This window comes from Protopterus annectens, chromosome 6.part0 (assembly GCF_019279795.1).
Source record: "Protopterus annectens isolate FY-2018-M chromosome 6.part0, PAN1.0, whole genome shotgun sequence".
In the NCBI taxonomy this organism is placed as follows: Eukaryota; Metazoa; Chordata; order Ceratodontiformes; family Protopteridae; genus Protopterus; species Protopterus annectens.
The window spans coordinates 1,164,303,799-1,164,375,887 of record NC_056737.1 but is presented as its reverse complement, the minus strand read 5'-3'; positions in this window follow the sequence as shown (position 1 = coordinate 1,164,375,887).

Here is a 72,089-nt window from a genome sequence, read left to right as displayed (position 1 = left end):
GACTGAGGAATGGTGGCAGGTATACTTTCGGGGATGACTTGTGGAAATTTGGGGGTGACATTTGCTCCACATTTGTCAACTAGCAGGTTGGTTATTACCTTCAGTTGAGTATGGGTGGTGTCATCCACAACCAGTTCAGTGCATAGCTGGGTATTTCCTTTTAGATTTTGGACATAGTTAAAGAATGCCTTGTGATTATTCTTAGCTAGGGTGGCTATTTGTGATTCATAATTAACTTTGGAGGACTTGACAAGATCTCTGATTTGTTTGTTTATGCTAGAGAGGGATTTCTTCCTCTGCAGAGCCACTCCCCTCTTGTTCTTGGACATTAGTTTCTTTCTTTTGTTGTATAGCCTGTTTATACTAGGGGTCCATCAGAGTGGCTTGTTTTTTTTTTGGCAAGTCCTGGTTTTCATCCAGTCAGGTGCAGTCTATTCTATACAACTGCTTAAGTGGTTATACAGGCCATTGGTGTACACCTCTGCATAGGAGTCCATGTCATCTGTGTTCAAGGGCTCTTAGAAACGTCTTATATCATTGCTTAGTAGGAGGTAATTTGTCTTGGAAAAATTAAGCATTTTGTGAGCTTGATGGGGTATCTGGCCTTATAATTACATAAAAAGATACTGTTTTAAAGTCCGCTCTTACCAGGGAGGACATCACACAGGGGAGAGGGGTGCAATGGTCTCCCATATTAGTCACTACTATAACCAGGACTTTTAAGCCTCTCATGGGTGTGTTGACTAGCTGTTTCAGAGCATTTGCATTGACAGTCCAAAAACCTCTGAGCCTGCATGTTTGTGGTCGTGTATGTTTTGAATAATTAAAATCACCTATGAGTAAGGTGCTTGTCTGTATGGCAAGTGACTACAGTAAGTCCAGGTATGCAGTGTGCTTTTCCTGGTTCATGGTGGGGGCTCTACAGCTAGCTATGATGTGGTAGGGAGTTTTGCCTATGGTTAACTGAACATGGAGTAGCTTGAAGGAGAGAGAGAAAGAGTCATACTGTGTGATTAGTTTTGACGTGCACTTATCCTTAATGAAGACGGATACACCTCCTCTCTTGGTTCTTTCAAGCTCAGTTTGTGGTCTGAACATGTACAAGGCATTGTAGCCCTGGATGGCTGGCCTGCTTTCCATGGATTTGAACCATGTCTTGGTGACTGCACAAATGTCAGCATCTTCCAAGGAGAGGAGTGCTTCCACGGAGTGCAGTTTTTGCATTAAGCAGCAGTACTTTGAGTTTATCTAGGGTGCATTTTGTTATGTTGGGAGGTTATTTTGACAGCACTTAAAAAAAGCACAATAGGGGTTGCTAATGCCTTTGCCAGTATCGGAAAGCCTAGAGAAGACAGGTGCAGACCATCTCTGGCAAAGCACCATTGCCTGTCGACCATGTCATTAAAGGCTGACAGATATTGGATCCCTTTGGACTGACATCAGAAACAAAGCCAATTATTAAAGTCAATCATTTTTTGTTTGCATTGTAGCATCATCCTTGGAGAAGGCAGAATGCTGCTGAAGGCTAGGCTTATACCTGCCTGTGACACATAATCTGAGAGCTCAGTCATATCTCTCTTTATATAGTCCAGTGAGGTATATCTCAAGTCATTCACCCCCACATGGTCTATGATGGAGTCATACTGGTACTTGTGGTTGACTGCCTTGAGTGCTTGAGTGACTTGACAGATACTAGTACCTGAAGGGCAGCTAACCAAACCTCACTCATCCAGCCTGGTGAGGGGAACATCTGTTTGTCTCTCTATGGAGTCTCCTATGACCAGTACATTGGGTTTTGTGGTGTTACACCTTATGGGCTTGTTTGTTGAGACACTGGTGTGTGTGTGTGTGTGTGTGTGTGTGTGTGTGTGTGTGTGTGTGTGTGTGTGTGTGTGTGTGTGTGTGTGTGTGTGCTATTATGTGCTGTGGTTGTTTTTTGCATTGTTGTGTGTATGGTCTCTGAAGGCACCATTTAGGAGGCCTCTGGTCGTTTGGTAAGTTACTAGTGAATACCTCCTCATGTGTGGGTTTATGTGCTCTGTCCTTATTTAGTGTGGGAAGTGATGTGTGTGTGCTAACTACCTGCTTGGCATTCAGTTTGTCCATATATGAGAGTCTTGCTTCCAATTTCATAATGTAATTAGATCACTCACATAAAGTATTTGTTTATTTCAGGAGTAAGTGGTTGTCAGTATATGTAAGGCGATTGCTACACTGACTCAGGATACACATGTCCATCAGGCTGGCCCAAGAGATAATGGGAAACTGCCTATGCATGGTGGCAGGTGCTTACTGTATGTTTTATGAGGGAAAGAAATAGGTTAATTTGACAGGACTGTGCTGGTAGTTCAGAGACCACAAGAGGGACCTATGCTTTGTGTAGGCTAAGGTTGACCAATAAGGCAATGCTGGCAACAACTAAGTTACTCCTAGAGCAGCAGAAAAGCTTGGAAGGGTTTCACTGACAGCTGTTTGGGAAAACCAGATCTTCAAGGCTTTTGCATCTATACAGGGCACTGCTAACCACTACTGCACAGAGAGCAGCATCGTGCAAATACGAGCTTAAATACAAGCACAGAGGTACAAAATTTAAGCTAACTACCAATCAGGAAAGCACACAATAAGCCTTCCACCAGCAATCCACAGCTCATGTTGGATCAGTACATTTCTGCCACAAGAATGCAGAAAAAAAAGTCATAATGTAGAATGGATGGTTTGGAGCCAAAGTGTAAGAAGACCCCACAGACTAGCTACAACAGCCCTTGAACTATTAGATATAAAGTGATATAATGCAATTAACTACTTAAAGCAGCAGTATACAGCACAGTTTTTTAAGTAAGATGCAGAAATAGCAGCAAATAAATTAAGAAACTGCCTTTATGTTTGTAGGTCTGTATATTGTTTGTTATTGTTTTATTCTCTGTTATATCGTTTTCTCTTCTTTTTTTTTTTTTATATATAAATAAAAAAAAAAATTGAAAAAAAAAAATTAAGAAACTGTTAAAATATAGCAAGAAAAGTGCAGCAAAATACTTATTTTCGCCTCTTCAGTAATGAATTTCTTCAGGTGAAAGCAGATTCTCAACACTGCCCAGATGGACTTTCATAGTAAACAAATGCAAACAAAGGAATAAATAAATAAATATTAAACTTAAAAAAATGCAGATAACTATTGAAACTGACTGAAATGATGTGTTCATTTTTAAATTACTATAAGGTTTGAACACAGAATTCAGATGACAGTTGTGCATGCAATGTAAGACCTAGACAGGATTTTGGTTTTACAGCAAGGAGTGCAGACATATTTAATAATTTGGTCAACAATTGAAGAGATCTTGCAAAATTTAGACACAACTGGTACTCAGTCAGCCATGGTCATAAAACTAATTGTTACTGATAGTATTTTAGTTAGTTTTAACTAGGAGCTTATTTAAGATTAACACAATCTCCATTTTTTTTAAGATAATAAGCTGTACACAGAAGAAATTCAGAATGCTTTATATGGGTGGCACAAAATGGATAACAATGATTATCCAAACATAGTTTACACCACCTTTTAACTAGTAAGCCAGTCACCTTCCTATATGGGAATATTACATACTCTGTTATCTGTAAACATTTGGATAAATAGCACATCTATTTGTTATTATGTATTGGTATTACTGCTAATGTGAAATGCTCTACATAATCATAATATCATGTTTAATGTGTGGTATTCTTACATTTAGTGCATTATAGCTTACGTATTATAGCACACTTGTGGCTGAAAGCGAGCCTCTGTGTTCCAGTTCAATTAGCTGAACAAATAAAATGACCCTCCCTGAGGTACTATGAACATGAGTAGGCCATATTTACTTGAAGGGTGTGTAGGCCTACTCATATAAAGTAGGTGAGAAAGTTTCTCTCAACTGGGATGATTTTGTTTCAAATTAATTTTGGCAGAATGGACCCATTTAAATTTTATGTACAGCTGAGTGTTTCACAATGCAGAAGTATGGATTTCTGTGGCAGGTACACACAGCCTGCACACCAGTTTAACCATTTCCTTGCCAATGTGATCTTGCATTACATGTGGACTAGCAGCCTGTAATCCCCCACCAGAATATGCCCACATCTGTTCCATGCATTCCTAGTTTGTGCCGAGAACGAGAACATGCATTTTTACATTGGCCATGCTATATCTACCTGTTATCCAGGCCAGCACCTTGTTCTTACTAATTTATTTTCATAAAATATAGTATCTTTTTGCACTATGTATTGTGCCCTTCCCTTGAGAAGTTCCTTTCATTTCCCCCACTTTCTATAGGACATTCATATTATGCCCTTTAGACACCTCTCTTTTTTTGTAGAACTAAGGGCACAGTCCTTAATCTTCCTGTTAACTACTTCTGCTTGCTCTATCATCCTGCAGTTCTCTATCATTCTGCAGTTATAGACATTCTTTCTATTTCTCAATTGCAGTACCCCTCCTTGTGTCTATCAATATTTCTCAGTATATCAATACCTCCAGACTTCCTAACATACCAGTCCTATATGTGGTCATTTTATTCTAGTTGAACAACTACCACAAATAACAGCCATGATTTCTTTCATGCAAAGTTGTGAGCATGGTACACTTCATGTAAATGTGGCATACTTTAATCTATTTTTAGACCTGTACAAATGCAACACAAGAAAGACTAATTAGTGTTAGCAATATTTAATAGTGCAGAATCATTTCTTAAGAGCAGTGGCCAAGTGTTCAGACCATAATACTTGCAGTAAAATGTGCATCTGTTGAAGGTCACTGAGATCAGGTCGGGGTTTCATTCTTCATTGTGAGATACAGCAACACTGGATACACTATCAATAGCCCAGTACATGGGGTAGTGCTTTTCTTGTACTGACAGAAAAATGTGACCACTTCAGAATGTGAACCAGATGAGTTAATAAACAATATCCTGTCCATCTGGGCATTGCACACAACATGACAGTTAAAGGAGTGGAAGCACTTCTTGTTGATGTCCTGCAGTCTCTCTGGACCAGATGGGGCCTTGATAGCAACATGTGTGCAATCAATGATTCACAGGACCTCAGGGAAATGGCCTGTGTCATAAAATACCCAACAGTTCCTGGTTCTCTTGTCTGAAGTCCTGGGGAAACAGATATGACCCTCCCCATACTGCAATGTAATGTAGAAGAGCTAACCATACCTACCTTAGTATCCAGGATTGCATATACAATACATATTTGTTGATTCCAAAGCTTGACAATGTCCCTTAAATTCCTTGTGTTTACACAGAAACGATCCACATTCTTCTGGTTTGTGAACTTGTGACATGTCAGGTACCATCTGTACCATCGTCATTGTTAATGCTGCAGTGGTATGTACAATCGCCATCTTCTGCTGGCCATGGTATGCAACATGGAAGGCACTGGCTCTAGTGCTGATTAACACATGCTGCTGAGCTGTAGCCTGTGGTAGTCCAAGCATTGTCCCCTTCACATAAAATAGAATTATCGGTGTAAAAAAAATCTGTTTCCACCATAGAACAAGGCTCATACTTTATACCTTCCTGACTTTGTCCACCATTTTGGGTTTCATCATTTACACAAGCCATTTAGCTCATTTGCATGGAGTTTCTTATTTCTTTGTCACTATGTACTCATTAGCATGAACTGCATATTGTGCTGTTTTGACCCTTGTGTTACAGAGCTCTTATATTTACCTACATTCTGAGCAGTGAAACTACCTCTGCTAATTTGCCCAGTACAGTGCACTAAATGTTTATGAATCTCAGACATTTTCTTCTAACATTTTTAAAAAATGTTTATGCACATTATTTCTTACATATCATTTTCACTAAATAAGAACAACAAAATAGGCCAACATATGCCTTGTTTACTGAGACGCTGGCAAATACTGTCAGAGTAGATTCGCAGCAAACAAGTCTGTCTTATTTCTTCTCAAGGAGTCAAATAATGTAGACAACAAATCATATTTTTTTAAATATCAGAAATAAAATCAATTTTATCTTGTACTTAAAAGTGATGATAAGTATTTGAAACTTTAGGATAGAAAAAAATCTAGATGGCAGTCAATTGTCATATAAAACTAAACATGTAGTTGTTCTCTTGCTTATGCAACCAAAAGTATATGGTAATAAACTTTTAAAGAGAAGTACGCAAGTACTTTTTACAAAATATTAAACTACTTCAGCAATATAGCCCCAAACAGGTAGGGACCACAACGCCTCAAGATAGACTTTAGAGTCTGAAAGCCTCAGACTTCCTTCAGTTTTAGCTCATGGCAAGCATTTACATATCATTTTGTCTGTGTGGAAAATATATTATACTACAGAGTCATGCATATATTGTGCTATTACATCATAACTAAAGGCAGTATTGTTTTCTCCCTACAAGTGAATTTTTTTCAATATTTTATATCTTCTGACAGATACAAATACTGAAAATGGAACATTTTCACGTAAAACGTCAGGGTGCATCCACTTTCTTGTTAAAAGTGCTTAATATATAGATGACTATCTAAATATCTTAGCCTGAAACATTTATTACAAAATAACAGACCATTTGAAATACTTAGCTCTATATGCATACGGACAAAAAATAAGCCAACATGACCAGTATGGGGTAAAGCAATGCAGAAAATCTAGCAGGTGAGTTAAATACAAAATATATATGATATTTAAAGTAAGAATTTATCCTAGTCTATTCACCAATAACTCCTGGATTAAGGTGATTTCTCTTACTGATTTGTATCAGAAGTATCCAAGCATTAATAATTGAAAATAATAGTGGCACATGGTGAAATATTAGAGCTTTTTTAACTTTCTGTTTTCAGGCCTTTGTATATATTGCACATAGTTTATTTTGTTTGTCCTTACTAAGAATTCATTACATCACATTTCATGCCATTAATTGGAATTTGAACATATGTTACTTATATATATATATATATATATATATATATATATATATATATATATATATATAATATTTACATTATGTATAATGTTTACACCACACACACCAATTTTATAGTCCAAGAATAAGCTACAATTTATATACTTTAAATCTTGTGATATACATTTGCCTTTTACTGTGATACAATAGACACAAACTGAAACACTGCTATGGGAAAATGATATTGCAAGCTGCTATAGTGAACTGCTTACTGTTGTTTTGAATAGCAGCTTATTTAAATGGCTTATAGCATTGCCACCTCTAAGATTTAGTAAGAAATGTTCAAACCAGCTCAATTAAATCTGTGGCATCATTATATAGTGACAGTCATATCACATTTCACATAAACTGTAAAAAAGTGACATTAAGCATCTCTGAAATGCATAAACATGAAACCTGACACTTGCACATCAGATCAACACTTTTGTGTTATGAAAAGAAATGCTACAGACCCTGATATTCCCTGCTGTGCAACAGAGCTCCTACCTTATAGTAATATTAACTATATTTAAAAACAAAGACTATTTTAAACTCTGTGAGAAGTACACAAGGGATTCTGCTGTTTCAATCTAATGTTCATTAAACACAGTATGTGCAGTTGAGATATAGCTATATTTCAGGAACAATAAAGCGTAGAGGCCACATACAACACTGTAACCTTGTTATCAGAAGAACATTTTTCTGTGATAGCTATAGTAACCACATACACAGTGTGAAAAAAATGTTTATATGTACTTGTTAGTGACAGATAATTATGCACAAACAAAGGCATGAAAAAAAAGTTTAATTACAATGTATAGAGTAAGTAGAAAGTGATGGTAACATTTGTTACAAATACCCCATAGACAGTGGCAACAGAAGTAGATGCAGATAGTACAAAAAAAATGACTATTCCTCCTTAGCTCCCATACCACCCAGCTGGAAATTATTTTAACCTAAAGTACCTCACATGTCCGATCCTTTGCCAATTGATATTATGAAAATTGTACAAAATTTAGTAAAATAGGAAACATAAGTACTGCACATGGTTTTAAAATTTGAATACATTTCTGAATTTAGAAACTAGTAAAACAATGGTTAGAAAGGTCATGGCTCCAAACTGGTCTGGGTTACTTTTGGTAGTCATTGCATTTGCCATTGTACTTGCAACTTACAAACTGCCGCAGAAAAGAATCAGTAAATTCATCTTTCTTGGTCTACAGATACGTACTTGGAAAGTGGTTTCCAGCTTGGGCAAAATCTACGCTCATAGAGCACTACCTTATTGTTTCCCTTTTTGGTGCTCTCAGGATCCTAAAAAATGACACAGGTTAGGAGACTGAGGTTTTTCTTACACAGATCTGTATTTGTGGAACAGAGATTTACTTTTGAGAAGCTTCGGCTTACATGATTGATTCACAAATCACTTGGTAGGTAATACCGGCTGTGCTTTTATGTTATTTTAATTATTCATTTGTTAACCAAATAAATTAACTGATCAGATGAATAATTTTAATTCCAATCCCAGGAAGAAGACAATATACAAACATAAATTAATATATATTATTTAGGCTAATATACTTAAAAAAAATGTTCTCCAAGGGGCTGTGTAGTTCTTCAAGTTACAAACAGAATCAATGGGACCGGATGGTGTCCCAGGCTGCGTCCTACACGAGCTCAAAGATGAACTAACCCCTCACCTAAACACACTGTTTAAACTCAGCCTCTCCACAAGCTACGTGCCCACAGAGTGGCGCACAGCAACAGTTATTCCACTCCACAAAGGTGGAGCTACAATGGACCCTGGGAACTATCGCCCTATAAGCCTGACTAGCTTGGTCTGCAAAGCTATGGAACGCATCATCATGGATCTCATTAACAGAGACATTGGAAACCTCCAAACACTGGATGCAATCCAGTTCGGCTTTGTTAAGGGCAGATCATGCATCCTAAACCTGGTGGAATTCTTTGAGACAGTTACCAAGGCTATAGAAAAGGGAAAGGTGGTCCATACAGCCTATCTAGACCTCGCAAAGGCCTTCAACACCATTTCCCATTCTGATATTATAGACAAGCTCACCAGCCTGAACATAACCCCCTACATCATGAGATGGGTTACCAACTGGCGCATGGATAGAATCCACATGGTAAGAGTTGCGGGAGGTAGGTCTGACTCTAAACTGGTTACTAGTGTCATTCCCCAGGGCTCAGTCCTAGGACCCCTCCTGTTTTGCATATACTTCTCAGAGGTACAGGCAAGCACAGGAAGACTATGGCTGACCAAGTTCACAGATGACTGCAAACTAGAGGCTATAATTGTCTCTCTGACTGACACAGACATCCTCCAAAAGGGTCTCACTGAGACAGATACCTGGTGTCAAAACCATGGCCTCAAGCTAAATGCCAAAAAGTACATAGTCATCCCCTTTGGAAAAAAAAAAGTACCCACAAACTACCACATAGGTGGTAGCCCCCTAAATACGGAAGACAAAATAAGGGATCTGGGGACCCAAGTAGATGGTAATCTCTCCTTTGATAATCACATTGCCAAAGTGGTTAGAGAATCCTTCTATGTGGCCCACCTAATCACAAAAGGGTTTGCATCCAGATCAAAAGAGGTCATTGTGCCTCTCTATGCATCACTCACCAGATCCATCATTACAATGCCCCATTTGGGATGAACCTTACAAGACACCTGCAACAGCTGGAAAGACCATGGAAGTACCTCACCAAGAGGATTATTGGCCTCAAACAGATGCCCTATGCAGCTCAACTGAAGAAACTCCAGCTGCACTCAGTTGCATACCTCCTACTCAGAGGTGATCTCTGCCTGACATACAAGGCCATGTCCAACCCAGAATTGATGGACATGCTCCACCTAAAGAAAACCATATCCCCTTGAGCCACATGCTCTAGGGATCTAAACCTCACCACAACAATAAATAGGACATGCTGGAGGGATAGATTCCTGTCCCAGAGACTTCCCAAGCTCTGGAACAAGATTTCAATCTACATTAGGCAGAGCTCCTCACTAACACGCTTCAAGAGAAACCTTGCGAGTGGATGGGAAACAGGAAGTTTACCCCGGGGATCACTTCAGTGGCTCTGCTGGACAGAGGCACAGGGAACTAATCTAAAGGGGCAGTGAAAGCCAACACATTCCGGCTAGGCTTGTGAATGCCTTTGGGCAGATAGCCTAGTACCTACCTATGAACCTATAATTATGCTTATGAAATACAGGTGTCAGAAATTAAACCAGGACACTGAGATTATTTGTAATGAATATTTTAAAGCTAATATTAAACAAGGGTAAAAAAGGTTCATAGGTGTTTACTAGGCTAACGGCCACAAGGGTCTTTTTAAGCCTAGCCATGCATCCCAAATCTGTGACAAGTTCTGCTATCCTTGATAAGTGTAAGCAGGGGCTGTGGAAGATGAACCATTTACAGGTTACCTCTGTCCATTAGAGACATAGGTGGACAGTGAATGTAAGGTATAAGGTCATGATATAGTTTTTGTCCAGGGTGAAAAAAAGTCTTGTTACCTGCAAAGAGCTTGTGAAAGAAAATCAATAAAGAGTGTGGGGATGAAGTGTGTAAGCTGAAAATTCTGGAGGACTACACAGTATATCAGCAGCAATCTTCATGGAGGAAATTCATGTACCATGACCATAGCAGAAACCATACTGGTCTGAAGGGAGTAGGCCATATTTTTGAAATATGTTGAATGACCTACCTACAGACTAACCTTTCTCATAGCTTAACCAGTGTTTCCAAGGACAGTTACTAAGATCATTCATGCTTGTTTTTGGAGATGGAAAGATGAGGCTGACAAGATATCCAAGAGACATAATATTATACTTGCCACCCATTATTACCAAAAGGTGATATAGGAACGGACAATCACTACTTCCTTTTTTTCAGGTAGTTGGATAGGCAAATTTATAACTTTACTTATAGTAAACATCCTGAACAGTAGCTTAGAATGTAAATAAGATAGATATTGATGGTATCGGGGTGGGGGTGCATTTAGCATAATGGTTAAAGTCTACACCTCAAAGATGGAAGGTGCAGCCTTTGTTTCTGACATCTGGTCACTTTCTGGTTATTGGTTAGGCCTGCTTGCTTAGTATTTTTATGCTGCTGTTATCTAAGCTGCTGAGAGGTATTTTGACCACTTAATGAAAATGGATTTTAATAACATAACTGGCAAAGCATAAGCAACTTCAGGCAGGAGAAAACATTTGAGGATGTAATAAGGGGAAGAGTGGATTGGTGTTAAATATCACCAGTGTTGTGATTGGTGTTAAATATCACCAGTGTTGTGATTGGTATTAAATATCACCAGTGTTGTGATTGGTGTTAAATATCACCAGTGTTGTGATTGGTGTTAAATATCACCAGTGTTGTGATTGGTATTAAATATCACCAGTGTTGTGATTGGTGTTAAATATCACCGGTGTTGTGATTGGTGTTAAATATCACCAGTGTTGTAATTGGTATTAAATATCACCAGTGCTGTGATTGGTGTTAAATATCACCAGTGTTGTGATTAGTGTTAAATATCATCAGTGTTGTGATTGGTATTAAATATCACCAGTGTTGTGATTGGTGTTAAATATCACCAGTGTTGTGATTGGTGTTAAATATCACCAGTGCTGTGATTGGTATTAAATATTACCAGTGTTGTGATTGGTATTAAATATCACCAGTGTTGTGATTGGTATTAAATATCACCAGTGCTGTGATTGGTATTAAAGCACAAGGAACTCCTCAAAGCTGATCAAAGGGAACATCAGTTTAGCCCCCTCTTTGGTGAGATCATCCTACTACTTATCACACTGGTGCACACCTCAGCTGTTTTAATGGTGAGGATACTAGAGCACAGGGCAATGATTGGTCAAACACCCACACATCTTTTAAGGAAATTAGTTAAGGCATACTAATAGGGTATGGGTCCCACTGTTAGAATTATGTTTATTGCAATATTTAATCTGTTGGTACAGACCTGCATTGGTCAGTCCATCTAAACCATAGCTTACAGTGCAGCTTATTTTAAGGTAATCATAGGTTTTGTTAAGCAGTTTCATTTTTTTGGCATTAAAATAGTAGAAAGTAAATGGAAATGCTCCTCCATACCACTTGGAAGGCAAAAATACTTAAATCATATGAAGACATCAGGCAATGGTGAAATTTCCATCTTTGCAGGTCAATAGATCTGCATGCCTTGGTAGCTGCTCCAAGCTGCAGAGTGAAAGCACCAAGCCATAATATGATTCAAGCATCCTAGAAGTTATTTAGGGAATATAAAGGAAGTACATACCGTGTAGACAGCAGAGGAGGAGAAATAAGAATTAAGGAAGATAAAGAATACAGAAGAAAAGAGGGGGACCAAACAGAGATAGCTGGATGATGGTAGGATGCTAGCAGATTAGTGAAACACTAGAATAAGCAGTTTCTAATACCTCCTTCACTTTGGCAGCAAATGCCTGCACTGGATGTAGGAAACAAGACGGAGATAATAGATAATAAGTAGATCATGAAACTAGTCCTAAAATGTATTTATTTATTTGACATTTGTTTATGGGGTAGACTGACTGGTTCTACAAAACCCATTTTCAGCAGAGGCCCAGGGAGAAAAGTTCCACATGCACTGCAACACAAATACAAATACGTTATCGTCCAAAAAATAATACAAGTGACATGAGGAATACTATACAGAAATAATAATAATAATAATAGAATGTAAGCTAGGTTACAAGACATAGTACACAACTGGACAATTCTATAGTGTTGTGCCATTATAGACAATTTTAGTCATTTTAACAACACACACACACACACACACACACACACACACACACACACACACACACACACACACACACACACACACACACACACACATATATATATATATATATATATATATATACACACACATAGCCTATGAGTAGATAAACTGTGCAAAAGTAGTATGTTGGTAATACAATGTATGACAATGAAAACTGAAAATTATGAAAATGTCAACAACGAGCTTCTTACACCAGCACACATTTGCTGTTGCGTAAATGTGCACAATCCACACATCTTCCCTGTATTTGTATGGCTTTACCCAGGCACTCTCATTTCCTCCTACCTCCCAAAGACATGCAGCTGACTAACTAACAACTGTAAATTAAATTCTATGAAGCATGCATGTGATATGTGATTGATATGAAAGGAACATCTGACAATCTACTTCTGCCCCTGCTTGTCTAGTAAACTCTGCAGATGGTGGCGATTGTTCATGGGGTCATTATAGGAATCTACTGCAACTTATATGTGTGCATGGATGGATTTTTACTGGATTTGTCCAAATGAGTTTTTAGTGAAACATGAACAATCACACATACATTTGCTAATTAGATTACATTTATATGAAACAAGGCAACAATAAAAGTATAAAAGATACCTATGCATTAGTAGATGTTGAACATTGAGCATCTGAAAAGGTACAAATAGATCACGTGATGAGTGCTTAGAAATTCAAAGACAATGAGGTGAGGGAAGGAACTAGGTAGGGCTGAAAATGTTAATACTGTAGTTAGGAGGTGGGGTATAAAATATACTCATAGATAATTATATATGTGGCTATCATAAGGCTTATATTAGAACTTTGCAGGTAGGAGGTGGGCAGTGTCACAAAACTATGTTTATGTCTGAGAAATGCTAGTAAATCTATTCAGGTATTGGGGTGTAAGATTATGAATGAAGATAAATTATTTGATGATATGTCAAGGTGTAGATAACAGTGACATTTATCCTGCAGAAAAACAGGAGAAGAGCCATTCACTCTTTAGGTGAAGGTTTAGTTGTATTTTAAGTAAGTTTGTATTCTGACTAGTTTTCAGTGGTGATGGGATGCAGTTCCATAGTTACATTATTAGATGATTTGGTTATAACGGCTTTTCTCGAGAGCATAAAAATCTATTGTGGGGAGTAGCATTGTATGAAGTTGTTAAGGGCTGGGCATTTTTCTGGCTTATAGAGAAGTCTGCGTGTCTTGTAGTTAGCTGAGAAAGAGCTAAGTGATATGGTAGCTCTAACCAGTTTAGTGCTCTGAGGGCTAGGCAGTGGTTTATCCAATGGTTACAGATTATTGCAGATTTGGCTATTTTATTATAACAGTGCTCAAGTCTGGACATTTGTGAGACTTGAAGGTTAGTGAAGATTGGGGCAGTATAGAGGAGAGAGATGACAATAAAAAAGCAGACTATATGTCTTCTGGCTACTTCAGTGAGGTAGAGTTTTGGTGTTTTTTTTAACCACCTGTGATACATAATGGTTGAATTTCAACTGGTCATCTGTTATGACGCTCAGGGATTTTGTGTGGTTTACGTCTTCTATCATGGTGTGGTTGGCAGAGTTGATAGTGAATAGTGCTGTATTGGTAAAGATGTGTTTTAGGTGAAGAGTAGTAATTTATTTATTTTAGGGTTTAATACTAGTTGTGATTTTTTTTAGCCATGTTATTGTGTAATGTCTATAGACATATTTGGTAGAGCAGATTAAGGTCGACCCACCAGCATATTAAACAAAGTTAGCATTTTTTTTTGTTGCAGTGTAGAGGTCATAAATGAATATGTTGAAAAGTATGGAGCCTAGTGTACATCACTGTGAGACACCTATAGTTACTGGCAAGAAGGCAATAAAATCATTTTTCCATTTCACTGCTTGAACTTTGAGAGGTGGCTGTGGAACCATTGCACTGAAGAGACGGTGAGCTCTAAGGATGAAAGCGTATGCAAGAGTTTCTGCTGGGAGACGATATTAAAAGTTTTTGCTAAGGCTAAGAAAATGGTGGGGACTATGCTTCCACCATTTCTATGGGTGTTGATAGGATTGCCCTTGTCAGAAAATTTACGTTGAGCAACAATCCTTTCTGAATGAAACATTGTACCCTCCCCACAGTCCACCGGCAATGTATCTTTACAGCAGTAGACATGGAACAGTTCATTACACAGACAAATTTAACTATTTTATTCTTGATGCACTCACTATACTGTTGAGGGTTATACAGTATGATGAGCATTGCAAAGGCAGTGTTTGTATACATAGTACTATATTAAGGCTCATACAGTGGCAATTATGCTAATGAGGCAATTCTGGTTAAATGTCTCTGAATCATATATTTAGTATATCGCTTACCAGTGCTGGACTGGGCTATGAACCTGATACCTGCTCATGCACAGTCATAGTGGATTGTGAAGCTGTCTCCACATAACTGGACAGGGCTATGATTTTAATAGAGCCACAGACTTCTTGAAATGCACCTCTTGGCCTCTAGGGATGCTGTGCCATTACCATGCCATGACTGGTGTTATGTTTACAAGCTACTGAACACTAACATAGTAGGTACCACCCTGATATCTTGTTTGTCCAGTACACCTGCTCTGCACATAGGTAGGCATTGTTTTATACCTATATGCAGGTATTGATGTTCATGGACATTCATTTTTTCTCTCTTTTTTTCTCTTTTCAGCACCTAGTGAGATCAAGAAAATAGGCTGTTATGCCAGACAAGGCAAGCATACCTTAACAGACATTGGGTATGTATATAAATGTGATGCCATAGGTGCATATTTCATAGTCACATGCTTCACTGTCTGTATTGGCAGTACTGCTAATTACTTTTATCATTGTTTACAGCTTTGCTTTATTTTATGAGTGATCTCTCAAACCTCTTAAATCAGAGGCACATGGGATATATGCAAATGACTTTATGAACACCGGGTGTTTCAGCTAATTGGTGATTTTGAATGCCCATGATTTGTTTTGCCATTTTAATGGACAATTTCAGGCCAATAAAGCCACACCTCACTAGCTATGGATATGCATATTCCAGCCTTGTTATGACCTCATCAGCACCCCACAATCAGAGTGTTTGACTAAGCATAAGAAACATGGCTGTTATACCCAGCTAATGTCCATTATCATTAGGGTGACTGCAGAATATCCCAAATAAACTAAAACAATGAGTAAGAAGGTCACACAGAAAAAACAATCAGTAAAAACTAAATGAAAACACCAGCCAAGCTGGAACTTCCAATGAGTGATCTCTCAAACCTCTTAAATCAGAGGCACATGGGATATATGCAAATGAACCAGGTGTTTCAGCTAATTGGTGATTCTGAATGCCCATGACTTGTTTCACTGTTGTAATGGACAATTTCAGGCCAATAAAGCCAAACCTGACTAGCTGTGTTTATGCACATTTCGGCCTTGTTATGACCTCATCAGCACCCCACAAGCAGAGTGTTTGACTAAGCATAAGAGACACAGGGCTGTTATACCCAGCTGATGTCCATTATCATTAGGGTGACTGCAAAATATCCCAAATAAACTAAAACGATGAGTAAGAAGGTCACACAGAAACACCTGGTGTTCATAAGGGTCATTTGGATATGTACTATGTGACTGTAAATGTTTCAGTGACTGTGATCGAATGTGGGGGGCTTATTTGATGATGGATGAATATGTGTGTGTGTGTGTGTGTGTGTGTGTGTGTGTGTGTGTGTGTGTGCATGTGGGTGCGTGTGTGTGTGTGTGTGTGTGTGTGTGTGTGTGTGTGTGTGTGTGTGTGTGTGTGTGTGTGTGTGTGTGAGGATATGGGGATACCTTTGTCAATATGATACTTAGACCTCTAGGGAAAACACTACTGCTGTCACTTCTGACAGTGCTTGTGTTAGCTAGAGTGTCATTCAGAGACATCTCCTGAGCAGAGAGGTGTTTCTCATTGCAGCCATAGCTGTGTCTGAATTGTATTTTCTAAGCATCATAGAAATGGACTTACCTGTGGAAGACAATTTCCATAAGTGGTGTAGAAGTTTCTGATTCCTAAGATTAGAGTTTTTGTGTTGACAAATCACCCTACTGTACATGCAAAGACTAAGCCATCTCTGAAATCAGCCCATTTGTGGGGAAAAAACATCTACTCCAATGTAGCAGCTTCAAAATAAAGAAAAAATAAACAGGTTGGGCTTGATAAATGACGATTCACTGCTTTACTGATAAAATAAATATGTAAAATAAAGACATCTGCTTTGACTACATGTAATCATTTTCCATAAACTTATTACACACGCAGAAAAAACGTTTGGGTGGTGTGCATCTTTAATAGACTGCTGCATTAATGTTTGCGCTATCCCTATAAATGTGGGTCGGTCAGAAAACAGTAATAACATTAGCAAACATGGCTGACAGTGGATAAAAATGATACATAGAAAGAGATATAGTAACATATGACTTTTCTCTGCCATCACTTGTACACACACGCATGCACACATGTATAGACACACACATACATACACATAGCATGAGAATGAAGAAAAACTATTAATCTTACACCCATTAGGTATACAATGGGGCTGGGAAGCAGAGTATCTAAATACAATGTAACATAGATGGACAAAAACACACACCACCATGTTGTAAAGTCCTATTCAAATACAAAGTAATGAGATGTAGCTTTATATATTCCACACAACTACACATCAGTATAGTACAACAACTAGAATGCAGTATTGCAGGAAGAAAAGATAAAAAAAACAAATTATGTAAATAGTAACAAAACCATAATGTGTTTTATCCGGAACCAGTGATCATACCTGTCAATATAACCATGGACATGTACCTGTACCTGTGCAACCATGCAGCCATACACCATGTTGTGAATCAGGGGGATGACATAGCACTAAGACACATAACTATAGAAACTATCTGTAAAAATGTCTGTGTGCTGCTACCCATGTATTTGTTCTGTTTCCTGCCCATAATTTGCAGGTAACAGTAGCACACCTACAGAGGACAATATAGTACAGGACATATGTGGATAAAACATGCCCTGCATAATGGAGAACAGTGTATTATTTATTTATTTATGACATTTGTTAACTGGGCAATGTCCGACTGGGCCAGGAGTCCATTTTCAGTGGAGACCTGGGGGAGAAAAGCTCCAGAACAGTACAATGCAAAAACAATCATAGTGATTTATATAGTGAAAACAAAATTGAAAAAAAGCAAATTGAAAAAATAAATTATACAAATATACAGAGAAAAACATTTCGGCTCTGAGACAGATTTTAAAATCAGTTTCAGTTTTAAGGATATTACATATGAATACATGCATGAATAGTGGAAGGTATATGTAAATCATCAAGAAAACTGAGTGGTATGGAGTTGAAAAAAATTCTGCATAGCTAAGAAGCATGAGAAACTCAGTTGGAGATGAAAAGGCGTAAAGGGGAGCTAGTAGTAACCGGAAATATTGTATGGATAGGTGGCGTGAAAGGTGAGTAAAAGTAAAGCAAGTGGGAAAGAATTAGCCTGGGGTATGGTAAAAGCACAGCCATTGACTAGCAAGGTGTTCCTTCAGGAGTAGTTTGAACACAGGGTGGTTAGGATTTGTTGCTAAGGACTCAGGGAGACTGTTCCAGAGTTTGGCTATTTTTTGAGAATAGAGGGAGTCACCATGAAAGCTGTGGGAGTGGGTAACCTTTAGCATAAGTTTATTAGAAGATTTGAGGGCTCTGAGATTAGTACTAGGTTTGACTAAGCTGGAGATGGCAGGGCAGTTGCTAGGTTGATGGACTATTTTGTGATCTAAGGTAAGTTGATTGAATGATAAAAGGTTGAGGAGCTCTAGCCAGTTTAGCAGAGAGAGAGCTGAGCAGTAGTGAGATCTGTGTTGATGGTTAGAGGCAAATTTGGCAGTTTTATTGTAGCATGATTCTAGGTTATTCAAGTCTGTCTTGCGCAAGTTAGTAAATATGAGGGAACCATACAAGAGGGTGGATAGCAGGTGAGACCTCACAGCAGCTAGCCTGGCATTTGGAGTAAGGTATGGTTTGGCCCTGTAAAGGGTGCCCAGTTTAATATGGACTTTTTTGATTGTCAGAGTAATATGTTTAACAAATTTTAGGTTATCATCAATAGTAACACTTAAAAGATTTTTTCTGGTCAGTGGGTACTATCTTGGTTCCATTTGAGGAGATGATTGTAACAGGGGAGTGGGAAGGTCTAGGTATTTTTTTTTCTGAAAACTATTATTTTAGCTTTGTTGGGGTTCGGTATGAGTTGGTGATCAGAGAGGTATTTTTCAATGTCCTGAAAAGATGTTTACATTTTTAATTGAAGTTCCTGGGGAGAGGTGGCTGTGCAGATAAGTGCAGCATCATCTGCATACTGAACTATGGAGGCTAGCTGGGTAGTTGAACTGAGGTTGTTCGTGAATATGATAAAGAGAAGAGGGCCAAGTACTGAACCTTGGGGTACCCCCACGGAGATGCAGAGTAGAGGGGAGAGTGAGTTTTCCCATTTTGCAGCTTGTTGATGATTGGAGAGACTGCCATGGAACTAAGTTAGGGATGATGAACTGAGGCCAACAGAAGACAGGTTATTTAGTAGTAGCTGGTGGGATACGGTCTCAAAGTCTTTGGACATATCAAAAAAGATGGATGAAACAAGCTAGCCTTCATTCATGAGATAATAAATGCTGTTAGTGAAAATTAGTAGGGCAGTGTTGGTACTATGTTTGAGTCTAAAGCCATTTTGAGAACAGGAAAGGAGATTATTAATAAGGAAATAGTTGGTGAGTTGATTGTGGATGCATTTTTCTAAGATTTTAGCAAGGGGGGAAAGGATTGCTATGGGGCAAAAGTTAGTTAGGTCTTAGGAGGGTCTACCTTTGTGCAAGGGTATGATATGAGATATTTTCCATAGCAGTGGGACATATTGTTCTGTTATGGAGCGATTAATCAATATTGATATGGGGTAGGCAATTGAAGGAGCAGAAAGCTTTAAGAATTCCTTTGGAAGTTTGTCTGCAGCAGTAAAGCAGGGTTTATGTTTGGGTAAGAGAGTTTTTATGTAATTAGTTTGTATGGATTTGAAAGTGAAGTGGTTGAGACTTTCTAGGGCTGGAGTTGGGACTGTAAGTTGCTGGGAGTGTTGGTTGTCTAGTAGGAAGGTGATGCTGTTTATGAAGTGGGAGTTGAATTGTGTTGAAATAGGGTCTGAGTTGTTTAAGGTGACTGGAGGTGGGGTTGGGGTATGACCGGGGCTGAGTAGATAGTTGATGCATTGCCAGAATTTTTTGGGGATTGTTTTGGTGTTTCTGTTGACAGGACTGGAAGAATGTTTGTTTGTCTTTTTTTATTTGTTTATTTGCTAGGTTCCTTAGTTGCTGCAAAGTTAAGAGGTCGACTTTGTCTTTGGATGTGTGGTAGGCTGACCAGGCTCTGTCTCTGCATTTTAGTAGTAGTTTGATGCCACAGGTTAGCCAAGGAAGGGGCTTAGATTTCATGCGCACTTTCCTAGTGGGAACAAGGTTATTAAGTATTTTAAGGAAAGTGTCATTGAAGTACTGAACTGCTACGTCTAAATGCACGTGTTTAAGTGGTATCCAGTCACATTGTTGGAGTAGCAGGTTAAAAGTAGTGGGGGAGAAGTTTCTTTACTAAAGTTGTATTTATAAGAGATGTTGCCTTGGGTATGCATGTGTTTCTTGTATGGAAAGGTTGGAGAATGGTTGCTGAGGGAGTCTGGTAGACAATCAGCTAAGTAACTTAGGTTAGATTTTTTGGTTAAGATCCAGTCTAATGTTGACTGCTTCTTGGATTGTTTGTCTGTACGAGTTGGACAGGTAATGGTTTGGGTGAAGTTGAAGAGATTTAGAAAGTTGGAGGGGGTTATTGGATGAGCAGGTGTGCCAGTCCAGGTTAAAATCATCAAGCACAATAGTTTCTTGGCTGAATTTGCTAGATTCCCAGGAAAGACAACTTTCTATGATGGGAAGGTTATTGCCTGAAGGGGGATAGGTTGCTATGATAATTATTGCTTTGTTAGGGCTGATTTCTAGGCAAGTAGTTAGTATTTCAGAGTTGGGTAGGTCAGGGGCTACAATTTAGTTGTACAACTTTGCGGGTGTCTTTAAACATAACAGTGGCACCACAACCTCTTTTTTTAATCGATCCAGTCTAATGAAGTTAAAGCCAGACGGAACAATTTCAATGTCATTAATGTGGGGGTTTAACCAGGTTTCTGTTATAACAGTAATATCTGGTGAGTAGGTGACTAGGGCAACATGGAATTTTCTGCTTTTTCTTGTGATGCTACAGAGATTGAGGTTTGTTATGATCAGGTTGGTGCTAGAGGTTTTTGGAAGGGGGGTAAGGATGTGGGTGTATATAAGATTGAGTAGGGTTAGTTGGAGTGGGACATGGAGGGGGTTGTAGGTGCTCAGTGATGTTATTAATGGGACCAGGGTTGGGGTGGAAGTTGGCTTGAAATTTAATGTCTGTAATATAGTGCAATAGAAGCAGTCAAAGTTTGTCAGTTATTTTGTGAAATTTAGAACTTGAGGAAATAGGATGTTTGGTGTGTAAATGTTTGACAGGTGATAGGAGAGTGGTTGTGTGATTATAGAGTTGTGGGTTAATGTTGTTATTGGTGCATGATTGTGAGAGTACAATGGACAGTGGTAGTGTTGGTGAGTGGATGTCACTGATTAGGAATGAATGGAGGGAGGTGGAGATGTAGGTGAGGTAAAGAAAGAGGAGTAGTAGAGTATTGATAATTAAGGTGTAGATGAAGTATATGGTGTGGTGGTGGGTTGGTGGAAAATAGTGAGGGGTGGAGTGAGTACATGGGGTTGGAGAGGATATTGGGTAGATGGGTATGGATTGGTTGAGTGGAGTTAGGGTTGTGGTTTGGTTAGGTATAAATCTGAGGTAGTTGGGGTGGGTGGGAATGTGGGTAGGGTAGGGGAGCGGAGTGAGCCTGAGCAAAGCAAGGGCAAATGGAGTGGGTTGGAGCGAGGAGGATTCTAAGTGCTAGAAACAATCAGTAAGCTGGAAAGTTATAAAAGTAGCTTTAGTGTGGAGTAGTTGGGATGAAAACTACCAGTAAGCTGGGTTGTTTTAAAATAGCTTCTGCTAGAGTAGCTTGTGCTTAAATGATACAATAACCTTGGGGAAATCCTTAGTACAAGACAGTGTGGTGGGAGAAAAAGCTAAAAATCACCTATAATAGATAGGGAGATAGAGGACCAAATAGTGGAGTGTGTATGGGCAATAAACCAGATCAAAATCAGGGAGTAGTGGAAAATAATGAGTGCAGCATTTCTTAGGTAGGAAGGAGGGGTGGGAGGATTAGGGGATAGACCGGACAGTAGAGAGTTAGGCGCTCTATGGGGAGGCCATTGGGTGGGCTAGGAGTTGAGCTGAGAAAAGTTGACACAGGGAAAAGATAAGTTCTAGACTTGTTAAGCACAGACTCTTGGTGCGGTGATGTATGGGTCACCGAATACAAATAGATTCAGTATTTATAACACTGAACTAAACAGTAGTCAATAATGCATTTAATTTATAAGTAGACTAACATACACTGGCAGGGTGGCTCAGTTAACAGGTAGTTAGTGGTTTCCGTGAGCAGAAAATATCCTCACTGCTCATAAACAATGTTTCTCACACACCTCAGGGTTGAGAGAAGGACGAGTGTGTTCACAATGTGAGTATTATATTGGCAAGGTGGCTCAGTTAACAGGTAGTTATTGGTCTCTGTGAGCAGAAAAAATCCTCACTGTTTGTTAACAATGTTTCTCACATACCTCAGGGCTAAGAGAAGGACAAGAGTGTTCACAAAGTGAATATTTTATTGGCAGGGTGGCTCAGTTAACAGGTAGTTAGTGGTCACTGTGAGCAGAACAAATCCTCACTGCTCATAAACAATTTTTCCCGCATACCTCAGGGCTGAGAGAAGGATGAGTGTGTTCACAATGTGAGTATTATATTGGCAGGGTAGCTCAGTTAACAGGTAGTTACTGGTCTCCGTGAGCAGAAAAAATCCTCACTGCTCATAAAAAATGTTTCTTGCATACCTCAGGGCTGAGAGAAGGATGAGGGTGTTCGAAAGGTGAGTATTATACAACGTAGCACTCGTACATCACCAGCAACTATGGGAGAAAACTAAATTACGGGCAGACAGGTAGGAGAGGCGGGAGTAGCAACAGCAGAGTACTGGCCTGGGGCAGACAGGGAAAGAAAAAAAGCATTAGGATACAAGTAACTCAATACATGCAATATTTAAATGGGGCAGTCACACAAATGACACAATACTATTAGGGAAAAGTTGACATTCAAGAAAGATATGCAGATACTAAAAAATGACCTATCAAATGAAACTGCTGCTCATGCTGTGTGTGCAGCCAGGTACAGTCACAAACACGTGGGAATAGCCTAGCTGGTAGACATGCTCTGAAGCAATCATGATTTCATTATCAACTGCATGTGCATATTTTGTTTAACCTCTCAAAATGTACTATATTACATTTTTTGGAATTAAAATACACACTGTTAATTAAAAACCAAGTACATAAAAAATCCAAGTATTTTAGTAACTTTCAATTGTCTGACAGATTAATAACTAGGCTGTCTCAGTGGTCAATGCTAGGACCACTAGGACCACTAGGACCACTAGGACCAGTGCTGTTTATACTTTTTAATAATAGTATCACTAATGACCTAAACAACCTGAGTATTGTCTTGCATGCTAATAATCATGTTCTCCATGGATCTAGTGTCTGTTAGGCCAACATCCTTAATGCCATACAATCTATTTCCATGTAGGATATGATGATGGTTTAGAAAGTGCAAGCTTGTGGTTACAACCACTTAGACATCTCAAGCTTCAGAACCAACCAAAACCTAAGTGAAACCTTCCCTATTAAGGTTAAGGATGGAATAGGCCAATTGCCATTGCAAATAGACATGCGTATATACTTGGGAGTTTGGTTAGATGATCATTTTTTTCGTGTCTCACATTTGAATGCTTTAGCCTAACAAATAGTTGAATTCAAAGCAATCTTTCTAACTCAGGATGGACACTAGAATAATAATGGGGGTGATATCTTCTTCACCATATAGAAGAATGCCTTTTTCTGGTGTCCCTTGAGTTGAGAAATAACATAAGAACCCATCGGATTACAGTTAAACATGATGTTCAGCTTCCTTAGTCTCTCAATACACTATAGGCATCACTGCAACTTACAATATAATAGAGCTGGATGTGGGTAAATCTGAGGACTACCTACGTCCAGAACATCCATACCAACACATTGCTGTTTGCTGACTGTTGCCCTCCTTTGTGCAAACAACTTGGCAGACTTTCTACTCAGTACAACCTAACACTATTTAGCATTGAGGAACTCATACATGAGACAATGCAATTCCTCTTTAAGCTTGGTTACAAAACTGTCTCTTAACTGTTATCTACTTTCTGGAGCCAATTCTCCAGTAGCCTAAGAAAAGTTGCTGCACATAACTCCTTCAAATGTGATTTTCTGCGCAATCTAGAGTCTCAGTCCAAGTGTAAGTGCTAGGGCTATCTAGAGTCTCAGTCTAAGTGCAAGTGTTACCCACAATAAAACTGTACTTGTTTCACTAGAGTACTTAGATATAACCTGCCTTAGTTATGACCTATCTTAGCTATGGCCTCTCTCAGCCATGACCTACTTAGCTATGACTTACCTTAGCTAAGACCTGTCTTAGCTGTGACCTATCCTAGCCACGGCCTACCTTAGCTATGGTCTATCATAAATATGATCTACCATAGCTGAGACCTACCTTATTTATAATCTATCTTGTTTTTTTAAAACACCTTCAGTAAATTATGACTTAAGACATAGACAAGCATGCACTAATGGAAGAGAAAACAAACCATATTAGCATTTTTTACATTTACATACTTTATGCATCGCATCTCTTTTCTTTTGTAACTATCATCAGTCCAACATTAAAATAGATTAAAAGCAATAAAACCACCAACTGCCTTAAGCACAGGATATGCAGAATGAGTCAAAATATAAATTTTATTAAGTGCTTTCATCCTCTATTAAATCAGAACTTCATCAGAATAAATCGAATATAGGGAATTAAATTGGGTGACTGGCAAGCCATTCTTGAGCATAAGGAATTATTACAATGGCAGATATTGTTAGAGGCTAATTTGTTTCCTGGATTAAATGAAATAGTTTCTGTTAATAGTGTTTTGAAGTTGAGGGCTGCAAGGCTACAATAGTATAATAATATTTCATTATTTTATATGTTTTACTTACGATTACGGATGTCTTTATAGTTTTTGTTGAATTGTTAATTTATTTATGGCGTAATTCATTAATGATGTGAATATGAATGATTTATTTATTCTTGGTGGGTTTAGTGATCATGTGATGTTATCAATCTATTTAAGTTTCTTTATTAGGGTACAGTTCATTCTGATAAAGTCCTGATTTAATAGATGAAAGTGCTTAATAAAATTTATATTTTTGACTCATTTTGGTTCTCCCGTGCTTTGGGCAATTGATGTTTCTGATTGGTTTTAATTTTATATTTCCCTGATTAGTTCATGGTTTTATTGAATGTGTTTTGGTTTAGTAACATAGATTGTTGAATTCCTGCCTTTCATTAAACCTTACTCCTCCTAAACATTATTCTCCATGTACTATTCCCACAATTTCCATTTACTTCTATGTAATTTGCTCATACCCTTTTTGAAAGCTCTGTCTTCCAGTTCTTTTATGTCTTTTATAATATTCAGTACTTCAAATACAGTTGGTTTAGACTTTGATTTCCATTTTCTAGTAATTGCTTTATTGGCAGCCAACCAAATTAAACTTAATAAGGCGTTACTATGTCTAGGCAATTCAGATCCTGTGTCCCAGCTCAAAAGAATCATTTCCTTTTGGTTATGGCCTGTCTTAGTCATGACTTACCATAGCTATGATCTACCTTTAGTGTCATGTAGCTTCACTTATGACACTATGCTGCAGTCTTCTTTGTTATGCTACAAGTCTGACATTCCGTGGTGTATATTCCATCTTAATATGCAGATATATGTATATTTCCTGCTTATTCAAAGATACTTTAATACACTGTTAATGTACAAATGCATTTTTTACTATATTGTTGTTACACTAATTGTCTAAACTGCACCTGTGTATACTGCATTGCCTTTGACTTAGGTCACGGCTCAAAAGAATCTTTGGGCCAGTCTACTTATGTGGTTAACAAATTGACACTAGCTAATGAATGAATACGGTTCTCTCTTACCTTCACACCCTCTCTCTCAGCTAGACCGGGTGTATACCTACAGGGCTAGACTGTGGTATACTTACAGGGTTAGACCAGGGATATACTTATGGGGCCAGACTGGAGGTATACTTACAGGGCTAGACCAGGGGTATACTTATGGGGCCAGACTGAAGGTATACTTACAGGGCTAGACCAAGGTATACTTATGCGGCCAGACTGGAGGTATACTTACAGGGCTAGACCAGGGGTATACTTATGGGGCCAGAGTGGAGGTATACTTATAAGGCTAGACTAGGGGTATACTTATGGGGCCAGAGTGGAGGTATACTTACAGGGCTAGCTTAGGGGTATAATTATAGGGCCAGACTGGGGGTATAGTTATAGGGCCAGACTGGGGGGGTATACTTGCAAGGCTAGACTGGGGGGTATACTTATAGGGCCAGACTGGTGGTATAGTTATAGGGCCAGACTGGGGGGTATACTTGCAAGGCTAGACTGGGGGTATACTTATATGGCCAGACTGGTGGTATACCTATAGGACCAGATTGGGAGTATACTTACAGGGCTAGACTGGAGGTATACGTATAGGGTTAGACTGAGGGTATACTTATAAGGTCAGACTGGGAGTATTCTTAAAGGGCTAGATTGGGGGTATACTTATAGGTCCAGACTGGGGGTATACTTATAGGGCTAGATTGGGAGTATACTTATAGGTCCATACTGGGGGTATACTTACATGGCTAAATTGGGGGTAGACTTATAGGGCCAGACTGGTGGGTATACTTACAGGGCTGGACTGGGGTATACTTACAGGGCTAGACTGGGGGTATACTTACAGGCTAGACTGGGGATATACTTATAGGGCCAGACTGGGGGTATACTTAGAGAGCTAGAATGTGGCTATACTTATAGGTCCAGACTTGGAGTATACTTACAGGGCTACACTGGAGATTTACTTATAGGACCAGACTGGGGATATACTTACAGAGTTAGACTGGGACTATAATTAAAGGTACAGACTGAGGGTATACTTAGAGGGCTAGACTAAGGCTATACTTATAGGTCCAGACTGGGGGTATACTTACAGGGCTAGACTGGGGTATACTTTTAGGGACAGACTGAGGAAGTATATTTATAGGGCCAGATTAGGCGGATATACTTGCAGGGCTAGACTGGGGGTATACTTACAGTGCTAGACTGGGGGTATACTTATAAGGCCAGACTGGGGGGTATACATACAGGGCTAGACTGGGGGTATATTTATAGGGCCAAACTGGGGGGATATACATATAGGACCAGAAGGGGCTATACCTGCAGGGCTATACTGGGGGTATACTTATTGGGCCAGATTGGGGGTATACTTTCAGGGCTAGACTGGGGGGTATACTTACAGGCCTAGATGGGGGCATACTTAGAGGGCTAGACTGAGGGTATACTTACAGAGCTAGACTGGGGGCATACTTTCAGGGCTGGACTGGGGGTATACCTACAGGGCTAGATGGGGCATACTTACAGGGCTAGACTGAGGGTATACTTACAGGGTTAGACTAGGGATATACTTACAGGTCTAGAGTGGGGTACGCTTACATCTGCCCATCCAGATGTCTAGGTTGTAATTAAAAAAGGTCAGGAAACTACTGTGGTTTATACCCAGAGGGGTACTACACCATAAAAAAGGTGTTGTCGGTAATAGATGCCTATCACACCAGCAGGTCCTATGGAGAAAGATAGATTAATATATATTTTCAAGGGGAGGCGTAAGAAGATCACAACAAATTTAGCATTTTTTGCATAAAATTAAATGACAAGTATAGCAATAGTAGTGTATATACATGCAGTGAATAACTTGTTGGGCTAATGTGGCAGACATACTGATAAGAACCACTACATTTACATTTGAATTATAACAGTAAAATACATAAATTAATAATAAAATGGTAAAAATGGAATAGCTGGTAGAACTCTGAAAAAAAGCATATAAAAGATACAAAAAAGTATGTGTGAAAGACTGATAAGATGTTATAGATAAAAAGAATAGCTATAAAAGGTATTTAAGTTTGTACATGCAAGATGGAAGGAGACCACGGTTAAGTACGATGCCAGCAGAAAATAGGAAGAAGGAAGGAAGAGAGAAAACCTAGATTACGTAGTGAACTGGAAATGGAAAAGTGGAGAAAAAACAGTTACTCAGAGATGACTCAAATGGAAGAGAAGAAAGAAGAGAAAAAAAATACATTGCTGGTGTATAGACTCTGTAGCTGGACTAACCAGGATTAGAACATGTGCAGAGCCAGGTATTGTCTAGATGCAGTTTCAGTTGGTTTCTGAAGCTTTCAATTTTGTCTGTTGATCTAAGTTCAGGTGAGATAGAATTGCATAATTTAGTGACATAACAGGGGTATAGCGAGTTAGTGATAATGTTATTTGATTTAGTAGCAGTTGAGAGGGACTTGTTACTAGATCTGAGATCTCTGGCAGTTGAGTAGGATTGCAATGTGTTTTGCAGTGCTGAGCATTTTTCCATGCTGTTTATTAGATTATGGGCCATGACTAGTTTTGTGAAGGTTAAATAGTGAGACAGTTGATGCCAGTCTTTTAGGACCCCCAGTGATAGAGTTTGTTGAAGGTGTTAGAGATACATTTTACTGTTTTACTGGAGCATACTTCAAGTTTTATTTTGTCAGTACTGCTTGGGTTACTAAAAAGAGAACATGTATACAGGAGAGATGGGAATGGGTAAATCGTTGCAATAGATTTTAGCAGTGTCTGTAAGATGCTGTTTATCTCTGAAAAGGGACTCTAGTTTCATGCACGCTGTTTGTTAATTGCTATAAGTCCAGACTGGAAGTTGAATTTGAGATTATCATCAATTTGCAGCCCCTAGTAGTTTAGTCTGTGCTGCACCTTTCAGTTTTCATGTTGCTAAATTATAGGATATGGTATGGAATGTATGTTTATGTTCAAAATGCTGTACGAGGTGAAAAGCATTCAATTTGTTTTATTTCAGTTTTGGAGCAGGTTGGAGTGAGTTACTTAAGTCGGGAGTCTATGTATGAGAAAAAGTTCTGATTGATTTCTTGGAGAATTTGTAATATGTAGCTGAGCAGATAAGTGAGGAATCATCTGTGTATTGAAATAGTGTGCATATTTGGTGGTGGTGGTGTGAAGTTTTCTTTTATGAAAATATCGAATAGGAGAGGGCCTAGTATTAACCCTTGAGGGACTCCAGCTGGGAATGTTAGGAAAGGCAAAAAATCTGTTTGCCTTTACACAGCTTGCTGTCTCTTTATTATTGAGATGGGAATTCAGATTTCTTGCATTGAGGTTTAAGGTGTTATTAGTTTTGTAGTTGTGAAGGAAGTTGGAAAGGACCAGAACCTTTAAAGCTGTGTAGGCCAGGCAGAAGTCCTCTTGTAAAAGTCAGCAGGACATGAAAAAAGTTGAAAGTGTTTTATAGTTTCCGGGAAAGCTCAAGATGGACCTGTCCTTGACTGTCTTACTAAGGAAATGCTGTGGTCTCTCAAGCTAAGTCATGTGCTTAGCTAAGTACATACCAATGGGGGCATTATACTCTATACGTGGCCTGATTAAGGAGGCGTAGAGGAGGATAATGACACCCCTCTGGTGATATAAATGATTTCCTAACAATAGTGGTAACATAGTAGTCAAAGGAGAGATCATTGTCAAATCCCTAATGAGTAAGTCATTTTTAAGGGCTATTGCTTATGTTTCTGTTAAATGGGTATCTGGGTTTGTCAAAGGACACAATGCTGCATTCTTTAGCATTTAGTTAAAGACCATGATTTAAACACCACTTGTTAGTGCATGTGAGGCTCTCTTAGAGAAACTGGTGGGCAGTTACGGTGTGTATGACCACTCAAATTTTACAGTCATTAGCTATAGGCCCATTGTGTCAGCCTTGACATCAGAGATGTAGATAACAAAGAGGGGTGGTTCCAGTACTCATTCCTATGGTACACCACTGGTAACTAGTCCTTTAGTCAGAGATGTAGATAACAAAGAGGGGTGGTCCCAGTACACATCCTTATGGTATACCACTGGTAACTAGTCCTTTGGTCAGAGACATAGATAACAAAGAGGGGTGGCCCCAGTACTCATCCCTATGGTACACCACTGGTAACTAGTCCTTTGGTCAGAGACGTAGATACCAAAGAGGGGCAGTAACAATACACAACCCTATAGTACACCAGTGGTAACTAGTTCTTTGGTCAGAGATGTAGATAACAAAGAGGGTTGGTCCCAGTACACGACCCTATGGTATACCACTAGTAACTAGTCCTTTGGTCAGAGACATAGCTACCAAAGTGGGGCGGTAACAATACACAACCCTATGGTACACCACTGGTAACTAGTCTTTTGGTTGAGAGTGTATGTCCAGCAGGACTCTGTCTGTGAGTCGGTTTGCTATCAGGCATGTAACATAGGGGTTTACAAGTAGTTTGATTAGCTTAACAATAATACCAGAATCTGCCTTAGCAAACTCAAGCTGGTTTGGTTCCAGGGTTTGAAAATAACTCCTGTTTTTGTTAATGAGCTCCATAGGTACTAGGTTAGCTGCCCTTACAGGCTATTTTAAGTCTAGCCAATGTTCCCATCAATAGTGAGAATCAAACCCTGTACCTGGGTCTATAAGAGAAACACCCTAGCCATTATACCATCACTACCACCTAAACAACTCCAGTACTTTACAGATAAGGATGGGAATGCTCAGGCTTTGTCTCTAATGAATGGCGCACTGCTACAGTCATCCCGCTCCACAAAGGAGGAGCAACTACAGACCCTGGAAACTATCACCCCATTAGCCTGACGAGTCTGATATGCAAAGCTATGGAACGCATCATCATGGACCTAATAAACAAGGATATAGGGAATCTCCAAACTCTAGATTCCACACAGTTTGGTTTTGTGAATTGTAGATTATGCCTGTTCAACCTGGTCGACTTCTTTGAGTCAGTCACCAGACCTGTGGATGAAGGCAAGGCGGTTCATACAGCCTACCTTGATCTGGCCAAAGCCTTTGATACCATTCCCCACTTAGGAATCATAGAAAAACTCACTAAGCTAGGCATGAACCCCTATATCACTAGGAGGGTTGTAAACTGGCTCAAAGATAGAACCCAGAGTGTGAAAGTATCTGACTCCAAGACGGACTGCTGACCAGTCACGAATGGAGTCCCACAGAGTTTGGTCCTGGGTCCTCTCCTGTTTGGTATTTACATTTCTGAAGTCCAGGCCAACACGAAGGGACTCTTGCTGACAAAGTTCAGATGATTGCAAGTGGGGAGCTATTATTAACTCCCCAAGTGATGTTGACATCCTACCGAAAGGCCTCACCGAGACCAATGACTGGTGTCAGAACCATGATCTTAAGCTCAATACCAAAAAATTTATCATCATCCCATTTGGGAAAAATCCATTTTCCATGGTAGTCCACTGAACACAGAAGACGGTATAAGAGATCTGGGAACACAGGTTGACAGCAACCTCTCTTTTGACCACCACATTACCACTGTGGTCAGAAAGTCCTTCTATGTGGCACATCTCATTACTAAGGGTTTTGCATTCAGGAAGAAAGAGGTCATTGTCTCCCTCTACTCTTCCCTCATTAGGCCAATCATTGAGTACAATGCCCCATTTGGCATGTACCTCACTAGACACCTGCAACAACTGGAGAGGCTGCAAAAGTACCTCACAAAGAGGATTCTAGGCCTTAATCACTTGTCCTATATGGACAGACTCAAAAAACTCCAACTATTCCCTGTCTCATATCACCTACTTAGAGGCGATCTCTGGTTGATTTACAAAGCCATGTCTAACCCAGCCCTGTTAGAAATGCTACATCTAACAAAATCCCAATCCCTCCTCACCACACGCTCCAGCAATCTCAACCTTATCACCACAATCAACAGAACAAGCTGGACGGACAGGTTCATAACCAGAGACTGCCCATGCTATGGAATAGACTTGCCATACATGTCAAGCAGAGCACCTCACTGACCCTCTTCAAGAGAAATCTTGATGAGTGGATAGGAAATAGAAGATTCACCCCAGGGATCACTGCAGAGGCTCTACTCGACAGAGGCACTGGGAACAAAGGTTGGGTGGCACGATGCCAGGGTAATCCTATGGGCTAGGCTTGTAAAGGCTCCAGGGCCATTAGCCTAATACACACCTATGAACCTATAGTTTCCTGGATCAGTGTTGAGGTCCCCTTGCAGCGTGTGATGGCAGCAGCAGTTCTCCATTCCTGTGGCAAAAGTCCAGTGCAGAGGCTGAGACTGAATGAACTTAATAATTAAGTAGCCAAACTGTTTGGTGCTGACAAGAAGACCACCAGGCACATTATCCAGGCCCATGGAGCTAGTGTTCTTAGCCTTGGAGAGAGCACTTGGGATTTGCTTAGAGGTGATTTTGAGGGGAGCATTGACATACTAATGCACTCCAGATAATTAGGCAGAGATAATGGGTAATGTGTGAGCTGAATTTGTCCTCCTATATGTTAACTATGTCCTTAGGGGATGAGTATGTGGTGTATTTTGTATTAACTCAGGGTATTGTTAGGTATTATTTCTGAGGTACTGACATAGCTATCCTCAATTTGTACTTGAATTTGGAGGACCTGATTTTGTTTCTTTGTTGATCTTTTGAGATCTCCTCTAGTTGATGGGGTGTTAATTTTCCTTTTACAGACTACAGGATTCTTCCTCTTATTGTATAGCTTGTTAATACTGCGAGTCCACCAAGTAAGTTTGCTCTTTAATTTGGCACAGTATTTATGCCTCCTGGGGACCAAGGCCTTAGTGCATCTCTGTCAGTGCCACAGAACCTATCTGTAAATCAGGCCATATGTGATGTGGGGTCATCTGAGAAAGGAGGTTGTTTGATATTTATCAGGTCATCAGTTGTGTGAAATGGATTTGCCGTGGAATGATCTCTGATGATGAAGGGGGTTATGAGCTAACTCATATCTTTCATGTAAGGAAAGCATTGCTTCATGGTGGTCAGATTTGATGAGTGAGGGATATTTGTTTGGTGAGATCAAGGGCCAATATTTTTGAACCTCTCATTGGGGTTTGGACTACTTGGTCTAAGGAGCTAACATTAATGAAGTCCAGGAATCCTTATGCTAACTTATTTATGGCTATATAGTTTCTCCAATTAATGGAGAGGTAGTGGAAGTCACCCAAGAGGACTGAGCTGGGCTCTACAGTGAGCAATGTCAATTTGTTTAGCTATGCCCCACGGTTTCTAGGGTCATGGAGTGGGTATAACAGTGGGCTACAGTGTGGTCTTGGGTTTTGTTTATCATGAGAAGGATGTTGAAGAGTTCAGGGTTATTGTTCTGCATTATGAGTTTGGAGGTGAAATGGCTTCTTAGGAACGCAGACATGTCCCCAAACATGTTTCAATTCAGTGGTGAGTCTGAAGGACTGGTAAACATTAAATGTCTGAACTGAAAAGATGTCATCACTGTTCTGAAACCATGTTTTAGTAACTATGCATGTATCTATACTTTTCAGGGTTGGGAATACCAGTAATGAGAGCACATTTGTGTTAAGGCTTCTAGCACTGAGCTTTGTCACCTTAATATGACTTTGATTTTGATTGACTATGTTGGAGACTAACCTTGCCTAAAAAAATAACTATGGGGGAGAAAAAAGCCTTGGCCACAGAAACCAAGAGGAGAAAGATGCAGGCCACCTCTGGAAAAGCAGCTGGGGTTGTCAGTCATCTCCTCCCATGCTAATAATATTTTGGAGCCCATTAGAATGATGCCAATAATTAATGTCAGTTACCTTTCATTTACACTGCGGCATCATTGTTGGTGATGAAAGGGTACTGCTCAAAACTCATTTCATACCTAATTCACATGCATGTTATGTCCCTTTTCATATGATCCTAAGAGCATCTCTAGTCATTCATTGCCACACGCTCAATGATCATAAGTACAACATAAAAAATAAGCTGACAAAGTGAGATGCAGATACGTGGTCCAAGCGAAGCTGGAAGCAGTGCAGTTGATTCCAGAACAATACAGTTCCAGAATGCATACCAGATACCAAACATTAGAGCTATGACCTCATGTCAGGGCAGTGCTGCAAGGAGGGGTAACAATGTCAGAGGGATAGAGTGCTAAATGGGAGTTGGCATAATGCTTAAAGATGTTTACTGTACAGAGTTCGAGTCTTACCTTTCAAAAGCATAACTAGCCTTAAAAAGGCCCCCTTTGGTAATTAGCCTATAAATTCTTATGAACCTAAGTACAGTGGTTGTAGCAGCTGGAAGACTCAGCCTGCAAGACTATGTAGCAAATATATATATATATATATATATATATATATATATATATATATATATTACCCGTTTTGAAGGAGGGATTGGCCTCCTTGAAACTGATTACATGTATAGATCTGCAATCATGGGACTCCACACATATCTGCTGACCTCTCAAGACCCAAACACAGTGAAAGTTTTGAAACATGAGGAGAATAAATCTAAGCTGACTTCCCTGCTTAGTCTAGCAGAAGCATATCAGCATCAAGCAGGAATGGAAATCAAACCAGAAGTAGATAAAAATCAGGCAACAACTGAATGTGTCAAAAAACAAAAGAAAGAATATAAGGTGAAGGATGAGTTGAGAAGACAAAAAATTCAGAAAATGTATAAATATAGTTGCAAGTATAGAAAACTTCTGGAAGAACCCATGTTAATCAGGAATAAATGCAGGAATGGTTAAGGAGAGGTGAATTCAAGCCAAGAGATGAAAATTTTAAATTGGCGGCACAAGATAGTGAGCTACATACATGTTGGTTTACAAAGTCCATTGAATATGTGGGAGAAAAAGGCAAATGTAGGTTTTGTAAAACAGAAGTGGAAACAGTTGCCCACCTTGTTGCTGGTTGTGACATACTAATGGCAGAAGGACTGTATACTGAAAGGCATAATAATGTGGCAAGACTGTTGGACTGCGGATTGTACAAATAATATACCCAACTGAACACACCAAATTGCTAGGAGTGGAAATAGACAATAAACTAAAATTTGACATTCACATATCCATGACTATAAAAAAAGCCCACAAAAAACTAGGAGCGTTATACAGAAATAAGCAATTTCTCACCAAAGCAGCAAAGATTTCAATAGCAAATTCCCACCTTATCTCCACCCTACTTTATGCCTGTCCAATATATACCAACCTAAGGCAATGTGATCTAAACAAGCTAGAGACCTGCTACAACAAAATCATGCCATTTAGCACAGGGCATCCTACCATAGTCACCACTGTCTCTCACTTGCTGAACTGGGCTGGCTTGAACTCCCTCACCTCCTTCAGTGGTATCAACTCTCACCACAAACTAGTAAACCATCCACTAAATGTCCCATCCCTCCAGAATCTACTCCAACCCTATCGCACCACCAGACCACTAAGATCCAGCAGCAAAAATCACTTGCAGATCACTAATGCCAATAACTCTGCTGGTGAAGCACTATTCTCTTGTGCCATAGCCAAATTATGGAACTCACTCCCACCCACAATTACCTCCATACCATCATGCACCCACTTCAAAACTTTACTAAAAGTGCAACTAAAAACATGCTGGCTATGCCCTTGAAACTCCCATTCTAATATCATCCACCCCATCCAACCACTACCTTTCTTTCCACTCCACTAACTACCTTGATTATAGCAAGCTCAGATGCTCATAAGCCAGTACTTATTATACAGCACAAACTTCTTCTTGTAACATTTGTTAATGTCTGGTATGCACTTCACAGATAAAGATTCTCGTTGTCTACTGATGTATTATGTTCTTCATCTGTAAATATGGTGTAAGTAATTGCTATGTAAATTGTTAATCACTATGTAATCCAATGTAAATACTGTCTGTTTATTTTAACTGTGGAGCTTTTCTCCCCGGGCCTCCGCTGAAAATGGACCTACGTCCAGTCGGACACTCCCGGTCAACAAATTTAAATAAATAAATAAATAAATAAATAAATAAATAAAATATTGAAGTGGTTGAAAAACACTGGAAACATGAGCCACAAAGCATCATAGAAAATCATGAAGTTTACATCACATGGGATCACCCATCACCAACAGTTCAAAAGATAGATGTGAGAAAACCAGGTATAATGGTCCATGTAAAGTAGACAAAAGTAGCGTTGATCTTTGAAATTCCCACACCCAGTGACTACACTGTCTTGCATAAAGAGAGACACAAAGTCATAAAATGTCAGGATCTGCAGGCAGAAATGAGAGCAATGTGGAAGAAAGATACCTAGACAGTTCCAATAGTAGTAAGAGCAACTGGTCTTATAAAAAAGAATATACAATCAAATTTAGATATGGCACCAATACCTGTAACCCCATATGAATTTCAGAAGGAGTCATTACTGGGCACATTGTGGGTGCTGTGAAGAGCACTTCTGGCTGACATCAATGATTGAAACAATACTAATTTCATGAACTTTAATTGCACTTTGACTTAGGAATGGGGTCCATTCCTGTCATGGTATTAGAAACCTAAAAGTCTTGGAGAAATTAAAAAAGGCAGAAGCCTCCAAGAAGCAGCATGTTATGAGCTAACTACACTGCAGCTGCATGTGGGTTTTATGTTAGCATTGTCCCTCTGAAGCAGCAGGTGACCACAGCAATACAGTATCAGAGTGCAGGCAACACAATAGGTTGGAAAACAATTAATAAAGCTGTAGTAGGTGTAAGACCACTCTGGAAAGATGTGATACAGGGATACACATAGCCTGACTAACCAGTAGTCAGCATTGCACAATATTCTAGGAACTGCTGATAGGAATACCAATCCAGTAATGTACAAGAAACATTTAATATTAATGTCCTTTGTTATTTTAGATGATAATAAACCAAGATAAATCAATCATCCCTTTATTCTGGAAACAGTCTGCACTGGAAGAGATAGGACTGATATGCACATCATCACATGAAGCATAGAAGCCAGTTTATGGGAGGTGTATGTATGACTAATAAACGTGTGTATTTAGAGAAAGACATGTTGTTGTATTAGAGTTGGTGATGGCTTGGTAATATTAGGACTGATTGTTATTTTTCAACAGTTATAAATCCTGCCGTGGATATCTCTCTGCATGGTGAACCAATTATCCCTCCAGTAATGATCCATTCCATAGAGACACTGTCATGACAGGTGACCATGTGGTTAGATGAGATGTCATTGATGAGTGTGCAGGGTCTAATTTACTGATAATATGCACGTGCATTCTGAGGGAGACTTTTTAGTGCAGTGCAGAGGCATTCTGTGCCAGGTCCTAGTTCAGATTGCTAGAAACACTGTAGTGCACTTCCCAACAATGGTGAACCAGGAGTGCACTTCCCAACTGGGGTGAATAAGTATTGCACTTCCCAACCATGGTGAACCAGTCATTCTTCCACCCCAAAACCAGTCTGCAGTGGCAAAACTATGGCTGATATGAACAAGGTCACGTGTAGCATTAATTCTTACTGTGTTAGGCTCACACACTGCTAATACGCATTCATTTGGAGGATGGAATGTTAGATTGGTGTAACCAAAGACACTTGTTAATATAAACAACAGATGAATGAGCACACTGTCACCAGCTGACAAATAGTGCATCTAACAACTTTCAGTGAGAAAATACAGTGGGTCTGTCAACTGCTAGCTTATACACTGTTTGCCTAGTAACACAGATGTTACATGTCCCACCACTGTGGATTCAAGTAACATTGTCCTAACCTTCACAGATGGAGAAACATGAACATATGTTCCTGAAACACATGATGCTCTTACTTCTAACATTAAGGTTATGTACTGTTAAGGAGATAGTTCTTATGATACAGGGTTTGATTCGCTCAGCCTTCATTTACCTACTGTGTTACATAAAGCAATCAAGGCAACACAAAGGAAAAACTAGGAATTTGGGCTAGGTTGCTCAGTGGCCATCTGGACTGCAAGCCTAGTAACTACCTATGAACCTATAGAAGGCCACTTGCTTATTCACCCTTAGAAGGTGATTGTGCTGGAATTTCAGCTTGTACTTCATTTGCAAGTTTCAAAAGAGTCTGGAAGTCTAACAGGCTGGAAATGACATTTGGGGTTGTTTACGGACTGTAGGGCACTCTGTTGAAAACTATTAACTGGCTGTGAATAACAGAACAGGCACTGCATCTACTAAGAGACTGGTGTTTTCTTTTCCAGTTGATATGATGAAAACTATGAACTGGTTCTGAGGACTGAGGAGGTAGGGTTCCTATCCGCCACTTATAACCTGTTAACTGTCAGAAAACAAACATACTCATTTGGGCATGTCCAACTAGTCTGACCTCCCTTTAAATTAATCACCACAGAAAGTGCCTTTAATAAAATTGCCCAGATACATTGGAGCAAATCGTCACTCAGCATAAAGTCAGTAAACAATCTGCAAAATTTTAAGAGGTAGCTTAACAACTTCATACTGATGAAAACAAATGGAAATGCAGAAGAGATGCAGGACAGACCTTCAAAGATGCTATCTATAAATTCATCAGCATGGTCATAGCCGGCTACTGTTTATGCTCCGGTAATAGCATAACTACTCCAAGCAAATGCCCACCTAAATGAAAGTGGAGTGAACTTGCTTAGTGAGTTGTGAGATAGTTATTTTATAACCATGTACTTCCTTCATCGAGGTATAACAAAATATATACCTGTTTACATATTATTAGTTGTTTACACCTGCTAATTATACCCTCACTTATTTGATGTTTACTATTATATGTTAAATGTTACATAGAACTTTCTGTTCTAAAAGCCATAACCTATTCACTGATGTAGCCGTTAGTCTGTAATAATGGTCTTGCCTCTAAGGCCTGGGTCAGTTAGGGTCCTTTGACTAGTCCATTTATCTGGTTAACAACTGTAAAATAAAATAAAACATGAATACAAAATCCTGAAAAAAAGAAAAACAATTGCATTGTTTTATTTTCTATATTTATGTGCTGAAGAGAAACATTTTTTTTTCTGTTTGGTAAGACCTGTCTATTTTTTTAAGACTGAATAAAATTGAACTACAATTTTTAAAATTCATGCTTTCTTTGCAGTAAATGAACATAGAAAAAATAAAAGTCATTAGGAATAACTTTGCCACTTTCAGAGTGGCAAGGCTGCAGTAAAAAAGGATCTTTAAAATGATTACAGATATGTGCAATTCCAAGACACATTCACCGAAACTAGAAAAGACCTTTTTAATGGCTAATAATAATATTACCCATTTGTTAAGCAAGTAGGCTAACTGGACACACAACCCTTTTCAACAGCAACCTGGAGGGTTAAGCAACTTTCTTAAGGTCACACAGAAGGCAAATGGTGGCTGAGGAAATCAAACCCTACACCCTAGCATCTACAGGTGTATTGGTGACCCATGTACTGCATTATTTATTCATTTATTTTTTTAATTTAAAATTTGTTAAATAAATATTATTATTATTAAGATTGCATTAGTACAATCATCCCCTCATTCAGCCCCCAACATACATACACATATTCAAATGCACACACATGGACACATCTGTGGACCTCTCACCTGCCTTTGATTGGAAACAATGTCCATGAATTAGTCACTTACGATCTTTGTGCCCCCAATACAGATAATGCAGTTAATAAATAATGCCAGACATTAGAGTGTCCTGCCTTTTATTCTTCATTTTCAGGTTCTTCATACAAAATGTGTTGTTCTACTAACTTTGTAGTGACGTAAACTAATATTTAAAAAGTGTCCTGGTTGTCTAGTCTAACACATTCCATATTATAATCAGCCCCCCAACCCTCAGCTGCAGACACACACACACAAACACAAGCACCAAAATGTGTATATGTAGCATATGTATACAGTCCCTGGTATAGGTTACGTATCGTGCTTGATCATAACTCTTTGTGGATGTTATTTTCTGGAATGCAAATGTATGTTATGTAAATTTTAAGGATATCCATAATTTGTTGTGCATGCCCTATGGGGAACAAAACAAAGTATGATAATGTTACATGCACAGTTTTCATTTGACTGGCTGTTAACTGCACATTAGGTACTTTGAAGTACATCTTGCTATCCAGTAAATTCCATACAGTCGTACTGACATTTAGAAAAAGAGTAGGTACATTTTATTTAAAACTTCACACTAAAATCAACAATACAAAAACAAAGTCACAAAAAAATACCAGAATACTATCAAATTCAAGATATAATGAAACTATTGCATACAATGCAGTATATACACCATAAGATCTCTGCCATTATAGTTTGTTTTAGAATAGTTCCTAACTGTTATGTGTTTAGCTGGATTTTGAAAGTGACAGGTTTGTGATCTGACCTCACCAGTGTGGACATGACATGGGGATGGGGATGTGTGCAACATTCTTCCATGTTGGTGTGTGCCAAGTCCAAGTTGTTAGGTCCTCTGGATGGAGAGAACGCTGTCTTGTTCAGGGTATTCATTTTGATAAAGTCTGGGAAATGTTCCGCCTGTGAGTTAGAGGCAGTGTATGTTTCCCAGTCTATAGATGATAGTTAAAGCTTACCATGAGTAGGGTATTTGGTTGGATGGTGAGCTCCTCGTCTAGGTCCAGATAAAAATTGTGAGCTTCCTAGGCCATAAGATGGTGGCCTGTAGCTAGCTAAGATATCATAAGGGACATTGTCTATGGTGAATTGGATATGGATGAACTCCAGGACATCATCCTGTTTAAGTAACCTGGCGTTGTTTGTTGCTAACATAAATTGAGGCACTTCCACCTTTTGCCACTGTCTGTGCTGCTGTTGGTCTAAATGTGGAATGCACTGTCATGTTCCCTCTCTCGGCCAGTAATCAAGGAGCCTGAATCCTCACCACTGACACTGGAGAGGGGTGTTCAGTTGAAACAAAAATAGATACACACAGTATTTCCAGATGCAGCTCTCTGCATCAAGCACAATTTCCCTTAAGAACATACAGAGAACACACTCAGTCTGGGGGATGGCATTCCTATTCTCTCTCCAGATCCCCCATAACACTCCCCACTGGCACAGCTGTAGAGTTGATTCCTAAGCCAACTTTTCAAGCCAAGTCCTCTAACACCATCTCTGTGAAACCAGTGCTATGCGTCCCTGCTCCAAGTAGCTGACACACAGTCTTTTCAAAATGCACTCACTCGAGGCACTCCTTAAAATGGAGAACATCAATATCTGTGCAGTGACTGAGACCTGGTTCAAGGCTCCAGAGAGCACCCCTGCACTACCAGGCTATAACTCATACCACACTTTTCAGCCATTTAACCTGGACCGGAACACCAAAGGTGGAGGTGTGTCCATATTCATTAAGGATATCCACACCTCCAGGCTAGTTGCTCAGCATAATGCAGCCGAGGTTATCCAACTGCAACTAACTCTGGGCAAAACTGCAATCCAAATTGTAACTTGCTACAGATCACCCACCATGCCCCAGGATTCCCACTCTTCTTTTCTTGATGTACTGGAAAATATTAGGGCTCAACCAAATACCCTAATAATGGGCGATTTTTACTACCCCACCATTAACTGGGAAAACTACTCATGTACCAACTCCTTCGCTCAACGCTTTCTGGAATTCATAAACTCCAGTGCCCTGGATCAACTTATCCACTCCTCCACCAGGGGCAACAATATCCTAGATCTAGTCATTACCAATATGAGTGACCGGTGTTCCACACCTGAAGTCAACGCCTCATTGGTCCGATCCGACCATAAGCTAATTACCCTAGATATCCACATCCTGCCTCCACCCCCCATTAAGGAAACCATGGTAAAAAAATTCTCCAAAGTCATCTTCATGCTTCTTAAGACAGAAGTGGTGAACTTCATGACACCCATGCAGATGGACAATACAATTACGACTACTGAAGCCTACACAATTGCACTTTATAAGCACTTACATGAGTGCATGGAGCATGCTATCCCAAATAGAACCAAGACGCTATCCTCCAAAAAAAGGAAGCCAATCTGGTGGTCCCCTGCCATAAACAAACTGTACAACAGAAGGAAGAAACTCTTGCAAAAGAGAGTTAAATCCCATGAGTGGAGGAGCTCCCTGGTCAGCCTCAATAAGAAGCTGCGATCCCTGATAAAATCCTCCGAAGCTAGTTATGAAAACAAAATCACCACTGATTCTAAAGACAACCACAAAGCATTCTATAGCTATGTCAAGAATCTCAATGGCAACACTCAGATCTGCTCTGAGTTACAGCACAATGGCACTAAATATACAGACCCAACTGATATTGATAAACATCCTGGCAGATAGGTTCAATGCTAACTTTACCCCCCTCTCACCCCCTAAAGAGCCCATCTCTATACCGGAAGAATGCAAAGTTCCTGTAATCACGGCTGCACAGGTAAAAACCACACTCTCCAAAGCCAAGAACACAGCATCCATGGGACCAGACAACATCTCAGGCTGCATTCTACATGAACTACAGAATGAACTGGCACCCCACCTAAGTACCATGTTAAATCATAGCCTCACCTCAGGCTTTGTGTCTGCTGAATGGTGCACAGCAACGGTTATCCCACTCCATAAGGGGGGAGCCACCGTGGACCCTGAGAACTACTGCCCCATTGGCCTGATGAGCCTGGTCTGCCAGGCCATGGAACGTATCATCATGGAACTTATAAACAAAGACATTGGTAATCTCCAAACTCTGGATCCCACCCAGTTCAGGTCTGTAAAAGGCAGATCATGTCTCCTAAACCTGATAGACTTCTTTGATGCAGTCACCAAAGCCATAGACAAGGGTAAGGTGGTTCTCACAGCCTATCTAGATCTTGCCAAGGCTTTCGACACCATCCCCCACTCTGGAATTATAGATAAACTTGCTAAACTAGGTATAAATCCCTATGTCACAAGATGGGTTGCCAACTGGCTCACTGAAAGAACCTACACTGTGAAAGTAGCAGACTCCAAATCTGACTTCAGACCAGTGACAAGTGGAGTACCACAGGGTTCAGTCCTGGGTCCTCTCCTGTTTGGTATCTACTTCTCTGAAGTAAAGGCTAACACAGAAGGTCTTTGGCTAATGAAGTTCGCAGATGACTGCAAACTAGGAGCCATAATCAAAACTCCTAACGATGTGGACATCCTACAAAAGGGCCTCACTGAGACAGATGCCTGGTGTCAAAGCCATGGCCTCAAGCTCAATGCCAAAAAGTGCATTGCCATCCCCTTTGGTAAAAACTCTGTACCCATGAACTACAACATAGGCAGTAGTATACTTAACACTGAAAGTGTGATAAGAGACCTTGGGACACAGGTGGACAGTAGTCTCTCCTTTGATAATCACATCGCCACAGTAGTCAGAAAATCCTTCTATGTGGCACACCTCATCACAAAAGGTTTCCCATCCAGAAAAAAGAGGTCATTGTTCCCCTCTACTCATCACTCATTAGACTCATTATAGAGTACAAAGTCCCTTTTGGTATGTACCTCACAAGACATCTACAACAACTGGAAAGGCCGCAGAAATACCTCACAAAGAGGATTACCGGCCTCAAACAGATGCCCTATGCAGACCGTCTCAAAAAACTCCAGCTTTACTCCATCGCATATCGCCTATTCAGAGGTGATCTCTGCCTAACATACAAAGCTATGTTAAACCCAGAGCTGTTGGACATGCTCCACTTAAAGAAATCCCAATCCCTCCGAGCTACATGCTCTAGGGACCTAAACCTTATCACCACATTAAACAGAACATGCTGGAGGGATAGATTCTTGTCCCAGAAACTTTCCATACTTTGGAATAAACTTCTTATCTATATCAAACAAAGCTTCTCATTAGCACTCTTCAAGAAAAATCTTGATGACTGGATGGGAAATAGGAAATTCACCCCAGAGATCACGCTGTGGCTCTGCTCGACAGTGGCACAGGAAAATAATTTTCTTGGGTGGCAAAAGCCAGGGTACCATTTTGGCTGGGCTTGTATAGGCCCCAGGGCTGATAGCCTAGTACGTACCTATGAACACACACACACACACACACACACACACACACACACACACACACACACACACACACACACACACACACACACACACACACACACCTGACGCAGATTTACTGGCTATTCCCCTCTACCCAGACTATATGGTAGTTACTGCCACCAGACACTCCAAAGCCAGCTACTCTAAGGCTCTTAAAAAGGTGCCCAATTATACTGAGAGAAATTAATATTAATATAAATGGTTGTGTTTTGACCAATGCAGTAAGGCTTTCAGGAGTGGCCACAGAGTCACCAAATAGATCTCATGACTCTCAAAGGTTAAAATATTCTCTACAGATGCAGTAATTACTGTTTTTTTTTTCTTCTTGATAATCCATAATAAACTCTTCAATACCCATCTCATCCTCTCTGCTTTTAATACCTTGGTGTGATCTTCTGTACTATATCCATCTTTTATGAAATAAGTAGGACATGCTGGAGGGACAGATTCATAACCCAGAGGCTCCCTTCACTCTGGAATAAAATCCCAGTCCAGGTTAGGCAGAGTCCCTCATTGACTCTATTCAAGAGGAATCTTGATGAGTGGATGGGAGATCGTAGGTTTACCCCGGGTATCACTTCTGTGTCACTGTTAGACAGAGGCACAGTATACTAACCTCGAAAAAGGGCATAGCAAAATAAATTTAAAATGGGTGGCGAAAGCCAAACACGTTCTGGCTAGGCTTATAAATGCCCTAGGGCAGATAGCCTAGTACATTCCTTCTTTCAACTTTGGGAATTACCTAGTTTATTTACATCATACAAAATATTGATGATTTCTTTATGCAACTTTCTTCTTCTGTATTTGACTGTAACATATTTTGAAGCTACTTGGTACTAGGCTAATGGCCCTGGGTCTTTACAAGCCTAGCCCATAGAAGTGCCCTGGCATTGTGCCGCCTATTGTTAGTTCTTTGTGCCTCTATCAAGTACAGACACTGGAGTGATCCCTGGGGTGAATTTTCTATTTCCCATCCACTCATCAAGATTTCTCTTAAAGAGGGCCAGTGAGGTGCTCTGCTTGACATGTATGGGTAGTCTATTCCATGTCATGGGCAGTCTCTGGGTTATGAACCTGTCCCTCCAGCATGTTCTGTTGATTGTAGTAATGAGATTGAGGTCTCTGGGGTGTATGGTGTGGAAAGATTGGGATTTCTTTAGATGTAGTGTTTCTAACAGGTATGGGTCAAACATGGCTTTGTAAGTCAAGCAGAGATCACCTCTTAGTAGACGATATGAGACAGAGAATAGATGGATTTTTTTGAGTCTGTCCATATAGGACTTGTGTTTAAGCCATAGGATCCTCTTTATGAGGTAGTTTTGTGGCCTCTCCAGCTGTTGCAGGTGTCTAGTGAGGTACATGCCAAATGGGGCATTATACTCGATGAGTGGCCTAATGAGGGAAGAGTAGAGAGAGAAGATGACCTTTTTCTTCCTGGATACAAAACTCTTGGTAATGAGATGTGCTACATAGAATGACTTTCTGACCACAGTGACAATGTGGTGGTTGAAGGTGAGATTGCTGTCATCCTGTGTCCCCAGATATCTTATAACACCTTCACTGTTCAGTGGGCTCCCATCAATGTGGTAATTAGTGGGAACTGACTTTTTCCCAAATGGGATGACGATGCATTTTTTGGCATTAAGGTTAAGGCCATGGTTTTGACACCAGTCTTTGGTCCCAGTAAGGCCTTTCTCAAGGATGTCTGTATCACTTGGGGAGTTAATAATAGCTCCCAGCTTGCAGTCATCTGTGAATTTGGTCAGCCAGGGTCCCTCCGTGTTGGCCTGGACTTCTGAGAAGTAGATGCCAAACAGGAGAGGACCCAGGACTGATCCCTGTGGGACTCCACTCGTGACTGGTCTGCAGTCTGACTTGGAGTCTGCTACTTTCACACTGTATGTTCTATCTGTGAGCCAATTTGCAACCCACCTAATGACATAGGCATTGATGCCTAGTTTTGTGAGTTTATCAATAATTCCTGAGTGAGGAATGGTATCAAAGGCCTTGCCCATATTGAGGTAGGCTGTATGAACTGCCTTACCTTCATCCACTGCTCTAGTGACTGACTCAAAGAAGTCGACCAGGTTGACAAGGCATGATCTACCTTTCACAAAACCAGATTGCATGGCATCTAGAGTTTGGAGATTCCCTATATCCTTGGTTATTAGGTCCATGATGATGCACTCCATAGCCTTACATATCAGACTCGTCAGGCTAATGGGGCAATAATTTCCAAGATCTGTAGTCACTCCTCCTTTATGGAGCAGTGCACCATTCAGTAGGGACAAAGCCTGAGGTGAGGCTGTGAGTGAAAAGAGCACATAGATGTGGTGCCAGTTCACTTTGTAATTCATATAGAACACAGCCGGGGATATTGTCAGGTCCCATGGAAGTGTATTCTTGGCCTTAGACAATGCAGCTTTAATCTGTGCTGCAGTAATGCAGGGTGCCTGGCATTCTTCCGGTATTGAGATTGGTCCTTTGATGAGGGGGGAGAGGAGTAAAGTTGGTACTGAATCTGTCAGCTAGTATGTTGGCAATATCTGTTGGCTCAGTATAGGAGGTACCATTGTGCAGTAACTCAGAGCAAATCTGGGTATTGTCATGGAGATTCTTGATATAACTAAAGAAGGCTTTGTGGTTGTTTTTAGTGTCTGCTGCAATTATGCCTTCATAGCTGGCTTTGGAGGTTTTGATGAGGGATCTCAACTTTTTTCTGAGGCTAATAAAGGAATTTTTCCAGTCTTGGGACTTCATCTTTTTCTGCAACAGTTTCTTCCTTCTGTTGTAGAGTTTATTAATGGCAGGGGACCACCAGACTGGCTTCCTTTTTTTTGGAGGAGAGCGTCTTGGTTCTGTTGGGTATAGCTAGTTCCATGCATTTATGGCAGTCATGCACCTATTTTCCCTTGGCATGGGTACCGTGAAGTTAGCCACCTCTGTTTTTAAGAGTTCAAAGTCAGCTTTGGAGAAGTTTTTCATGGTGGATACCTTTATGGGGGGTGTAGGTGAGATGTGGATTTCCATGGTGATTAGTTTGTGGTCAGATCTAACCAGGGAGGAACTGACTATTGGTGTAGAGCAATGGTTACCCATGTTAGTAATAACCAGGTCAAGGATGTTGCTTTCTCTGGTGGGGGTAAGAATGAGCTGTTCCAGGGCATTGGAACTGATGAATTCCAGGAAGCATTGGGCCAGTGCATTGGTGCTTATAGGTTCATAGGTTCATAGGTAGGTACTAGGCTATTGGCCCAAGAACCTACGTAAGCCTAGCCAGCAAGGTACCATAGCTTACACCACCCAAGAAAGTTATTTTCCTGTGCCACTGTCTAGCAGAGACACAGAAGTGATCCCCGGGGTGTATTTCCTATTTCCCTTCCACTCATCAAGATTTTTCTTGAAGAGTGCTAATGAAGAACTTTGATTGACATAGATGGGTAGCTTGTTCCAGAGTATAGGAAGTCTCTGGGACAGGAATCTATCCCTCCAGTGTGTCCTGTTTATTGTGGTGATAAGGTTTAGGTCCCTAGAGCATGTAGCTTGGAGGGATTGAGATTTCTTTAGGTGTAGCATGGCCAACAGCTCTGGGTTTGACATAGCTTTATATGTTAAGCAGAGATCACCTTGGAGTAGGCGATATGCTACGGAGTAAAGCTGGAGTTTTTTGAGGCGGTCAGTGTAGGGCATTTGTTTGAGGCCAGTAATCCTCTTTGTGAGGTACTTCTGTGGCCTTTCCAGCTGCTGCAGATGTCTTGTGAGGTACATTCCAAAAGGGGCATTGTACTCTATAATGAGTTATTTTCCCAGTTGATGGAGGGGTAGTTGAAGTCTCCTAGTATGAGAGTGTTGGGTTGGATCTTGAGAGATTCCAGGGTGCTTAGAAACATGGAGTGAGAGTCTATGGACATGGTTGGGGACCTATAGTGGGCTAAGACTTGGATCGCAGTCTTACCCAATGTTAGTTGTACTTGAAGTATCGCAGATGCCTTATGCTGGGCTGCTAGTATGGAGGTGTGCATATCCTTTATGAATATGAAGACACCACCACCTTTGGAGCTTTGGTCCATGTTTTGGGGCCAAAAGGTGTGGAATGAGTTATAGCCTGGTAGTGCAGAGGTGCTTTCTGCTGCTTTAAACCAGGTCTCCTTTACAGCACAAAGGTTGATGTTCTCCATTTTTGAGGAGTGCTTCGAGCGACTGCATCTTGAGATTTAGACTTCTAGCATTGAGCAGCATGACCCTCAGATTGCATTTATTTATAGCTGTTATGGTGGTAATTTGGTCTTTGGAACTCCACCTAAAAAAGGCACTAAAGGGGTGCGAAGAGCCTTAGCCAGTACCCGGAAATCCAGGGGTAACAGATGCAGGCTATCTCTGGCAAAGTATCGAGGTCTATCAATCATGTCATCCCAAGCAGACAGATACTGTTTTAACTGTATTTTTCATTGCTTGATTGTGTTTCATTACTGTAGTTGCATTTTTACTGAATTACTTAACTGTAAACTGCTTTTTCATACTGAAAATTGTATTTTCTGTTTGTGAGTGCTCTATCTGTGCTTTTCTGTGCATTTATGTGAGGTTTCTGTGTTCTAGTCAGGTAGCCTAGTCTGGATAGAAGATTCAATCTCATCTACTATTAAAACATAATTTTAGTGATAGATTACAGAATGACATCACATATATCTGGTCATCCAATTCTACCCCTTTCCTAGCAACTGACCCAGAATGTCACACATATGTGTCAATAATACATACACATAGAGCTTTGCTAAGATCTGTTGCAGCTTCTTGAAGTCATAAAACAATTTCAAACATCCACCCTTCAGATTAGCAATTAATTCACTGCTAAAGACAATACAGAAGGCTTCCTAGTACTTGTTTCCCCAGACATTTTGTTTCTGGCTGCAATCATAATTGTAAGATACTATCTTTATGGCTTAAATTAAGTAATTGCATTTCACATTGTTTTTCAAAGTTAGCAGGAGCTGAGCTTAACCTCATCTCTTCCAGTATCTTCTGTTAACATATATGCATTTTCACATTTGCAACAGTACAGTCTGATATAAATGTATATTTCTTTTCTGTTCAGCAGGACACACTGTTGGCACATCTTTAACACAAGCAGCTTTACAAATACATTTTTCAACACAAGCATTTGTACAAATCAGTTTGATATACAAATGACATATAGTTTTTTACAAGATTCCAGCTAACTGTGCTGGCATGTGTTACACATCCACTGCCCTACTTCTCCTGGCATAGCTGGCAATACCTCACATCATCGCAGGTATTGTAGCCTTCCACTGCCGGAGTACTTTCTGTGACTTTAAACCAATTCTTGGTAACAGCACAAATGTCTATGTTCTTCCAAGTGTGGAGAGCTTGAAGGGTGTGGAATATCTTAAGGCTCCTGGCACTGAGCAGCAACACCTTAAGGTTGTTCTAATTGTTTTCACTATGTTGGTAGTTTGTCATTTTGGAATTGCCTAAAAAGGTTCTAAGGGGGTGGATAAAGTTTTAACCAGGATTTGAAAGCCCATGGGGGACAGGTGCAAGCCATCCTTGGCAAAGCAACATGTTCTTTTAACTATGTCCTCCCAAGTTGATAAATATTGGATACCCCTGGAGTGACAGCAGAAACTAAGCCAGTTATAAAAATCAGTAATTTCCTGTTTATATTGTGGCATCATCCTTGGAGGAGATAGAACGCTGCTCAATGCAAGACATGTACCTGTCTGTTACACATATTTAGAGTGATCTAAAATGTCTCTTTTCATTTAGACCAGTGCAGTATGTTTCAGATCATTTACATCCACATGGAAAATAATGGAATCAAATTGGTGCCTGTAATACAATGACTTGAGTGCATGAATGATATTGCAGACCCTAGTTCCAGACTGGTAACTTACCATTACTTTATCCTTGTGCAGCCTTGTATGAGGGACATCTGTTTGTCATACAGTGGAATTCCCTATGATAGGAGTACTAGGTAAAGTGCTTGCTTGCCGTATGGACTTTGTTCCTGGGGGATCATTGGGTTTATACTTATGTGTGGTGCTTGGTGTTGCATTTGGTGTGAGCTTAAGGGATTGCTGGGGATAGGTGTTGACGTTTTGACATCTTTGGAGGTTTTTGGGTAGGCTCAGCATAAGAAGATCTATGTGTGTGTGCTAAGTGGTATGTGTGAGGGGTGTAGTGTATATGTTTACAGCAACTTTATTTGCAACAAAGATTTCTGTCTCCATGGAAGTTGTGTCTATACAGCTCTCACTTACTGTGCTTGTTTCTTTCAGGATTAAAACGTTGTCTGAGTACATGAGACAATTGCTACATTGTCTTCGGATGCCCATATTTACCATACTGGCCACAGAGACCTTTGAAAATTGCATATCCAAGTTTTTGGACCTGTATTAGGATTGGGCTATTGTAGTTTAGGGACTCATTTTTTCATGGGTCTCAATGGTGGTGTCTAGGGTTAAGGCTAGGTGTTTGGTGATATGATCTGGAATTAATGCTGTTCATTGTGATAATTAACTGCCCTAGGCTTAATTCAGTGCAAAACTTCAGTATATTACAAGTAAGTTCATAGATACTAGTTCTATAGGTTGATATTACTGTCTGTTTGGCTTGGTGAGAATTTCCTGAACTCTAATTCCTGAACTCTCTGATCAATAAATAACTACACTTAGAGCTCCCCTGAAGTGTTTCCCAACCCAAACCAGGCAAACACCTTCTATCACCTGACAGATGAACTGGCCCTTTTAATATAAAAACACCATAAAATGGAGCCCTCAAGTGAAATGCAACAACATAAACAACTAATAAGAAAAACACCCACGACACTGCCAAAAGATACACCAGACATTTATTACATCAAAGACATACTGAGTGGTTTCACCCATCATTCCATGGGCTTCTTCAGACTTCTGAAGAAGCCCATGGAATGATGGGGGAAACCGCTCAGTATATCTTTGATGCAATAAACAGCTGGTATACCTTTTGGCAGTGTTGTGGATTTTTTCTTATTAGTTGATGATTTTGGCTGTGCAACAACAAAAACAACTATTTCCCTGGCTAGATCGCCTCTCTGCAAGGCAATTTACAATACATCAAGCAGCAACACTGATGATTTTTCACAGGAAAATATGGCTTAAATGCTGTGAAAATGCAGTAATAAATTAGTGTTCACTTAAATGGGTAAGTGCAGTATTTCAAGTAAAAACAACATATCTCTGACTGGATGGCGCTGTAAAACAGTGAAAGCACTTCTCATTCACAGGCGAGGAAACCAAGCTTTGCTGAGCACTGAGGTAATGAGCCAAAAGAGATGGGAGGAATCAAACTGTTTACCATGAGCAGTGCACATATCTCATTAGTGTTTTTAGCTTTAGTGCTCTACACTAACTCACCATAAAATAATTTTCATGTATAGATACACATTCTATCTTCAGTGCCACTTCACTCGCTTGTTTAAAATATTTACTATAAAAAATATTACTCAAAACCAACTCCATGGAACACTCAGTTATTTTTGATTCAAATGTTGAAAGCTTTTTAAATACCACTGTTGCTTCCCTAGGTTAATCTAAACCCATTTAGTGAGGAATAAGAAACTGTGTGTTGTTTTTTATATGTAAATTATATAAAATGCATTGCACTGGGGCTTTTCTCCCTGGGCCTCTGCTGAAAATGAGCTAGGACTCAGGCAGACTATTCTAGCCAACAAATGGAACAAACAAAGTTTACTTTAAATAAATGAATGAATGAATGAATGAATGAATGAATGAATGAACGAATAAATAAATAAATAAAAATTCTTAATATCACTAGTGACAAAGTGAGATTCCTCATCCATCTAGGTCCCCTAATATGTTTCAGAAGATAAAATTAATTCTTTAAAATATGGTCAATAATATTGTCCCTATATTTAAACTTCCCATCAATGTACTTAGCCAAGGGTTCCTTCTTGCACTCAACGGCCAACATTACTGGATATAAAGGAGAGGACAAGTTGGAATGCACCTTAGGTATGCCAAAAATCAGTGGTATAACTGGTTTCTTTCCACCTTAAGAAAGTTAATAAGAAAAGGTGAAATTAAATTGTTTAAAAGAAATTTATCCTGGTACAAGTCAATGTTTTTGTAGACAATGTGAGTCTCATTCCTTGATACTAGACTATATAGTCTTGTGTCACTCAGTGATGCTAACATTCTGGCCCCATGGAACAAGGTTTTCACTGTAGACATGCCCCACCCTTGCCATGCTTCCTAAGTCTGACTGTCTTTTTGTGGTCAACACATGCAACAAAGCCTTATCTTGTGGTGTCATGTTGTAAAATTGTCAGACTTTTTGACAATATTCTCCTTATATCAGCTTCACATAACCTTTCAAACAAATTGACCACAACATGTACTAACAGTTTCTTTGAAGATTCATATCACCCTGAGCATTGAGGCTGTAACCTTTAAAGTACAATCCCATATTTCATTTCCTTATAAACAATTTTAATTCAAATTTTCTGTCAGGAAGTCCAGGAAGTGGGAATAAAAGTAAAATTGTGGTGGACTTCTGTCACCTCTAAATAAATGTAATTAGATACTTTAAAATTGTAACTCTCTAAAATTAGTACAGTACCTGGATCATGTCCAAGAGATGTTTCTAGATGAATCTTGATCACCTGCAACCCCTCACCCTGAGACCCAATAAGTGAAAATATCTGTTGTTCTGTCTACTGTTTCACAATTCTGAATCCCTTTTGATTCCAGTGATCTCACTTCTGTTGGTCAACCTCTTTGACTGATATGGACCATGAGTCTTTAAAGGGCTCTCTTCGCCTGTGTATTTTGGTCAGTCTCTTGCATATTACCTGCTAATTCAGTATGCTTGTCTTTAAGATTACTCATGATATTCCCTAGGACAGTATCTTGTGGTACACATTACTAGATTATAGCCTCTATACTCCCTTCTTACCATTTTATCTTTTCTCAACTTTAAAATGTTACCGTGTCTGGTTTTGTAAAAATATCTTGGTAACTGTCTCAATGTGATTCAAACAGCAAATCTCCAGTTATCCAACCGCAAAGAGTGGAGATCTCATTTCACATCTTGGCCATTTATTGACTATTGTCCTTAATTTTTATGTATTCAAGTCACCGTTTGTCAAAGAACTCAAACAATTCACCATGCAGCAGTAAACACTGCACTATACCATTGGGACATTTCTTTAGATGCCGTCCTTTAAGGGCATGCCTTTTCCATATACTTTCTTAAAAATAGTTAGTGAGCTGTCAAAATTTAAATTTAAAAAGCCTTTTTCCTAATATTTTGATTTGTGTAGCCAACCTAACCCCTGCATTTTAATTCTCAGTGCTATCTTGGCTAAACATAGTGTCCATCCAATTCTTCCAAGAGAGTAAGTTCTCAGCAGTTTACCTTTAAAATGTTGAAAAACATATGTTTGAGTGTTCACTTACCTGAACCAAAATGCCAAAAACAACACCTTGCGCACACCCACATGTGCGAATCGGTCACTTTAAGAAAGTTGATAGTCAGTAATGTTGACTTTCTCTGAAACTATCAGCATTTCCGGATTTCTCTTACAAATGTTTTGCAGGGGGCAAGCCTCCCTGCAGCCCCATGTGGGAGGCTGCACCCCCACACCCCTGCTACTTATATATACAAACTCCGAGATCACACTACAGTGAGAGAAACGGTACATTTCCCAATCACCAGTATAGCGCAATATCCACACAAAATGCAGAATTCACAACAGCAAATGCTACTGCGCATTTTTTTTTGCTAAAACGTAACTCTGAAAAGGTACTTTCACACGTGTGTGTCACACAGGTAACTGATAACATTTTAAAGGTAAACTGTTCTCAACTGGTATGTAAACAGAGTGAGTATTTAAAGAACTAAGTCCTTGATATAAATCATTCTCCCTCACATCCACCAAATGGATCATGCAGATCATAAGGTTTAGGGGTTGAATTTTAAACTGCATTCCTAAACTGTATTTTTGTTTTGAATTGTATGCAATGTCACAGGATTTTTTTGTCACATGATTCTAACAGTTATTTAAATACTGAAGTGCTACAGTGTTTTAGCTCTGAAGAACTTGATCATTTATTAAGAACTTTTGTTACAAGTTCAAGTGATTTGCTCTGAGCCTAATTATTTAGGTTTTTCATGAAAAAGATGACAGAATTTGGTTTAGGTTTTTACAGCCTTGCTTCTAGGATTCTTTTCCAGTTGGATGTTTCCTCTACTCCGATAACAAATATTAAACTCCTAGGACAACACTTGGTAAAACGTCTTCTTTCTAAATTGACTTTTTTGTCATAATGACATGGGCATCAGGACCAAAGCAATCCATTTTACCTTACGGTTCTTTAATAACACCAGAACATATTTTATTTGTGACAAAGTCACATACTACTGAACTGTAGGGCGAATGCCAATATTTCTTATTGTCAATGTTTCTGTCAGCAGTATAATGTCTCCTGATGACAATGTTTTGATGCAAGTTTCAAACATAGGTCTCCTGATTTTATCAGTCTGCTTAACCTTCTTTTAACATCACAGTATTTTTTGTTGTCACATTTTTCTTTCTGTCAATCAAACATCAGAACTTCTGTGACCAAGTGGCCCACTTGTTCTCACTTCACCCAGGGTAAGAGCCAACTGAGGTGGTCCATCATTTAGGCATCCATTAGAGGTTTTCTTATTTTAACCCTAGCCCCGCACTGGATGCCTATTTGTATGCTACAGAGTTTTATATGAAATGGGCATCAACAAAGGTGGCTCACTCACTTCTGCAAAGGATATAACTTCTCAAGACTACCCTGTCCCTCTAGATTCCAGTGCACCTGCATGGTGTCTTGCTTCTCCTGGGGACTCTATCATGAGACCATGTGCCCCAGGCATGTGACTCATGGGTCTATATTAGCATGTCGACAGGGCAGAATAGTGAATGCCCTTATGTCGACACATACTAAACGAAATGCCTAAATCTGGAATGGCCAGAACAGCGATTTTTTTCCCAGGGGAAAAAAATCGCTGGGCCGTTGTTGGGAATTTGCCATTTCTTCCACTGTAGTGCGATCTCGGACTTGGTATATTTAAGTCGGGGGCTCATGGAGTGTGTGTGTGTGTGGGGGGGGTGAAGCTCCCTACTTTATTTTGTCTGTCAGTTTGTTTTCTTGTTGATGGCCCAGCGTTTTTTTTCCCTGGGAAAAAAAAAATTACTGTTCTGGCCAATTGAGATTTAGGCATTATGTTTAATATGTGTCAGCGTAAGGGCATTCGCTGCTCTGCCCTGTTGACATGCTAATATAGACCTGTGACTCACATCTCCTCTCCCAAAAGAAAGGTGAGTCAGTGATGCTGCATCACTCTTCCCCTCCCCCTGCCAGCTCCAACAAGTACCCAAGCTACTGACTGAAGTCAGGTGACCTGGGTGGTAGTCAGAGATTCACTCCTGTATGCTAACAGAGTTGGCAGTTTTTAACTTTGCATTTCCAGAGGCAGACTCAGTGTCGCTATTTCTTTTACTTGCTGGGTCTTTGTCTATTTGGATTTTGTAACTTTGTAATCCTTGTATCTCTTCATCTACTGTTGTTTGAAATATTGTGATAGTCTTTTTTCATTAAAAATCTCAGACTCATTTTTTCCACAGAACATATGTTTCTCTTTTTTGTTTAGACCTTATTTTGTATATCATGCTTTTTTAAAGAACTGTATATCAATGCATACTCAGACTTTCAAATGTGCTATATACTAGTGTGAAACATGTTTACAGCTTGTGCATTACAGGCTTATTGGCATGATTGCATTATAAAATGCTTCTCTTCTGTGTTGTGCTGCATTCAAGAGCCAGTAGACTGAAAAAAAATATTTTTTTTTCAATATGTTGTTTCCCTCTGTGTCTGCTAACCAAGCTCCCCCCAGTCAGACTTGAGCCAGTTTATTTCTTCCAACTGGGTATCCCCAGCACAGCGGTGAGGGCTGTCCAAAGGGGCCACCATTCATTCAGCCATGGGGGAGGCTTGTTCCTTTTCTGGCTTTCCAACAGTGAGGGCATATATATTTTAGACCCTAACCCCTGTGTTTTGTAGTGAATGTATGACCTGTGTCAGCACACAGGCCACTATACCTTTACCTGAGTGAGCACATAATCCCATATAAGTTAGTTGGCCTTAGGCATAGGACAACTAGGTGGCCACCTAGGGTGCTACTTTAGCAGGGGTGCTTTTCCAGTATTTAATTGGTGTAGGTAGACCAGGATGAGGGCATCAGGTGGTGTGTGTGGTGGGGTGCCATGGAGCCCTTTTGCCTAGGGCACCAGTTGACCTAAGGCCACTCTTGCAGGCTATTGCATACAGAGCTTGGTGGCTAAATACCTGCCCTTGGGCAGTCCCTGCTACATCTTCAGTGGTTTATGGTACTGGATACCCCTAATCTGTACCCTCCCCCAAGACAGACACACCCATCCTTCCTACACCAGGTAGTAAATACCCCAGTAGATACACTGGGCATAGAAGGTTGTAGTCAGATCTTTATCCTACTATGCCAACAAAGTTGATATAATTTTCTTTTTTTTGCAGCTACTTTTCATACCTAGCATTGTACCTAGTTAAAAAGAGGTTTGAGCATATTGTTATGGAGATTTCTATGTTTTGCTTGGATCAGTCCAGCAGTGTCATATTTCATTTATATCTTCATTAACAAAGACAAATGTGTAGTTGGAATGCAAGGAAAGCTAAAGTAAATGTATCTATAGAATCGCTGCACATTGTAATCTCTGCACTAAAATATACATTTAAATCTACATGTATTTCACAAATCCAACTCATTTTCACATTGAAGGAATACTAAAGCATTATATTGCAGGGTAACCACAAAAGAAAAAGGCAAAGGTAGACCAGATCTTTGAGGGGATTGTTGCGTGTATCATCATTACTGCTGATTGTGAATAATTGAAAATTGACCTTCCTTGTTTATGGGCTGCATGTTCAAATAAATTGAAGAAATGGAGCCAAGGAAACTGAAACTAGCATTCCCTGCTTTCAGTGGACTAATAAAATAGGCTCCATCTGAATTCCTGTCAGTGAAGATCACATGGAACGAAACAGAGTAAGGACTTTTGAACCTCATAGACCGATAGATAGATTAGTAGATATGCTCCGTGCAATCAAAGTAGACACCGAATGCTGTAGCTAGGCTTACAGTTTAGTTCTTGAAATGTCTTAGGATGCATAATGAGTATATAGGCTCCCTGTTGAAATGTTGGCACTCTAACTGCAGAGTGTACAAACACCAAAAAAAAAAAAAAAAAAAGACCTAAACCACAGAGAGGAGCAAATCTCGAAAATCACAGTTCTCCTTAAAACTGCTTTTTGCTAGGGGGACAAAGCCCCTTCTGCACTCATCCTATATGAGGTGGCAGGCCCCCCACAACCCCAAATGTTTATATACCAACTCCCTGATTGCCATACCTTGGAGAAAAGCAAATATTTCAAGAAATGTCAACTTGGACTTAGTATACTTAAGTCCGATCTTTCAGCCATCCAGTATCCACCTTTAAGGATTCACTTTAGTGGGTCCCTACATTTCAAATGGTTACCAAGTATATATTATTGTTTGGATGATGTGTGACTCAAAAACATCTTTGTAATCCTTTTGCAACTTTGTATACATTTCAGCAAAGTTTGCCTCATAGCTATATCTTGCTTGGCTCCAGTAAGACAAACTTGCCTTGAACTCTGATACCAGATCTGACTTGAAAAACAGTTCCACAACACCTGTAAAACGACTTTTTACAACATGCTAGGAAACTCCTGTTTTGTGCTTTTAGCAATTTTGCATCTGAAACCATTTCATCTTGTTCCCTTGATGAGTGATGGTGCTTCTGCTGTTCTTTCTGGCTGAACTACTGTTACCGTCATAGCAATGATTTGCTTTTACTGGCCTGCATGCTTTGGTGGTATCTTTTAATCTTGTGTTTGTGGATGCTGTCACTTTGTTGTGCTGAGCTGTGACATAACAAATTTGTCTTGAACTCTTGTTACTGGATTTGACTTGAAAAACAGTGCCACAACATGAGGGAAGTAACCTTTTGACTCGGTCACTTATTTTAATACATTCGACTGTGCTAATGCTGATCCTGGTTAGTGCTGTACTAATTTTGCATCCAAATTTGATAAAGCCGTCTCTCTCCGTAGTAAGAAAAGGGGCCACTGTTACTGCTTTCGGCCCATGTTACTACTGATTACATAAGCTTAATTTTTACTGGCACGTGTGGTCTTGTGTTCTCCTTTATATTTGTGTAAGTCACTGCTTTATTGATCTAAGCTGTGACAAGACAAAGTTTCCTTGAACTCCTCTATTAGATTTAACTTGAAAACCATTCCCACAACATCTGGCTTATTTTATTCATTAGTGTTATACTGCTGATTTTAAAACTCTTATGCTGTTGGTGATTTTGCATCCGATACTGGTTCTCCCCTCTGCGAGAGAAATGGGGCTACTACTGCTGATTCTTGCCTGAGTATTGGTTACACAGCAGTGTTAATTTTAATTGGTCTATGGGCTCCTGTTGTCTGATTTAAATGTATTATGTATGCAGACTCTGACACTTTAATGTGTTGGGCTGCAGCACAACAAACTTGCCTTGAGCTCTTGTGTAAAGTGACACACTTGTGGTTTTGTGTAAGATACAACACAATACCCTAATGCAATTGACCATAGCAAACAGTCTAGTATAATGAATATATCAATAATGGGTCTACTTTGATTTACCAAAAACTCATTTCACTGAATTTCAATTCACCCTCAAAAAATCGCTGAAAGCTCAAATCACTGAAAACTCATTTCACTGAATCACATTTCACTGAATGTAAGTACTGTTGGGCAAATAAAACATATATGCCCTTTTCCCCAGTGTAGTGCGATCCTGGAGTTAGTATATATAGTTAGCATTGCGGGTGTGTGGGGGGCCCAGCCCCACTGTAGCCCCCCACCTACTTAGCTTTTATATTTATGAATCTCATTTCACTGAAAGTTAACAATATAAAACCAAAAGTAGATGGGGGGGCTATGCCCCCCAACTATATATATTAACTCTAGGATTGCACTACAGTGGGGAAAAGAGCATAGACATTTTATTTGCCCAACAGTACTTACATTCAGTGAAATGTGATTCAGTGAAATGAGTTTTCAGTGATTTGAACTTTCAGCAATTTGGTGTGAGTGTTTTAAAATTCAGTGAAATGAGTTTTCAGTGAATCAAAGTAGACCCATCAATAACATATATTTGAAGTTTAGATTTCATATCCTTCAGAATTTGCATGCTAATATAAATCCTATTATTCTAGCAACTTTCTAAATTTATAAGAGCAATATTTAAAATCTGTCCCTATTTTTTTACCTTTGTCTCTCGATTATTTTAGGCTTTGTCCAGCTTTCTTGTGCTAAGAGGTTAAGAGGAATGGGAATAGTAAAACCCTGAAAGATAAAAACTCTCTCATCAAACTAAACAGAGATCTAAGAGGGCTAATTAAGTCCAAGAAAGCCAATTTTAAGGTAAATATAGTTTCCCAGGCCAAGGACAACCATAAGGCCTTATTTAGTTCTGTTAGGAGCCTCAAAGGCAGCACATAACAGTGTGCCAAACTGGTTGTAAATGGGGCCATGTTCATGGAGCCAGGAGATATAGCAAATCTACTTGCCAAGAAACTCAGCCCTAGCTTTACACCCCACTCACTGCAATCCACCTCCCAGGAAATACTATGGGTCATAACTCTTCCAACTATCAACAAGGACGAGGTTATAGCTATGCTTTCTAAGGCCAAGAACACAGCTTCAATGGGCCCCAATAATATCCCACAATGCCTCTTGAATAGCCTGAAATATGACCTATCAAGGGTCTATATTATATAAATGAAAGCTCTTTAGTGTGAATACATGTTCCTCGACACATAAGGTGCAGAGTCTAATAGGTTCATAGGTGTGTACTAGGCTAATGGCCCTGAAGCCTTTACAAACCTAGCCCATAGGATTACCCTGACATTGTGCCACTCAACCTTAGTTCCTAGTGCCTCTGTTGAGTAGAGCCACTGGAGTGATCCCCGGGGTGAATTTTCTATTTCCCATCCACTCATCAAGGTTTCTTTTGAAGAGGGCCAGTTAGATGCTCTGTTTGACATGTATGGGAAGTCTATTCCATAGCAAGGGCAATCTGTGGGTTATGAACCTGTCCATCCAGCACGTTCTGTTAATTGTGGTAATGAAGTTGCGGTCACTGGAGTGTGTGGTGTGGAGGGATTGGGATTTCTTTAGATGTAGCATTTCTAACAGAGCTGGGTCAGACATGGCTTTGTATGTCAAGCAGAGATTGCCTCTAAGTAGGCAATATGAGACAGAGAATAGTTGGAGTTTTTTGAGTCTGTCCATATAGGACAAGTGTTTAAGGCCTAGGATCCTCTTTGTGAGGTACTTTTGTGGCCTCTCCAGTTGTTGCAGGTGTCTAGTGAGGTACATGTTAAATGGGGCATTGTACTCGATGATTGGCCTAATGAGGGAAGAGTAGAGGGAGACAATGACCTCTTTCTTCCTGGATGCAAAACCCTTAGTAATGAGATGTGCCACATAGAAGGACTTTCTGACCACAGTGGCAATGTGGTGGTCAAAAGAGAGGCTGCTGTCAACATGTGTTCCAAGATCTCTTGTAACACCTTCAGTGTTCAGTGGACTACCATTGATGTGGTAATTCATGGGAACCGGGTTTTTCTTAAAGGGTATGGCAACACATTTTTTGGCATTTAGTTTAAGGCCATGGTTCTGACAACAGTCGTTGGTCTCAGTGAGGCCTTTCTGTAGGATGTCAACATCACTTGGGGAGTTAATAATAGCTTCCATCTTGCAATCGTCTGTGAACTTTGTCAGCAATAATAGCGAAACAAATATATGTTGAGATTCAAAACATCGGAAAGTTTTGTTTGGCCAATCGTGCTGATCCTGGTGTGCTGACAGTAAGTTAAGAAACACCTCACTCCTGAACTGCAATTGACCTCCTGATGTGCTTTAAGAGAAACAGTCCTTTTCTAGTAATACAGAAATAAAGTATGTTAATCTATCCAATACTATTAGTTCTACTACATATGAAATAATAAATATTAATACCCAATATTACACAGGGAGAATGCCATACACACAACTTACTTGCAATTAGCATTGCTTTTAAACATTTCCTGCATGCAAATTCTATTAATAGGTTCATAGGTTCATAGATAGGTATTAGGTTATTGGCCCTGGGGCCTATATAAGCCTAGCCAAAAAGGTTCCCTGGCTTTCACCGCCCAAGAAAATTATTTTCCTGTGCCCCTGTCAAGCAGTGCTGCAGAAGTGATCCCCGGGGTGAATTTTCTATTTCCCATCCAGTCGTCAAGGTTTTTCTTAAAGGGCCAATGAGGAGCTTTGCTTGACATGAATGGGTAGTTTGTTCCAGAGTATGGATAGTCTCTGGGACAGTAATCTATCCCTCCAGCATGTTCTGTTTATTGTGGTGACAAGGTTTAGGTCCCTGGAGCATGTGGTTTGGAGAGATTGGGATTTCTTTAAGTGTAGCATGTCCAACAGCTCTGGGTTTGATATAGCTTTGTATGTTAGGCAGAGATCGCCTCTGAGTAGGCGATATGTGATGAAGTAGATCTGGAGTTTTTTAGGCAGTCTGCATATGGCATTTGTTTGAGGCCGGTAATCCTTTTAGTGAGGTATTTCTGTGGCCTTTCCAATTGTTGCAGGTGCCTTGTGAGATACATGCCAAACAGGGCATTGTACTCTATAATGAATCTGATGAGGGATGAGTAGAGAGGAACAATTACCTCCTTTTTTCTAGAGGAGAACCCTTTTGTGATGAGGTGTGCCACATAAAAGGATTTCCTGACTACTGTGTCGATGTAGTTATTAAAGGGGAGACTGCTGTCAACCTGTGTCCCAAGGTCTCTTATCACACTTTCAGTGTTTAGTGAGCTGCCACCTATGTGGTAGTTCATGTGTACTGAGTTTTTCCCAAAGGAGATGACAATGCACTTCTTGGCATTGAGCTTGAGGCCATGACTTTGACACCAAGCATTAATTAATAATAATCGCGGTTATTTTTTATTTGTATAAGGTGCTCATTTAATTTTTAAATACATAATTTGTAGAATGTTGTGTGCAAAGTACGATATTATTATTTAATTTTACTTTAATTTTTTACATACATTAAGCTATAACCTACACATAGACTTTTTGATATGCCTATGTCAGACGTTAGTATGATTGTGTTTGGGCCAACTATGACATTTCAAATTTGTTTATTTCGATGTATACGTAGTTCGACATTTCCATAGTTTGCTCTTTATGTGTCAAGGAACATGTATTCATTCTAAAGAGCTTTTGTTTATATAATATAGACCCACCTATCAAGGCCATTGGAGTCACTATTTAACTATAGCCTCCAAACAGATTTTGTGCTATACAGATGGAGGACTGAAATAGTCATTGCACAAGGGTGGACCATCAACAAATCGCAGGAACTACAGATCCATTAGTCTGACTCATCTCATATACAAAGCCATGGAAAGAATTATCATGGAAATTATTAACAATGGCATAGGAAACCTTCAAACTCTGGATCCCACCGCATTTGGTTTTGTCAAAGACAGACAATGCCTGCTAACCTGGTGGACTTATTTGAAAAGGTCACTAAGGCAATGGACAAGAGCAAAATGGTGCAAACTGCCTACCTTGACCTGGCTAAGGCATATGATGCAATATCCCTCTCAGACATAGAAAACAAATTCATGGAATTAGGCATAAACCCTTATATAACATGCTGGATAGCCAGCAGGCTCACAGATAGTACCCAGGAAGTTAAGATTGGAGAGGCTACTTCTAAAAAGAGGCCAGTCATTAATAGAGTTCCTCAGGGCTCTGTTCCAAGTTCTCTTTGCTTGGCATCTACTTCTTAGAAATCAAGGCCAACATAAGGGGTCTTTGACAGACTAAGTTTGTCGATGATCACAAACTAGGAATAGTCATGGAATGCCTGCAAGATACTAACATCTTACAGGAATATCTAATTGAAACAAATGACTGGTGTCAAAGCTATGGCTTAAAACTCAATGCCAAGAAATCCATATTAGTACTTTTTGGGAAGTTGGCTACTCTGGGAGACTACCTGATCGATAAAACACCCTTATGAGTAGGCCCAGTTGTCAGGGATTTGGGACCACATAGGTAGTACCCTGGCCTTTGACCAACATGTGTCTGTATTGCTGAACTTATAAGTAAGAGTATAACATGTCAGTTCAGGGGGGTCAAAGTGCCACTTAATTCATACCTCATCCGACTCATCATTAAGTATAGTGTCCCCACTGGTATACACCTGACCAGGCACATACAACAAATGGAATGTCCACAGAGATTCTTCACAAAATGAAAACAGGGTGTAATCACTGTGTCATATACTGACTGCCTCAAAGCCCTTTCTCTATACTCTATTTTCTACAGACTGCTGAGAGGTGATTTATACCAGGTATACAAGGCATCTTTGGATCCCACTCTGATGTAGCTTTTGCATATTTGCAGAATGAGCAACATCTGAACTATGAGGTCTAAGGACCTAAACTTTGCTTGTAACATAAATAGGACATGTAGGTAGGACATGTAGAAGGGACAGGAATGTATCTTAGGGAATTCTCCTTCCCTGGAATAAATTTCCCATCCATGTGAAGCAGAGCCTTCCCCTAACCCTATTCAAGTTTAATCTGGACCAGTGGATGGGAAATTGAAAATTCACCTCAGCTCTGGCACCTATGTCTCTGATGAACAGAGTCAGCCATTAAATCATGCACCAGCTAACCCACACCCTTTAGAATAAATAGTCTCTAAGGCACAATAGCTCATGGGATACATATAGGTTGGAAAGCTAGGCTTATAAAGGCTCTAGTGCTTGTTAGTCTGGTATATACCCATAAACCTATAAAACTGATAGTTGATAGTTACGGCTAGAAGGTCCAATTTGGAATCAATGTCTGAGTTCATTGATATTGCATTGAATGGACCTGTGTTCAGAAGTCTGTCATTTGCAAGGGATTCTTTTCATGTTAAAGATAAAATTAATTAGTTGTGCATTAGTATCAGTGACTTGCTTGTTACTTTGGATGTCAAATCACTTTATATGGTTATACCTCAAGATATGGGTGTTGAGTGAGTATGTGACATCCTATTGTGTGATGACATGACGCATATTCTGTCAGTGAAATTAGGTTCAGTAGTGAACATTTAGACACTATTCTTAGATAAAATTATTTCCTTTTTAAAGGCACACGTTATCAACAAGTCAGAGGAACAGTGATGGCAGCCAGCATGGCTCCAAGTTTTGTGAATCTGGTTATGTCTCTGGGATAAAATGATGCAAGAAGTTACATTTTAGTAAAGTGAAATTTTACAATAGATTTATTGATAATATTTTTTTGATAGGGTTAGGAATCATGTTCAAGTTGGATATATTTTTACAAGGTCTCAGTTTACAGCTGAATTTTTGGAATTTTCTAGTAATTTCGGCTCCTGTACCATCATTTTTTTAGGCATGATGGTCCACAAAAAGAACAATTAGTTTGAAACTAGTATTAGCTACAAGAATGTAACATGTAATTATTTGCCTCATTATAAGAGTATGCATTGACTAAATAAAAAATTGTGTTATTAAAAGTAAGTACAATACGTTAAGCAAAAATATCACTTATGCCGGCATTGTTTAGAAGTATCTTGGGGTTAATATAAGTGCTTTACTTAATGAAAATAAAGGGAGTATGGGGGAAAGTAACTAATATATGCTTGGAATGTAATGCTGCTATGTTTTTGGCATAAGGTTTGGATAGTCCTTCTATAAAAATTATAATACATGACAAGTGGGAATTTCTGAAGGGGATTAGTGAACTTTTTCAAATGGTGGGGAATTCACCCAAATCTATGAACAAAAAGGGATGCAACATTAAAATATTTAGAAACAGATACAGGGAATGTACACAACAATGACAACAGAAGGGGAACCTTCAAATGCCCAAATTGGAGGTATATCAGTGATGTCCCATTAGGAGAGTGTGCTAAACCCTGTGGTCTGTTCATGTGTACATCTGAACTGGAGGTTTAAAAGGCAGCCTATTACATATGTGACTATTTTTATATTGGAAAATCAAGTAGGAAGCATGTTCCATGGAATTAAAAACTGCATTGCATAAGTATTGAATTTGTGTTCCAAGATTAAAACATTTTTATTTAGTGTGATTGATTTTGCAAACACAAATGTTAGGAGTGCTAATAGGAATAATTATCCAGAATTTTAGAGTACACGTACCTAATTATTTTGGATGTAAGTACTAAACTTGGTTTGAATTAACCATTTAACTTCAAATGTTACTTGAGGAAGTTAAGCGTCATCAAATACTAATATCATGTGACACACATCACATGATTTCTATCACATAGCCATTACACTATGTAAAGTGGCCAGCATTGTTTGGTTAAGTGATGAAGGTGTAGTCCTGGGTGACATTTAGAAGATGAAAGCACTTATTACTTTTTACCAGTGTTTTTATTTTTATTTATTTATTTAGTTTTTAATTAACAGTGATTTTTTATCAACATTTTGCTGTATGAAGGTGGCTTTGTTCATCTGCTCTGGATTTTTATGATTCTTGGACTCAGTATGCTACATGTCCTATTCCTCTGAACCCTTATTTCCTGGACAGCTTGTGTGTTGTGGCAGTTTGCGGTACCTTCTGTTTGCCAGTAACATTGAATTTAGTATTGTCAAATGTTGTTCCCTGCTGTGTATTTTTCAACTTTACTAATAGTTTAATGCTCTGTTATACTGTATCTTTGTTGCGGCTGATTATTTATTGCACCATTATATTGAATCCGTGTTGTGATAGTATCACACTTTGTGCTGTATTATTTCTACTTTTCTGCACTGTAATTATTATTGCTTGTTTACATCAATGTCTGCTGTTGATGCCTTGAGTACTGGTGTTGTGACATCCTGCCTGATATACATAACATCTCTATTGTATTATCCATTTTATAAAATCTTGTGATATTTAGCAGGATCATGTTGTATTATCAATTGTAATTTCTGTGAATGTAAAAAGAACGAGTTTGCCAAAATTATGTTCAATGACAGTGGAGTTTGCTTTTTTTCTCCATTGTTATGTGACCTCAGAGTTGGTATATGCAAGTCTGGGGGGATCTGTGGGTGTTCCTCCACAATGAGAAGGTGCAGGGGCCCCCTGTAAAAAGAAAATGATTGCGTTATTCATCAAAGGTGGTTTCAGCAAATGACTTTCATTTTTTTCTGTTTGCCAAAATTAGCTTCATTGACTAGACATGAATCTATATTTTCCTTATTGTATTAACCACCATGTTAAGTTTTGGAGAAAGTTGTATTGATGGCTTCTGGAAATTGTGTTGTGTCTTCTGTGTCTACTGTTCAGTCGTACACTAATAAATCGATACTGTATTGATTACCACATTGTAGCATTCCTGCAGCTGCTCAAGCACATTTATACTATTGCTTTATTGAACCTCTATTGGTTTATCTTGCCTGCTGTTTCATAGATCCTTATAATATGGAACACATTGTGCTGTGCTATACTGGTCTACACTGCACTGAGCTGTCTTGAAGTGTACTGCTCAGGACAGTGCAGTGGTGCAGTGGTTGCATTGTTGCCTCACAGCAAGAGGTTCTCTGGTTCAATTCTCAGCTGGGATGCCTTCTGTGTGGCGTCTGCATGTCCTCCCTACATCTGTGTGGATTTCCCCTAGGTACTCCAGTTTCTTCCCATGTCACAAAAACATGCATCTGAAGTATTTCTCCCCAGGAGTCTGCTGAAAATTGGCTTTGTTTAAAGTCAGACTTTCCTGGTAAACAAATGTTAAAATAAAAGTACTGTATTATGCAAGCTATATCACATTAAGTTGTGTTGTGTTATACTGTAGAAAGTTGTACTGTTCTGTAACTATTGTCAGTAATTCCCTAATATATTATACAGCTAATGTACTGTGCTATATTATACTGTGTTGTACTGTTCTGTAACTATTGTCAGTAATTCCCTAATATATTATACAGCTAATGTACTGTGCTATATCATACTGTGTTGTACTGTTCTGTAACTATTGTCAGTAATTCCCTAATATATTATACAGCTAATGTACTGTGCTATATTATACTGTGTTGTACTGTTCTGTAACTGTTGTCAGTAATTCCCTAATATATTATACAGCTAATGTACTGTGCTATATTATACCGTGTTGTACTGTTCTGTAACTATTGTCACTAATTCCCTAATATATTATACAGCTAATGTACTGTGCTATATTATACTGTGTTGTACTGTTCTGTAACTGTTGTCACTAATTCCCTAATATATTATACAGCTAATGTACTGTGCTATATTATACTGTGTTGCACTGTTCTGTAACTGTTGTCACTAATTCCCTAATATATTATACAGCTAATGTACTGTGCTATATTATACTGTGTTGTACTGTTCTGTAACTGTTGTCACTAATTCCCTAATATATTATACAGCTAATGTACTGTGCTATATTATACTGTGTTGTACTGTTCTGTAACTGTTGTCACTAATTCCCTAATATATTATACAGCTAATGTACTGTGCTATATTATACTGTGTTGTACTGTTCTGTAACTATTGTCACTAATTCACTAATATATTATACAGCTAATGTACTGTGCTATATTATACTGTGTTGTACTGTTCTGTAACTGTTGTCACTAATTCCCTAATATATTATACAGCTAATGTACTGTGCTATATTATACTGTGTTGTACTGTTCTGTAACTATTGTCACTAATTCCCTAATATATTATACAGCTAATGTACTGTGCTATATTATACTGTGTTGTACTGTTCTGTAACTGTTGTCACTAATTCCCTAATATATTATACAACTAACGTACTGTGCTATATTATACTGTGTTGTACTGTTCTGTAACTATTGTCACTAATTCCCTAATATATTATACAGCTAATGTACTGTGCTATATTATACTGTGTTGTACTGTTCTGTAACTGTTGTCACTAATTCCTAATATATTATACAGCTAATGTACTGTGCTATATTATACTGTGTTGTACTGTTCTGTAACTGTTGTCACTAATTCCCTAATATATTATACAGCTAATGTACTGTGCTATATTATACTGTGTTGTACTGTTCTGTAACTGTTGTCACTAATTCCCTAATATATTATACAGCTAATGTACTGTGCTATATTATACTGTGTTGTACTGTTCTGTAACTGTTGTCACTAATTCCCTAATATATTATACAGCTAATGTACTGTGCTATATTATACTGTGTTGTACTGTTCTGTAACTGTTGTCACTAATTCCCTAATATATTATACAGCTAATGTACTGTGCTATATTATACTGTGTTGTACTGTTCTGTAACTGTTGTCACTAATTCCCTAATATATTATACAGCTAATGTACTGTGCTATATTATACTGTGTTGTACTGTTCTGTAACTGTTGTCACTAATTCCCTAATATATTATACAGCTAATGTACTGTGCTATATTATACTGTGTTGTACTGTTCTGTAACTGTTCTCACTAATTCCTAATATATTATACAGCTAATGTACTGTGCTATATTATACTGTGTTGTACTGTTCTGTAACTGTTGTCACTAATTCCCTAATATATTATACAGCTAATGTACTGTGCTATATTATACTGTGTTGCACTGTTCTGTAGCTGTTGTCACTAATTCCCTAATATATTATACAGCTAATGTACTGTGCTATATTATACTGTGTTGTACTGTTCTGTAACTGTTGTCACTAATTCCCTAATATATTATACAGCTAATGTACTGTGCTATATTATACTGTGTTGCACTGTTCTGTAACTGTTGTCACTAATTCCCTAATATATTATACAGCTAATGTACTGTGCTATATTATACTGTGTTGTACTGTTCTGTAACTGTTGTCACTAATTCCCTAATATATTATACAGCTAATGTACTGTGCTATATTATACTGTGTTGTACTGTTCTGTAACTGTTGTCACTAATTCCCTAATATATTATACAGCTAATGTACTGTGCTATATTATACTGTGTTGTACTGTTCTGTAACTGTTGTCACTAATTCCCTAATATATTATACAGCTAATGTACTGTGCTATATTATACTGTGTTGTACTGTTCTGTAACTGTTGTCACTAATTCCCTAATATATTATACAGCTAATGTACTGTGCTATATTATACTGTGTTGTACTGTTCTGTAACTGTTGTCACTAATTCCCTAATATATTATACAGCTAATGTACTGTGCTATATTATACTGTGTTGTACTGTTCTGTAACTGTTGTCACTAATTCCCTAATATATTATACAGCTAATGTACTGTGCTATATTATACTGTGTTGTACTGTTCTGTAACTGTTGTCACTAATTCCCTAATATATTATACAGCTAATGTACTGTGCTATATTATACTGTGTTGTACTGTTCTGTAACTATTGTCACTAATTTCCTAATATATTATACAGCTAATGAACTGTGCTATATTATACTGTGTTGTACTGTTCTGTAACTGTTGTCACTAATTCCCTAATATATTATACAGCTAATGTACTGTGCTATATTATACTGTGTTGTACTGTTCTGTAACTGTTGTCACTAATTCCCTAATATATTATACAGCTAATGTACTGTGCTATATTATACTGTGTTGTACTGTTCTGTAACTGTTGTCACTAATTCCCTAATATATTATACAGCTAATGTACTGTGCTATATTATACTGTGTTGTACTGTTCTGTAACTGTTGTCACTAATTCCCTAATATATTATACAGCTAATGTACTGTGCTATATTATACTGTGTTGTACTGTTCTGTAACTGTTGTCACTAATTCCCTAATATATTATACAGCTAATGTACTGTGCTATATTATACTGTGTTGTACTGTTCTGTAACTGTTGTCACTAATTCCCTAATATATTATACAGCTAATGTACTGTGCTATATTATACTGTGTTGTACTGTTCTGTAACTGTTGTCACTAATTCCCTAATATATTATACAGCTAATGTACTGTGCTATATTATACTGTGTTGTACTGTTCTGTAACTGTTGTCACTAATTCCCTAATATATTATACAGCTAATGTACTGTGCTATATTATACTGTGTTGTACTGTTCTGTAACTGTTGTCACTAATTCCCTAATATATTATACAGCTAATGTACTGTGCTATATTATACTGTGTTGTACTGTTCTGTAACTGTTGTCACTAATTCCCTAATATATTATACAGCTAATGTACTGTGCTATATTATACTGTGTTGTACTGTTCTGTAACTGTTGTCACTAATTCCCTAATATATTATACAGCTAATGTACTGTGCTATATTATACTGTGTTGTACTGTTCTGTAACTGTTGTCACTAATTCCCTTATATATTATACAGCTAATGTACTGTGCTATATTATACTGTGTTGTACTGTTCTGTAACTGTTGTCACTAATTCCCTAATATATTATACAGCTAATGTACTGTGCTATATTATACTGTGTTGTACTGTTCTGTAACTGTTGTCACTAATTCCCTAATATATTATACAGCTAATGTACTGTGCTATATTATACTGTGTTGTACTGTTCTGTAACTGTTGTCACTAATTCCCTAATATATTATACAGCTAATGTACTGTGCTATATTATACTGTGTTGTACTGTTCTGTAACTGTTGTCACTAATTGCCTAAAATATTATACAGCTAATGTACTGTGCTATATTATACTGTGTTGTACTGTTCTGTAACTGTTGTCACTAATTCCCTAATATATTATACAGCTAATGTACTGTGCTATATTATACTGTGTTGTACTGTTCTGTAACTGTTGTCACTAATTCCCTAATATATTATACAGCTAATGTACTGTGCTATATTATACTGTGTTGTACTGTTCTGTAACTGTTGTCACTAATTCCCTAATATATTATACAGCTAATGTACTGTGCTATATTATACTGTGTTGTACTGTTCTGTAACTGTTGTCACTAATTTCCTAATATATTATACAGCTAATGTACTGTGCTATATTATACTGTGTTGTACTGTTCTGTAACTGTTGTCACTAATTCCCTAATATATTATACAGCTAATGTACTGTGCTATATTATACTGTGTTGTACTGTTCTGTAACTGTTGTCACTAATTCCCTAATATATTATACAGCTAATGTACTGTGCTATATTATACTGTGTTGTACTGTTCTGTAACTGTTGTCACTAATTCCCTAATATATTATACAGCTAATGTACTGTGCTATATTATACTGTGTTGTACTGTTCTGTAACTGTTGTCACTAATTCCCTAATATATTATACAGCTAATGTACTGTGCTATATTATACTGTGTTGTACTGTTCTGTAACTGTTGTCACTAATTCCCTAATATATTATACAGCTAATGTACTGTGCTATATTATACTGTGTTGTACTGTTCTGTAACTGTTGTCACTAATTCCCTAATATATTATACAGCTAATGTACTGTGCTATATTATACTGTGTTGTACTGTTCTGTAACTGTTGTCACTAATTCCTAATATATTATACAGCTAATGTACTGTGCTATATTATACTGTGTTGTACTGTTCTGTAACTGTTGTCACTAATTCCCTAATATATTATACAGCTAATGTACTGTGCTATATTATACTGTGTTGTACTGTTCTGTAACTGTTGTCACTAATTCCTAATATATTATACAGCTAATGTACTGTGCTATATTATACTGTGTTGTACTGTTCTGTAACTGTTGTCACTAATTCCCTAATATATTATACAGCTAATGTACTGTGC